General features: G+C 43.5%; 1 protein-coding gene across 1 annotated transcript; it reads left to right on the top strand.

Moving 5' to 3' along the window:
• Positions 1-9,161: 9,161 nt before the first annotated feature.
• Positions 9,162-57,252, top strand: foxo6b (forkhead box O6 b). Its single transcript, XM_069681625.1, has 2 exons — positions 9,162-9,659; positions 55,127-57,252. The coding sequence occupies exons 1-2, from the start codon at positions 9,162-9,164 to the stop codon at positions 56,837-56,839; spliced, it is 2,211 nt and encodes a 736-aa protein (XP_069537726.1). The 3' UTR covers positions 56,840-57,252.
• The last annotated feature ends 3,696 nt before the right edge of the window (positions 57,253-60,948 follow it).

Raw genomic sequence — 60,948 nt, 5'->3', positions numbered from 1 at the left:
TTGTTTGCCAGCACCAACATGGTGTTTAGCCAAACTTCCACACAAGAACAATAAGAAGACACACACCCCGAGCCAAACTCTGTCATAAGTCTAATTATAACAACTCCAAAGCTTCCCTTCTCATGCAATGTAGAAATAGAAATGTAAAAACAAGACATGGTGGTTTAAGCTTTCACAACAAGTCTCCAAGCCCACATGACAAAGTAGGCCAGCGCCTTACAAAACATCCCGCTTACCCTGTCCCCTCTCTGCTCAGAGCTGCAGACATCCATCTTATCTTCTTCTATGTAATAAAATTGTTGGCACTGATATTTGCAGAACACTGGAGTTTCCTGTCTGTTGCTGCCTTGATCGATTGTTTATTGTTTGTGAGATATTGTGTTACAAAAATATTGCATTGGATTTGAACTAAACTTTTAAACACCAAAGTGTCACAATAACACCAATCTCTATTTACGGAAGTTATGTACACGGGGACGTGGATTTACAGGCAGGCAAGTGTTCTGGCTTCCGTTTGAGCTACGCTTGTAGTCCGAGTAATATTGACCAGTCGTGTATCAGCAGGCTGCGGCGTATGCAAGACAAACAATCTGTGAGGAGAACGTAATCCGCCGTAATGCCATCGCGGCTCCCATCAGCGTGATCTGATGACGAGTTAGCTTCTTAATGAATTCATCTCTATAAACAGACATCTGCATGCTAACAGCTAACAATCTGTTCTAGATCTAACATTTAACTTAAGGTGAATTCCCTTATCGCTGTGTCACGAAAGCCGTTCAGCTTTCAGATTTCCCAACCTCCTCGAATGCATCAGATCGATCCGACCTCCCCGAGCGTTTTTTCTTCTCCTCTTGAGGACAGACCTGACAAAGCTTGAATTTTTACTTCTTACAAATCTGCATCATGATGTTGCAATTTGGGCAAAGGTAAGAGCCGTTAATAACAAGCAAATCACAAGAGAACGGTTTCTCTTTCTGTAACAATGCAGCACGCGGAGAAGGAAGTCTTGAGGGGAAGTTGTTTATCCTTTACCGTTTGGCACGTTCACCGGATCCGAGATTGCAGTGACACCTACAAAGGAACTGACTGAAGCGGCGGTAGATCAGCAACTCCGAAAGTGAAATTTCTGTTTTTGTCAATGAAGTGTGGTGGATGTGAAGACAGTGATGTAACGTCTATAACAAATGGTCTATCTGTAGGGATCCTGTCTGTAATGATGCCGGACACTTCAGTCAGTGGAAAACACGAGCACTTTCAGTGTCAGCCATCACAGAACTCTCCTTCATTTAAAAAACATGACATAGTGCTACTTTACTGAAGTTTACACATTTAATATTAATCACAGTTTAGGACTGACTGAAGTTAAAAGAACAAAAAAGTTTAAAGCTAAGATTGTGCATTCTTCCAATCATCCACCCCGACTGGCGCCTGAGGAGATTTAATGATTACAACCATTATGAATTTGTTCCTTAGGAGAACAGGTTGTTCTTAGTGTTTGAAAGCACAACCAAGGCTGACTTTTTATTTACCGAAGAGCTTTCAACTTGTTAATAAAGCAGCGATACACCGATCAGCCATAACATTATGACCACTAACATCCATCCATTATCTATACCGCTTATCCTGTTCAGGGTCGCGGTATAGATAATGCACTCACACTCACACCTACAGGCAATTTAGAGTCACCAGTTAATCTAACGAGCATGTCTTTGGACTGTGGGAGGAAGCCGGAGAGAACCCACGCATGCACGGGGAGAACATGCAAACTCCTCACAGAAAGGTCAACTTCTGCCCGAACCAGTGACCTTCTAACCAAAAATGACGTTCGATTATTCCTAACCCACGAATGTTCGAACTATACGAATATCTATTTCTGCACAATATGTCCACAAGAGGACATACCAACACAACGAGAGACAAACTTACTTGCAAAGATTTATTGATTTAAACAGAATCGTGTCTTTTAAAAGATCCTACACCTTGCAAAACAAATGAAGTAACTAGGTTACGGTAAAACGAATATTCAGCGTTCCAAGCGGGCTGTGTTTTGACAGGTATATTTATTCAAACATATCCTTAAAAAACAATCAACATACTTACACCTGTCTGATATGCTGGGGGTAAGAATTTCTCTGTCTGGCTGGGCCGGGATTGAAATTCTCCGGCATCGTTACCGCACACCACACGGTCGCTGTTTTAGCTCGTTTCAGCGAGACTAAAGTTAATTATTAATGTATCATAGTGACGTTGTGATGCATTCAAGGATGCTTCGTAACCAAGAGTGCGCGTGAGGACATACGAGAACTTGTGAGCTCGCAAACAGCCGCGGTAGTGCTGACTTTTTTGTCACAATGAATATTCATTTTAATATCCGAATATCCGTTTTTTATTACAATTCAATTATATATTCGAATCTAGAATATTCGTTGACAGCCCTACCATGCAGCCCTCTAACTGAACCAATAACTGAGTATTATCTCGTCACAATGGCACCTCTCAGTGGGTTGGATGTGTTAGGCAGCAAGTGAACATTTTGTCCTCAAAGGTGACGTGTTGGAAGCAGGAAAAATGGGGAAGCGTAAGAATGTGAGCGACTTTGACAAGAGCCTAACTGTGAGTGCTAGACGACTGGGTCAGAGCATCTCTTGTGGGGTGTTCCTGTTCTGCAGGGCTCAGTACCAATGAATGTATACATAGATGAACGACGTGTCTCCATCTGCTCCCATTGGACGAAAGTGATGCCAAAATAGCCCTGTGACAGGCGCTGCCATCTTGCGATGGTGACGTCATTTGGAGCCAGAGACTTACTTACTGAAAAACCAGCAAGGATTTTGATTTTTAGTTTGACTCATGTCCCACCTGTTGGAGGACGCGGGCTTTATGACCTATACTGCAGCCAGTCAGCAGGGGGAGCTCGAAATGTTTTGGCTTCACTTATAGTGAGCTGTCATGTCCATCTTTTTATATATAAGGAAGGAAAACCGGTGAACCTGCGACAGGGTCATGGCTCATTGATGTGCATGGGGAGCGAAGGCTGGACTGTGTGGTCCGATCCAACAGAAGACCTACTGTAGCTCAAACTGCTGAAAAAGTTGATGGTCTGATAGAAAGGTGTCAGACAGTGCATCACTAAGCTAGGCTAACAAGCGCTGGAGCTAAAGTATGTCTGCACTAGAGGCACAGCCATGCATTACCCTCTTATCTGAATGTCATAGCATGTTTAATAGATTAATCCCTTCCCTGTGTTTGCCAGTAGCAGGGTGGTGTTTAGCTGAACTTTAAAACAATAAGAAGACGGACACCTCCAGCCAAACTGTCATGAGTCTAAATATAACAACTCCAAAGTTTCCCTTCTCGTGCAGTGTAGGAGTAGAAATGTAAAAACAGGACATGGTGGTTTAAGCTTTCACAATAAACTTTAAATGAAAGAGATTTATGCCCTCCTGAAGCGTGGGTAAACAGATACTTGGTGTGGTGTTTTAGTGACCTTACATTAGATCCCTTTGTTCAGGCATCACTGGACGGAAGGATCAATAAGAAGGGAGGTGTAGTGACAGTAAATATGCACATCATCAATATTAGATGCTGAAAAAGTAGAAGGACAATGGATAGACATGAATCTCACATTTGGTGGAATCAGTTAAATTGACAAATAGTTTGTGGAAACGAAACACTGATGTGAAAATGTGTTTCTTTGAAGAGTCACTTCGTATTTTGCACAAACAGTATCTTTGACAGATCCACTCCCCCTCTGTGAAAGCATGTAATTCTCCGTCTGCCTCGTGTCGTGTCCGGCCGTGTGACTCATGTTTCTCATGTTTACGCTGCGGCGGTGCATCACCTACTCGTGATGACGAGCACTCTGCTGTAAGCCACAGCTGAACACCCTATATCCACCCTGCTGGCACGGCCTCACTGTTTTCATTCCATATGAAGGGAGTCACTCCACATTCCTGTTACAACTTCTCTGCGGCGCATAAAAAATCTCCTCTCCAAACCGCAGAGCCATGTGTTTTGAATTTTCCCTCTGTTTGTTCCCATTTACAGCATCTCTCTGCACGTCTCTCTCACACACACACACACACACACATCCGCACACAAACACCGATCGCTCGCTCTCTTCATGTTGATAGGCCTATTTAGTCCCCATGAAAGCATTCCATTAAGGTGCATTTGAGGTTATGGTTGTCACTGACAACCGGCTGTCAGAGAGTGGCAGCCTCTGTCAGTGTTGGGGGTTTCCAGAGGAGCTCACGGCACACAGAGCGGCTATTGATGGAGCCGCTTTACGGGCTGAGACCCTCTGAGGGCAGTGGGGTGTGACGAAGACAGCGAGGGGAGATGGTAGTTTGATTGTTTGACCCCGCAAACAAGGAGAATAAACCCATATAATAATAATAATGATGTGTTTGAACATATAAAACTAAACTGTGCACATTTAAATAAATCAGAGAGGTTAGTCTGTGCAGAGCAAAAAGATTAACCCTTAAAACTCTGCAGGGCTTACATTATAGTTATGCTTATTGTGATGCCATTTCTTCAAGTATTTTCAGATGATTGATATCCGTATTTACAACCTGTAAGTTGCATAGTAAATGTATAATATTAAACCATAACAGTTGATAAAAGTATTATAATTGTGCCATAAATACAACAAACACAAAAATCTGTTTTTCAGTTAATTTTGCTAAATAAAGATACAAAGTGTAATTACTAAAAACCTCAAAATGCATAAACATTAAAGTAATAATCTTGAAGATTTTCATGTAAATAAATGTCTGTTACGTCTCTATCTATCGCTGAATGAGGTAACATGATGGTGATTGAGCCGATGGCCCACTGATGAAAGCCTTTGCATTTGCAATATTACAGACTGGGTGTCTGTGGCGACATTCGTGGAAAAAATCACAAGCGGCGCCCAGTTAGTGACGCGTTTTCCATCAGCCAGCAGTGGTTGGTCTGCCAGAGAGGGTAGGCGGAGATAAGCGGCTGCTTTCCGCTCTCTGCAAGTGTTGCGAGTAAACAGTAATCTACTATGGCTGAACAAACAAAGAAAAGATGGATGACTACAGATACAACTTCAAAAATAAGTGAAAATCCAAAGAAAAAGAAACAAACTCGACGCTCAGATGAAGGCAAACAGTCTAAAAAGGAAAACGACCGTCAGCCAGGAAAATCAAGAGTTACAACCGGAGCCAACCGTGGACGTCACACATGCAGCACTGTCCCGATATCTGGGAAGTGTGCTCCTGCAATTACCGTTTATCGCTATAGGTGCCGCCAAAGAGAACAAAACTGAGATCTTTCGAGATTACCACTTTATTACTTACTTTACTTTTAACACATCATCATCAAACGATGACGCAAAAGACAGAAGCCTAACGTTTCTGCTGCAAAAAGAACGAAGGCGATGTAGATCTTTACAGAACAACATTCTCCTGAGGCAAGTTTCCAGCCAACAGCGGAACAACGGTTCTATAGATTTTAACAATCAGAGAACAAAAGTCAGTCATTTATTTTCTGGTCACACATCACTGATATTTTTTAAGCCACAGATTTTTGGACAGAATATGTTCACATTTTACTTCTTTTAGGCTGAAAAAACAGTGATACATAAATACAGGCGTCAGCATTTCTTCTTCCGAATTGTATTTCTGAGCGTCTAGACGTCCTCGCAAAAGCATTTACATTTTACTGACAGAATAAATAAATCAATTACAAAAAAAAGGAATCTTCATAAATAACAAAATATTTTTGCCCCTCCTCTTGTTCTCTTTTTTGGTCGGGTTGTGTTTTGAATTCCTAAAGTTACAGAGACTGTGTGGACTGCATAGCAGTGTTGTTCCTGAACGCGCTAAAAGAACGTGTTCATTGAAAGTGCTCATGTTTTTGGTGAACGGTGAACTGAACAAATCAATTTGCAAGCTAATGCTGCAGGCAATTCAGACGAGGCAGCTACCGATACAGCTGAAGCCGGTTCTTATGTTCATCTGAAGGAGTTTTATGAATAAATCAGTGCAGATTGCGTCTGGAAATATCTCACATTTTTATGCAAATTGTGTCCGAACGTCACATCAGCAACGAATTTGAAACGACACATGCAGTTGAAGCATCCGGCCGGTCTTAAGAAATATCTGCAAGTAATCGATGACGACAATAAGTCATTATGAGTGCTGAAAAAGAGGAGCTTGTGAACTATGAACATGAACCAGTCCATTTTAATCTAGGTGAACTGAAGTTTGAGGTAGCTCTTTTTAAGTTGCACAACACTGGTACATAGTTACTGGCTCAGTAACGTCAGTCAGTTAGAAAGGTTACACATGCTGAATCTCAGATAGAAGTCTGGACTCTTTATATTCAGTATATTCATGCAGCAAAATCAGCTCTTCTGGAGTTGTTTCCTTTGTTATGATGAGCTGTGTGTTGAGTGTAATTTGTGAACAGTAACGCTGCTTATACATAGACTAATTTAACTAGCTGACTGGCTCTCTATTGTGAGCGCCCGTGCATGTTTGTAGCTAATTATGGTGCGATATTTGTAGCCTTTAAACATTCCTCAATTATATGGTTAATTTAAAGGGATAGTTTGGGTTTTTTGAGGTGGTGTTGTGTGAGGTACTTATTAATAGTAAGTGTACTATGTACAGTAGATAACAGTCAGCACGGCTCCCTGCCGGCTGAAGTTCCTACACGGAAGCTAAGCAGACGGGGTCAGGAGTTCCACGTGCTTTAGCCCCTTAAAAGAGTCCTACAAATAGAAAAATTCAGTATTTTTTTTATTAACTTAAAGTTATAATCACAAGATTTGAGTTTCGTTCTCTTTGGCGGCACCTATAGCGATAAACGGTAATTGCGGGAGCACACTTCCCAGATATAGACTGCTTGCCTTCATCTGAGCGTCCAAATTGTTTCTTTTCTTTGGATTTTCACTTATTGTTGAAGTTGTATCTGTAGTCATCGATCTTTTCTTTGTTTGTTCAGCCATAGTAGATTACTGTTTACTCGCAACACTTGCAGAGACCAGAAAATCTATCTATCACCCCCGGAATGCCGGCATGCCGTCTCGAACACACTTTTCTTTGTTTACAAAATAAGGCGCTTTAACAGCGGACCTCTTTTTACGCCGATATCCCGGTCACTGCAACATTAAAACAACCACAGGAGATGGCAGCCTGAGGGGGCCTGAACTTCGAAGGCGACGAGCGCAGTGGATTTTGGCTTTTGTAGGATTTCTACCTTTTGAGCAAGAGAGAAAACCACAGGCCTGTGTCTCTGTTTCTCTGTTTCTCTGTTTCTCTGGCCGTGTAGCAGGAAAATGGATCTGGCGAACCACGCGTGTGCTGGCCTATGCGTAACCTCGAAGTCACACATTCGTTAAAACCGATTTCTTAGTTTAGCCCTTAATTAAAATATTTATATTTAACAATGTATTGAAAGAAAAGTGAAGTACAGACAGAAAATCCTTTTTCAGTATGGATAAATAAGCATATATCTCTGTGTTTATTTCAGTAACTACTTTAAATGTAGATTACCTGTCACTATTTAACTGTCCAATCTAAGTGAAGAAGTTGAACTTCACCTGATGACCAAATGTTTCTGGTAGGAGCACTGTAGCAGCCAACATGTCCGATCCAGCTATTTATACAGGCCTTAAAGTCAACACAGTGTGTTTGGACAGCATCACTACATCCTGGCTACGACTACGAGAGAAAGGGTTAATATCTTACATACACGGAGCTGTGTAAAGAGTCTTATTTATTTGAGAGTTAAAATGTCGACCAAAGGTTATTTGAATCATAAATACTATAAAGCAGGGCTGCCTCATTATGTATAGGAACACTATGTGCAACCTTCACAAGGATTTATAAATCAAAACGATTGGTTATTGTCTTTGGAGCTTCTGAATTTCAAACAACCAAACACATTCAAAGTGACGCGTTTCTCTCAATGTAGCCTGTTTTATTTGATTTGACGGACAATCTCTCGCTAATGAGGCTATTAATAATCAAAAACAAAGCAGAGAAAAATAAACATTTATCTTTAATCAGCAGTAATTGAATTACAAGTCGTGATGATTGGCAATTGTGAAGAAAAAAAAGATAACCTACAAGAGAAAGAGATTGAATTTGTCTTTATATAAATAACTGAATGCCTTTGGAAATTGTATTGTTGGGAAAATCACCCCCACCACACACACACACACACACACACACGCACACACACACCCCTCCTCCTCCTCCTCCTCCTCTGGAAACCTGTTCTGGAGGGAGTGACTTGATGCAGGCGGCATCCAATTATATGGAAGCAGCACTTATTCCACTTTATTCCAGGCTACAGTTAAGTGGCTTGAAGCCGTCAGAGACACACGGGCTTGTACTATAAAGGCAGAGAGTCGGTACCCATGTGACATGTGAACGGAAAGCTCGAGACAAAGGTAGAAACATCTACTACGGCGCGTGAGGCATCTGGCGGCGCGCAGAGGAGACACAGAGGATGCTCCAAATCAAATCCATGAGGGCTTCTTTTTTTTCTCTCGTCTCGAAATTCACGACTTCATATAAATGATTCATGAGAGCCCGTTTCTTTTTCTGAGGGAGTAATTGCGCTCGCAGTGAGTTTCAGCTGAAGCCGGTCACCAACATATCTGCAGACAGAGAGACGGTAGTAAAGCTGCGATCAGAGAGCGCGAGGAGAAAATTAAAAAGTCAATTAATTTGGGAGTTTGATCAGCGTTCCCGTGAAGCTGCTCTGGAGCTCATCTGTCAGAGGGATCAACTGTTGCTGCAGCCGGAGTCACACAGAGACATTCTCCAAGTGTGTCTGGTGTTCATAATGGATGTTTGACCGTCACTTGGTCCTGCATGCAGCCTCACATTAACATGGAAGAGAGACTGATACTGTTGTTGATGCCTCGGATACACCTTCATCTGTCCTGATGTGATGCCACATTGTTGCACTGAGGAGAATGATAATTTCCCACTCTGCTGCCGGCGTTTTCTTCCTGGCTGATCACCTCTGTGTGTGAAACAAAACACATTTATTCTGTTTTCTGTCTACAAGGGACCAGCTTTCGCTTAACTCTCTAACACACGTCAACATTGACAGGCTTTTTGTGACAGTGACCTTGCCCGGTTTTGACATCTATTCAGCGGGAGATCATCATGCTGATGATGATGAAGAACAGCGGCATGGATGCGCATCAGGTTGATATCGATTCGGAATTTGAGCCTCACAGTCGGTCGCGGTCGTGCACCTGGCCGCTGCCGTGTCCGGAGGATTTCCCCGGGGGAGAAGAGGCGAGCCGAGGTCTGGCCCTGGCATCGGTGAAAGTGGAGCAGTACAACGTGCCCGCATGCCGGGCCGAGCGAAAAGGCGGCGCACCGGCGGAGATCAAGCATCCAGCCGGCGCCCCGGCCCCGGTGGTGGCCGCTCCTGCCTGCATGTCCGGGGCTGCGCTCGACGTGGCCGGCCAGCTGCGCAAAGCCAAGTCCTCCCGGCGGAACGCGTGGGGAAACCTGTCGTATGCAGACCTGATTACCCGTGCCATCGAGAGCGCCCCGGAGAAGAGACTTACCCTCTCCCAGATTTATGACTGGATGGTTCGCTTTGTTCCGTATTTCAAGGATAAAGGCGACAGCAACAGTTCAGCTGGATGGAAGGTAGGCCACATGAAAGCATTTTCTGACACCACATGGTGAAGGTTTTAGTGGAGAAGCTTCACTATATTTAGCCTCAGTCTGTGTCTGCAGCATAACTCCTCTGTGCATATTTGTAAACCACATAATTGACCCCTGGTCCTAGCAATTTATGTCAGTGGCGTGTCCCCGTGTCACTCCTTACTAAAGTGTGTGGAAAGGGGCGGTGAGCTGGTTGGATAAGGGTTCACTGGGTTCATCTTATTTAAGGATTGCAGCCTGTGCATATAGGAGACGCCACATGGAGCCAAACTCTCATTCTGTGCTTTGGATAGGGAACTATTACGCGCTGTGACGCATTGGTAAAGTGTCTGCTTCCAAGCCTAAATTTCGGGTGTCGTCGGGTCACGCGGGGGACAAAGTGTGCCCCCGGTCCGATCTACAGCTCCCTGACTGGAGCGTCACCCATGCGCCGGTTGGGTGCTCGGGGTAAACCGTTTGGAGCCCCCTCCCCGCCCCCTGCTATCCAGTGCGCGCACGTTCAATTACGCACAGGCTGTGTGAAAGCATGGCACAAGGCGAGGGGTTTAAAAGGACAATAACAAGAGATGATGACATGGGGTGTCACGGCAAACAGATGTAACTACAGATTATCCCTTAAATTCAAATTAATATGAGGTTAATCTAATAGATTGGTTTCTGTAATCTACTTAAATACACCACCCATTCTGCGCGAGGATTAGTGTTCTTTTGTTTCCAAGCCCTGGACTGTAGCTTCCTCTCACACTGTTCTCTGTGTTTCACAAAGTTTTGCTTCGGAGTGCCACTTTTTTTTAAATTGTCATTGGTAAATTTGTGTTCCCAGCATTCCATTTTAAATTAGGAACATCATTTAAGGCTGTCTTAACTGGTTATAAATATTTAAGCCATGTTTTGACACCAGTGAATCTGAGGGAAAGCAGAAGAAAAGAAAAACAACTTCACTCTCCCCTCGTGTTTTTTTGGTTGTTTGTCTCTTGTGGCAGCTTCATCAAAGGGCTGCTCGGGTCAAACTCAGCAGTTAAATGTGCATTTCCAAAATCCTTGATACACTGTGTGCAACACTGTGTGCGCTGTAACACAGAAAGGGAGTAGCCTTAATAACTCCCTTCCTGTTAAATCTGACAGCAGGCTTTAACTTTAACAGCATCGCGCTAAACAGGAGCTTTAAAAAGAGATACATGTCTCTACATAATGACGATCCTGAAGATGAAAACATGTTTACAAGGTCACTTTAGTGTTTTATTAGAGCCATGAAATTGATGGACTTACAACAGACAGATTAATGCAGAAAAGGGAAAAAAAGAAGCCATGGTTTCTTCATTTTTAGTCCATATTGTGGCTCAAAATTCACATAATTGAACTCAATAACATCCTTTATGAGAGCTTCCTTTCCGACTTATGTCAGACCCCAAACCTCCAGTTTTTAACACAAACTTTCTGACACATTTTTAAGTCTCAAACCGAAGATGGAGACAAACTTTAGACATCCCTCCACAGCCCGTCCCAACTCGTCAAGTATGGCAGCTTGGTTGGTGGTTCAACACTTCAAAAAATAACACTATAGGTACCACTCCTCCATCATTTCTGGATGTAGTATGATGTGTGCAAAAGTCTGCTTGGGGGAGCTATGTGTGGGTGAAACAAACGGGGGATTTCAGCCAGAATATTTGGTTTCCATTCCTGTTTAAAACCAAAAACCAACGTTGTTTTTTTAGATTACTTCCTTTTAGTGCATGTCACACAGTTTAGTTATGGTTTTGGAACTAATGTGTAATGTTAGTTCAATTTATACAACTGCCTAAACAAACATTTCACAGCGTTAAACGCATGTTCATTACTGCTGAGCATCCAAAAGTCATAGTACAAAAAGTCAATCCAGACGTTGCTGCATTATTTTGAAAATCTATTTTTATTGTTAACTTGATCACAGAGTGTTTCTCATGCAAAACTGGCACAGAAAGGATCCCAAGAGTCTCACATGTAGAAGTGTAGGACCACTGACCAAGCTGCAGTGTCTGCTAAGTTGGTACTGAGAGACCCACAGGAGACATTATTCTCCCAGCTGAGTAGCTCTCCTTATGACAAGTAAACTGAACATCATGTGTAAAATCGATGTAGCGCCCCTTTAAGATTCTTCAAATTGCTTTTGAAGTCGCAGTTTGCTTCCCTGCGTGTTTTGCTTCTCTGACACAGCCCGGCGATAGAAGGAACACAGAAAAAAAAAGGGGAAACACAAGTTGCAGTGGGATTAACAGGCATTTCACACCATCTGCGTGTCTGACATTGAGTTGATCCAAAATCCTCTATCTGCTTCCCTCTGTCATGTTATCATATCCTTACAGCAGTTTGTGATAAGTGCCATTGTCTCCCTTTCTTTTTGTCGCGCTCACACATACACACAAGATTTCCTCCTCTTCCCTGATATCTCATTTGGCTCCAAACCAGCTTCCAATTGAGCAGCATTAAGACGCAGATTAATCTCAATAAAATCAACGTTTGATTAAGGTCCGAGTCAAGCAGCAGCAGCAGCAGCAGCAGCAGCAGCAGCAGCAACGGCTGTCCAATCTTTACGTTATGGGGGGGTTAAATTGGATTTAAAGCGGTGGCTTAAGTCCTGCGGCCTTGTTTGTGTGCTTCCAGGGATGCCCAGCTTGATACCTGTTTCTGTTCCCAGCTTTGCGTGGATATTTTGATTGGCTGGTTTGGCAAGGGAGCTGATTGGTGGAGAGAGAGAGACTCCAAGTTTAAGCTGAAAACACCTTGATTTCAATCATAAAAACACTCCTGATGAACATTAAATAGGAGACAGGATAGAGGACGCACACACACGCACTCACACATGTTGGACTGTAACAGTTGGCAGCGATTTTAATGAGATTTGAAACACTGAGGTAGAGCCGCTCACAAACACACACACACTTGTACATTACATACACACATTCCTTTATGTTGAGATTGAACAGTGCTTGTGGACAAGGGGGGAGGTTGTTGTGGATGAGAGGGGGAGGCATGTGGATGGATGGGATGAGTGGGAGGGAAATAAGATCCAGTCAAAGTCTTGCTATTAAAAGCAGTCTTTAAGAGCTGTTGTGTAATCCTGTCTGAGAGCTGCTGCTCAATTCAGCCGCTGGGCTCTTTGTCTTCATCTGGGCCGCCAGCTTCCCCTGCCTCTTAATACCACACACACACACACACACACGCACACATACATTTATACTGTACGCACACAATGTTGAGGTGTCACTCACTTGTTTAAGTGTCAAGTGATTTATTTCACACGCTCACACACTTCTACCAGTGATAGTGCATGGGTTTGTTTGATTGTGGTCACACACACATTCTGTCCTATAATACGTACAGTGGACAATCAGCCTGCTCCAACCAAGTGTGGACCTTTTTACTGTAATGTTCATCAACAGACGAATGTCATTCCTATAAAGCGTGACATGATTTTTTTACGGAGTTGAACAATGTACTCTTTGATCAACATCCCACAGTGCAATCCCGGACAAACGTTGGTTCCACCAATCACAGCCCTCTGACATCATCAGTCTTATGCTCCTCCACTTCCTATAAGAAAACCTTTGTGCCTCGCATCTCAAATAAAGCACAGCTGAACAACATCCTCAGTAAAAGTTAACAGATAACTTCCCACATGCACATACTCCTGTGAGCTTGCTAACTAGGTATGCTACGCTAACAAAACATTAAAGGGAAATAAGAGCCCTCGTTTGTCTTTTGTATATAGTATTTTTTTTCTTCTTTGAAATGACCAGCAGCATTGTAGTTTTTCAGAAAACAACCTGATGTGAAGTAATTTGGTGGTGGTTATTCAGAAAAGACATTCATAAGAGTTACAACTCGCTGATCCTGCAGTAGTTCATCCTGCTGAAGCATTAGCTAGTCATCCTGGTTGGACGTAGTGGGCCTTTCTGTGTGGAGTTTGCATGTTCTCCCCGTGCATGCGTGGGTTCTCTCCAGGTACTCCAGCTTCCTCCCACAGTCCAAAGACATGCTCGTCAGGTTCACTGGTGACTCTTAATTGCGCGTAGGTGTGAGTGTGAGCATGAATGGTTGTTTGTCTCTGTGTGTCAGCCCTGTGATCGACTGGCGATCAGTCCAGCATGTACCCCGCCTCTCACCCAGCTGGGATAGGCTCCAGCCCCCCCGAGACCCTGAACAGGATAAGTGAGTCGAAATTAGTCGAAAGTTTATCAAAATCACAATATGGCCTCCTGTAATTTTCAAGTTGCAGGAAGTATCATATTTGTTAAAGGTAAAATGTGTGTTAAAATACAGTTTTTACTCAAATACTGTGCTGCAGATGTTCTGGCCTACACGTCATTCACAGATTTAAGTATCAAATATCTTCCTTTGGTACAGATACCTGCAGAAATCCCACCATAATTACTTTAATGTTTTTCAGTAAAAATTATAATTCCCATTAATATAAAAATTCTTTAAAAATTGCAATATAAGTCAAAGTTATCTAAATTATATATCTTTGAATTATTCAGGCCCAATAAATGGTATAGATAATGGATGGATGGATGGTATAACTTTTAAATAACTGGAGAAATAACAACCTGATTGATTTACACCACTGTTGGTCCAGGATGGTGATGTTTATCCAGGATCACGTCTTCACACAGAATCACATCGTGCTTCCTTAAAATGTACAATGAGTACACAGTTATATAGAAAAAATGATTGACATCTACTGTATGTGAAAGCTGATCAGGTGAGTACTTTTGGACTCAACAATTTTAAAGGTCGAGTTAAATTCTTTTTGTATTTGTAATTTTATTATTTTTCTATTTTTCTTCCTTTTTCATAAATTACAAAATACTTCTCTAACTCTCTCACCTTCAGGGAGGCCTTGTTTTTTTAAACAGTGCTGAGATACAAAATTAAGACAACCAGTGAAGCTCTCCCTTTAGATTCTGTTAAAAAAAAAGCATAAAAACAAATCATATATCGAGTGTGAAACAGTCACACACCTGCTGGTCCTCTCTTGGCCAGAGTGAAAAAACACCAGATGGATTAAGACTTGATTTTAGCATGATTTAAAGACTGACCAACAGTGTGCCTTCAAAATGTCCCCTGCTGGCTGCTGGTCCCTTTTCCGTGAGTGTGTGACGGCGCAGAGGTCCCCTGTTTGATAGGTAAACAAGTGCACACTCACAACCATACACATACATAAGCAGTCTGTGTTGCTTAAGCATCTGGTAGCATTGTTACCGTGATGACTACGTACAGATTTCTCTGACTATGGTTCAGTAATTGCGGTCAAGTGTTTGGGCCATGTTTGTTATTGCATCTGAGGTGGGAGGCTGTGTTTGGTCATATGAAGTGAGTTCAGTTCTGTAGGTGGTCACGGTGGTGGTGGTGTTGATGCGGGGGTCTGCGCTCACACACACACACACACACACACACACACACACACACACACACACCGTTATGTTCATTTCACAAGTGGCTCTGCGTGGGAATGGATGTGCTGAGCTGTGGCCTGTCTGCAGGCTGTACTGTACACACACTCAGCAGCAGGCAGGCAGGCAGGCAGGCAGGTGGGAGCTCACTGACTCCACCTGAAGGCTTCACAAACGTTAAAGGCACGCTGTGGGTGTATGACTGTTGTAATCAAGACTGTGATATAATGAGCGCGCAGCGAGAAGCAGCAATACACACGAGGATCAATTATATTTTCAGAAAATGATTCATTCCGGTTGTTGGTCTTTTAAGAGCAACTAACACCATGTTTCAGCTTAAACACGCCTCCTTCACAAAGTCAGTGTGCAAGAGAATGTAGATGTAATTTAGTAACTGAATTAAGTGTTACATTTCTCTTTAACTTTAACTGACACTCTAAGTTTCTCTTACTTGGGCTGGCATCCAACAGGGCTGCAACATTCATGAGCATACTTTCACTATCTTGTTTCAGTGAGATGCAGCTCCGGAAAGATTTTTAGAGATCACTCCAAATGTTCCTTAAATCAGCATATCTCTCTGCATGTTATGACCAGCCTAACCCAGATCTAAACAAAACCTCCTGACTGTGATCAAGAGGAAGAAGGATGGTCACAAGCCATCGAACAAAGCCGGGCTGCTCCAAGAGCGGCCTAACGTCACCCAACAGCACCGTGACAGACTGGTGGAGAGCATGCAGAGATGCACGAACACTGATACAACAACAACACAACAACAAGGTTACTCCACCAGATATTGATCTCTTTTTTTTTGTGCATCTTTTGGTTTTCTTAACCAGTCGTCATTTCTGCAAGTAAAAGACAATATTTTATTTAGAAGTAGTGAGAAATGTTTACAATAAAACTAAAGTTAATTTTCCACAAACACAAAGTTATGGAAGAATCAGAGAAGAACTTTCTCTTGCAGTGGTCTCTTAATTTTTTCAGGAGCTGTATTTATCAGGCTCATGAATGCACCAATCAGGAGGCGTTTTAAGCTCCATATCAACAAAGACTTGTGTCAAACACAAAATCTCTCCAAACCTAAGTTCAGCCGTCTGACCTCAGTGTGAAGCTTGTGTTTGTGGAAAAATAACTTTATTCTCTGACTGTGGCCATCGTTTGCATCCATGTTCGTCATGTGCTGAATATAGATTCAAAAGTTGAGAAGACAGAAAGAGACGGATGACGTGTTGTTTCCTTGTTCACTAATATAATGGACACTGGATCAGACAATGGAGTAGTTAATTGAGCTTTTTTGACACATCATTTTTTTCATCACTGACAGCTGTAGAGTGGCAAGACTATAATTTTTGCATTGATAAAATGTGACTCATTGCATTGTGGGATCTTCAGCAGGCCGGCTGACGTTTTAACTTTGTGTTGAGGACAAAATGAAGAGCATAAAATAAAACAAACGTATGTATGAGGCTATATAAACCGAGAGTCTTAAAGGGCCTGAAAACATGTTTACTATGAGTGATACATTGCAGGGTCCTACTGTAATAAACAATGAAATAATCTGATAATCCAAATTTGAATTGGACTTAACATGAGAGAATGTGTGTTTTTGTCTCTGCTCTTGGGCGGGGCTTGGTTACAAAAAAGTGATTTAACAAATATATCTGAGGATTATTTTTCTCTTTACTTTAAAGCTCCTGTGAGGGACGTTCGCTTTGTGTTGATTTTGGCGCCCCCTGTGGACAAAGCCGTACAGTACTTATCTCTTTGCTGATTTTGTCCTGCACACGCTTAAGTGTTGGTTTTCGACAAAAAAATAAAATTCATATGTATCACTCACTTTTGTCCTGGAAAATGTAAACAAAGGCAAAAAAAATCGCTTCGTCTGACACCTACCCCCCCGCCAGCAGTTTCAGGCATTAAAAATAACTGTATAGAAATAATCAGTGTTGTCGCTGATGGTCTGGTTTGCTTTTGTAGGTCATATATAGTCATCAGAATAAATTTCAGTTCGTTTCATAACCAGAGAAAAACTCCTCACAGGAGCTTTAACTGTGGTTGAGGCTAGATTTGAAAGTTTTCAGGCCCAGCAGCGCCTCAAATTACATGACGTTTAAAGATAGTCATCTTTAGACAGCTGAACCAAACATAAAAAAATGCAAAACAGTTATTTTTGTGTGAAAATCTATTTTAGATAAGATATATATACAAAGAAACAGTGATACTATTTAAACAGACATCTGTCAGCCCGAAAAATAGTTACTCCAAGTTGGCCTTCCTCATTTTATATCCACAATAACTGAGAGTTAAAGTGGATCTTTACCTCTAATGTGCTTCTAATCTGCTTGTAATGCATCACAATGCACTTCACGTAAAGTATTACCGCCCACGCCGGCCTTCACCTTGTTCTGCTGAGATTCCACTTCCAGGAGATAGACGAGGAGAATAAGGTTTAGCGTCACGGAGAGAGAGATAGAGACAGAGTGAAAAAAAAGAGGAGGCAAGGAGACATTTTGAAGAACAAGGTATTATTTGTCCTGCCAATAAAACCCTTTTTTGAATTGGATTCAGAATTGAGTGGGAGAGGGAGAGAGGCGGAAAGAGAAAAGATAGAGCGAGTGCGAGAGTGGTGGCGGTGGCCCCTGCTGCTGAGCACATTGATAGCAGCCTTAATGCCTGTGATGCTCCAGCGCCAGCCGAGACAGAGGGGAATTGGTTGGAGATGGTGGAACAGGCTTAGAGGGTTCCCTGTGCCAGCCGGCCTGGCGCTGCCTCAACAGAAAGCCCTCTGCACCGCTACACAGTTATTGTTATTATCACAAAGGCCCAGCAGAAGGAGAGGCAGCTCTCGAGTTGGCGGGCTTGGCGCTGGGTTAACCGGGGGCGGGGAATGGGAAGAGGAATTTGGAAGGCGAAGGGGGTTGGTTGTTGAATCCGAGACTGTGCTAAAACTCATCTGATCAGCCTGTGAATGGAGAGAAAACAGTTGGGAAGTGTCGTTGAGGGCTTGAATGGAAGGAGGCCATGCGGAGATGGACAGATTTTGATCCGAGAGGATCAGTGTCCTTGTCAGTTGATGCTGAGCTACAAAAGGCTTTTGAATAGAGCGCGGGCAGATATCACTTCAATCTGGAGAAGGGCTGGGATGTAAACAAGGGATGCACCGGCAGTGGAGGCGGGGTGTTCACTGCTTAAATGAGTCATAGTGGTTGGAATAGAACATAATATTCTCGCCCTCAGCCCTCACACTTCAATCAGTCGGAATAAATCAGCTGGAATAAAATGTTGAGAAACACTCTACAGACGGAAATTCCAGAGAGAAAACCGAGTCCAGACGCACAACAGTCAGTCAGGCAGGCGGATCTTGGGAATCGTGCCTGGTGGTGTGTCGTAAAATGTCGGCCCAGCGCACATTCTCTCCGTGCAGTCTACCAGACCTCAGGGTTTCAGAATGTTCTGGTGTCTGGCTCGGACGATGAGTCGAGTACTAGTCAAAAAAACATTCAGTCCCGTGTCCTCTCTGTCAGCCCGTGACTCAGAGACAGGTCAGCACGTAATGTTGTTACGCTGTTAACAAGGCCTTTAATGACCACACCAGGGGCCCTCTGTCATCTCTGCTCATCTCTTTCATGTTTGCTCTCTTTGTACAAGTCATCACAACTAAGCTTAACTGAAATTTGAGAACCATGCTGTTGTGTGTTAGAGATGATAGTGGATTTTACTTCTGCTCCAGGCCGCCATTGATTTCCAGCCATTTATATAACATGAAAAGAAGCTGCAAAAAGCATGTTTTAGTTCCTATTAAAATCATTGCGTGATATACGTTTGTTTGGATGTATTTTCTTTCCTATCACACAGCCGATGGTCTCATCCATTTTCAAACCATAAGAAAAGTTCTGATTTATACGTAGCTGTTTTCTAAATCAATCATTTGATGGGAAATAGGTTCTGCTTCAGGTCCTCATTGTTTTCCATTATTCCATCTATTTGCAGACTTATGAAAAATGCTTATTTACTCTGTTTTTCCGTGATAAAGACTCGTTTCCAGTCATTTTCTTGAGATCACGACAAAGCTGGTTTTGGCTGGTCACTGTGATATTACAGACCAGGACATGCCATGCTGCCATCGCCCACACTAACGAGGTAAGTTAAGCCTGTTTATATGTTTGTTGTGTGCTTCTGCAACTCTGAGGATACGAGTTATGTATCTGACGTTACGGTGGTGCAGATAATTAGAGTCGAGCTCTCATGAAAACAACTGGAAATTACTTGTTATCACGGGAAACAGAGTCAATAAAATGTGTTGATGCATGTCCGCTGCGGGCTTCCGTAGCTATTCAATTCTCCATGCATTTTTTTAGTTACAAAGTTACATTGTTGTTGTGCAGTAATATATGAAAGATGTCAAACTATTTTAACTAAGTGTGCTTAAACTGCCTAAGAAAATGGTGATCAAAAATAGTAATAGTCACTTTTATAAAGATTTAAATTGAAAACAAAATGTATTTATCATGTAGTTTGTTCAAATCAATTCGATCAGGAAGTATTACCGGTAACCACTTTCAAAGAAAGCTATCTGTCTAATGTAGATGTCTGCTAAAGTCATGTTCAGAGTTTAAAACAAAAAGGGGGAGGACCCAGCTGCAGACTGTGGATGATTTATATATTTATTTATACAACACAAAGAGCAAAATGCACAAGAGAACCCGTATCAAACTCGAGATGGTCCACAGGAGAAATCAGGGTTGCACAAGAGGCTCATGAGGGAAGATGATGACGAACTGGCACAGAGACGGGAAGACTAGGCCTTTCTCAAACCTGACGTACTGACCAGGTGAAACCGTGCGTTATGTTCATCAAATAATATCCTGACTTCTCACATACCCACGTCTAAAAGTCAACGATTATTCAGGATCTAATAAACGTTTTCTTAGAAATGATACGAGTTAAAAGTTTAAAGTGTTTAACATTTACAGGGCAGGTTGTAAAAACTCAGCAGGTTATCACTGTGAGTGAAAAATATAATATATTGGGATTTATTTTCATCATGAAGGGTGCTCCATTCAGCTCTGAGTGTGACGTCAAACGGAGTTCACTCCGCGATGTAATGTGAGTGGGGAGGGTCGGTTTGAGAAAGGCCGAAGGACTAAGGCCATGTCCACACGTACGCGGGTATTTTTCAAAACGTAGCTTTTTCTCTGCGTTTTGTCCTTTCGTCCACACAAACGTTGTTTTAGGTCACTGAAACAGATCTTTTGAAGACTTGACGTGAGACGTGTAGACGGGGTAAGCGCCGTTTTTAGCTCGTGACGTCAGGCTGTGCGCCGTTATCTCCTTTGTGAAGCGTCACAAATGAGGCGACATTTCTTGCAAAATGACGGACTTGACAAAAACAGTGATCATTCTAACCTCGCTAACAGGACTGTTTACATGTTTATACAGATATGTACAGTTACTCGTCCCCCTTCCTCGATGCACCATTGCAGCCCGCCAGGTCGTCTTCTGGCAATAGATTTTTTTATACTTTTGATTGGCCACGATTTTCTTTTTTCGTCTTTGCACGACCGGGTTATATCGCCGCCTGTTGGTGTGGCGTTCTCATGAAAGCGTTTCTGTTGCGTTTTCGTGTGGACGGGGATTTTTTTTATTACTGTGCTCGGGTAGACGTCTTTTCTTTTTTTAAACGAAGGAGGGAAAAATACCTGTGTACGTGTAGACATGCCCTAAATACACTTTGGAGGTGAGGCTCATCAGACACAGGCGAAAACAGTTCAAACGAACGGGAAAACACACAAAGGCAGGAAGTGGAACAAATGATTAAAAACAAACATAACTAAAGGCACTAATTGATTTGTTTCTGATTGGATTGATTGATCCATAGTGAAATGAATGGAAACAAGTGCCTGCCTTTGCTGTGGAAACTACATCAGAAATGTCAACTCTAAATGATGAATGGATTATTAGACATCATTCTTTATTTCTATGTATTTCTGCGATTTACCTTCATAAGCGAACAGACCAAACAAACCTTTGCCTTTACGTTTTGAAAGTACATCACACACACCCACACACACACACACACACCCACACACACACACACACACACACACATCACAAGGACTCACTTTTGAAACACAGCCATCCTAACAGTCCCAATCCATCCATCACAGCAGCACCACGGTGATTATGATCCCGCTGGAATCAGAGGAAAACTGTTCTAATGTAATCATGCATCTGAAATCGCACTAAATTTTAATGTGATTAATGACACAGTTGCTTCATAAAGTATTCAACCCTCTAACTTTCTGCATATTGTACTCATTATGCTATGCACCAATTTTAATAAATCATCATGCACTCACAGTGTGTTTATAATGGGCTTTCCATGCCTTATAATGCCTTATGAGCACCACTTCAAGTAATGTGTTGCCCTGATTTTTACTGCAAATGGGATTAGTTTTTGAGTTCCTGCATGCGCTAAAATGGGTTTGATAGAGGTTTGTATGGATCTGAAGATTCTCTGTGTGTATATATTTGTGTGTGTGTGCATCTGCTCTTGTTGTTGCGGAGCTAGGCCTGATGGGAGTCCAGGTCCGGGGGGTACAGCTCTAGTTAATAATTCAGATGAGGCTCATTATCAAGGCAGCGCAGATCTCTCTCTGATTCCACCTTAATTGCAGGCAGGATGTGCCTCTCAGACACTCTCAAAGTCACTCCCCCTCCTGTCTGCAGCTGCAAATGACTACCACACACACACACACACACACACAGAAACGCGCAGATCTCCCCGAGCTCTCTTGCAGACCTCATCTCTTCACAGTCGTTCTCCTCGCTGAGATCAGGTCAGCGCGAGCAGGTGAACGGACATTTGGAGATGAGTAGATAAATCCCTCTCAGAGCTTTTGACTATCGCAGAGTATCGACTCCAAGGGCAGGCAGGCACTCCTGTTATGAGTCACTTACATTTTTAATCAGATCTTCATGAGGGCTTTCTCCTGTTTGAGTGCTAAGCAAACTAAGATTGATGGGAGGTAATCAGTCAGAGGACAGCCGCACGGTGATTAATGCTGCAGAAGAGCGAACCTCTCAGCGCCGCACTGGTCGACCCGGATCACGGCTTTTCAACCCCAAATTCTGTGTCGAGCTGGAGTGCGGAGGGCATGTGAAAACAAGAGAACCACCGCTGCCTGGCAAGTAGTGTCACCCTGGTGGTGCATTTAAATAATGGAGTGGTGTTTCACAGTGAAGGTACTATCCGTACACTTCCCACAGGTGATTGAACAAGACCATATAGATTACAATTTACAATGTAGGACAATGTAGTGGGACAATCTCCTCCAAAGACAGAGTGAAGTATGAACTAACTAGCTATAGCTTACAGTAAATAAAGATGGATGATGCGTCTCAACCTCCTCTCATTGTACAAAAGTGAAGCCAATACACCTCCAGAAGCGGGCGCTGCCATCTTGCACATTAGGAGCCAGAGTGTGTGCAGTAGAGATCGGCAGTATCGATGTCCCACCACTTCCTCTACCCAAAACACACATTTAACTTACCGAAAAAATAGCGAACATCCATCATGTCGCCACATTCAACAGCAGAACAGCTTCTTGTGTCGGTCTGAAGCAGATATTCACGCTTATGGAAGTTCAATGACTGCAGTGTTAGTGTTAGTTACGTCTCCTCTCACCGTTCCTCCTCTACTCTGCTACTCAGGAACAGAACGCTGCAGGAGCCGGATTTGTCGACAGAGCTGTCAATCACACCCCCTTTTTAGAGCATCAAATAACTCATTACAAATAAACTTAGCCATTTATTCAAATAAATTACAAGGTCATGATCAAATAATTTACTTGTTGGTGTCAATATCGGAGATTGGGGGTGCTGGTTTAGCTCAAAGACTGTATATAGATGGACGACATGACAGCTCCCTAAAAGTGAAGCCAAACCCTCTCTATCACCCCCTGCTGACTGGCTGCAGTATAGGTCATAAAGCCCGCCTCCTCTATGTTAACAGATGGGACATGAGTCAAACTACAAAAATACACATCAAATACATTTTTCTCAAACATTGTTTCTGTCATTATAGTTAGTTCTTTTCATGCTGATTTATGTCCAAGTGTTCATTTTTCTGAGAAGTTTATTTTTAATTAGTTATTTGATCCTGTAAAAATGATGATTGACAGCTCTGTTGACAAATACGGCTCCTGCAGCCAATCAGTTCCCGATTAGCAGAGTGGAGGACGAACGGTGAGAGGAAACGTAACAAAAACAATCACTACAGTCATTGAAGTTTACATACCTGTGAACGTTAACCTCAGACCAACACAGAGAAGCTGTTCTGCTGTTAAACACGTCGGCGAGCGGGATCCTTGCTGCTTTTTGGGTAAGTTAAGCGTGCCTTCTGGTTAGAGGAAGTGGCTATGGCAGCGCCACCTGCCGATCTCTACTGCGCAGTCTCTGGCTCCAAATGACATCACCATTGTAAGATGGCAGCGCCTATCACTGGGCTATTTTGGCATCACTTTCGTACAATGGGAGCAGATGGAGACGTGTCGTCCATCTATATATACAGTCATTGGTTTAGCTCAGTTGGTGGAGCAGGCGCCCTATTTACAACGCACTGATCGCAGGTTCAACTCCCGGCCTGCCGATCATTTGATGCATGTCAGCCCCCACTCTTTACTTCCCACATTTCCTGTCTCTCTTCAGCCGTCCTTTAAATAAAGGCAAAAGCCCAAAAAATAATCTTAAAAAAAAATTAATTACTTTTAAAAACATGATTTCAGGACACACAAGCAAACCTTATAGTCAAAAGTGAAGTGGTTTAGGATTGGAATACAAACGCATTAAGCTGGCATGTGCAATACGGATTTGAGGGGAGAGTATATTATAGATTTTTATATAAAAAAAAACTAAAAAGTTATATTTTTTTAGGGAGATGTAACATTATGGTTGCAGGGCATGCTGGTTAAAAAGCTACTCTCCGTCGTGTTAAAGTACTTCCATCAATCACCATTAAAAAGATTGTTCTCAGTTTAATTTAGTCGTGTTCAGGTGATGTTCAGCATCAATCAAGTCGCATTCATTCGCTGGCAATTGAATCCCTTTTCATTAAAGATGTCTGTAATTGCACTTTGATCATAGTTGATAAAAGCCAGTTAAAAAATGAAAGCCATTAGCGCCTTAAGAGCAGGATCATTTTCAGTGTTTTAACTGGAGTTATTTGCTCACTGTCTTTGTAAGAAGTCTGTAAGAGCGCTTGGTACACTTGGGAAGGTGTCTGCTAACGATGTCAAGTTCAGCGTCGACACAGAAAAAGAACATGCCTACTGTCTATTGTGAGCACAAAGAAGGGTCAGGGAAGAGTATTTCCTCTTCATGAATATTCATCAGTCCAACGGCATATTTGGACAAATTACAATAAAAGCCCTTCAAGCTGCAGCTGAGTGGAAATCATTTACAATCTATTCATTTTGAAGATTATTAATCAACAATCAGTCAACTGCTGCAGGTCACGGCTAAGCAGATTTACATTTAGTATGTACAGATCATAAAATGTGTGTGTGTGTGTGTGTGTGTGAGGGCTTTCTGAGGGCAGTCCAGGAGGCAGACAGAGGTTAGCAGCGTAAGACGGCCTCTCCGTGGATTTCTGTGTCAGTTTGATGAAAATAGGTCAGGATTCAGAGCTCGGCGTTTAGCATTCTGCCCATGTGATGGCTGACGCCGAGCCTGACGACAGCTAGCCTCGAATGAACTCCAGACTGTTTCTCCCCCCCTTCCTCCCTCCCTCCCCACCCACCCAACGACACCATCCCTCCGTCTACCTCCATCCCTCTGTCATCTAAACTCCGTCCTGTCATTCTCTCCATCGCTTCAGGCCCACGTAAAGAAATTTAAATCTGTGGCTGTAGATTAAGGCCGCTCCTGTGCAGAAATTGCACTTAAATCCACAATTGTCTGCGTCTGGTAGAATTTATTAGATTTAGATGTACTTTTGAGTATTGTAGTCCCGCTTTCCCGAGAGAAAATGGATGTGCTGCAAAGTTTTATGAGGATAATATTTCAGCCGTGGCCAGCAGTGACCTAGCTTAGCATAAGGTCCACAGTATGTCTGGTCACCACTAGAAAGGCTTGATTTATTATTCTCCCACAGAGCGAGCCCTCATCTCTCACGTCTGCCATGCTTTAAAAAACGACTCTCTTAAAGGTGAATTCACTTACAGATGAGCCAGTTTAGCCACATCTTCGCAATTGAGTCACAGCAACCACCTCTGGCATGCGGAGAATTGGCTGTGCACAAATAAAGGGTAAATATAAAGCTAACAAGAAGACGAGATAAGTGGAAAGACCGCTGCGAGGTCAATTCTGTTAAGTGAATTTTCTGATAGGTTGATCTGTGTCCAATGAGATTACCTGAACTGACAAAAGGTTGTTTCATTGCCCTCAAAACACGTCTCCATGCCTGAGAGGGGTTGGCTGCCTCACCTGGCTATTAGCCAGCAGCTAATTTAGTAACGCAACTAATGTCACTGTGAATGCATTATAGCTAACATGAGTTCTTGATCTGCTTACTAGACTCTTTACCCACCAGCAAGAAACCAACACGTTCTAGACAGATTAGTTTAAAAAGGTGATATTATTGATTATTATGTGAATGGTTTTAGTTAGCCCATCACTTTTCCTTCACTGCCTCTGCAAGGCTTCATTTTATACACAAAACATTACAGTCATATGGGCAGGTTGTAATGACATTTACTGAGTGCATTTATGTTAATAGAACGCACATCCTCTTAGTTTTAAAACCATTCAATTTTCATTTTTATAACATAAAATATTTATAATAGTAATTATAATCTAACAATGTGAATGAAAACTGCTCTTAACATTTGGGAGAAGTGAGGCAGGACGTGTGAACACGACACAAATCCAGTGCATGACATTTAATTGGGATTCAAGTGAAATTTACTGAGCATGCTCAACATAGGTTAAAGGTTACATTTCATTTTGTCCCACAAAAATTAAAATTTGGTTAATGAAAATTATGATGAAAAAGTTCGCTTAAGGTTTTTTTTCCATGGCGAAGACGAGACGCTGACGAGCAAAAAACAGATCACTGATAATAAAAACTCTGACACGTATGTTCAATTTTCGTTAGCGAGACGAGACGTGACTAAAATGTTAGTGTTGGGCTGTCGGACATCTGTCTGTCAAAATAAAAGCAATTCATTCCCAGGTGTCCCGGTTGGAGATAACAGGTATCACTGAGGTGGATGTGAACTTTCCCTGTTGACTCAGGCTTTCTGCTTCAGGCTCTGTGCACTCTGTGCGTCATTTGACGCTTCCTCTGCACAAAAAGGAGCAATCATCAGCTGAGAGCTTCAGTCAGACTGTTTAAATGAGAAGTGATGATGAAAAGTTATCTTTAGATGCTGAGTCCTCTTCTTTAACTGTATGGATGATCTGCTGACATATTAAGTGTTAATTTTACCTGAAGCAAACAGGTAAAAACTTAAGAGAAAACATACGGACCAAAAGCAATGACTAAAATGTGACGTAAACTGGACTAAAATGTTTTTAGTTGTCGTCGACTGAAGCTAGACTAAAACTATAAAGTGTAAAAATGACTAAAATGACGTCTAAAGACTAAGACTAAATCTAGAATAGCTGCCAAAATTAACACTGGTTTTAACTCAGTATTGATGAGGCTCAAAGAGTCAAACTCATTAGCCAGTTACATGGTTTGTCAGGTGTCTCTGATGTGTTGTCAGCAGATCCAGATCAATCAAATCAATGGTTATATGCAGACATAATAAAAGATTGTTTGGGAATCTGCACAACTAAAGTGCAGTATGAATTGAAGCGTCTTGTAGAGGAGCTCTGTGTGGACTCTGTGTTCTCCGTCTGCTGACTTCAACAGCAAATCAAAACAATAAGCCAGAGCACCAGTGTCCAGAGGGGCACTCAGATCGTCGTATTTTAAAGCTGACCAAGCTGCTGTATTTGACGAGTTGGGATTAAAATCGGGCTGGAAACAGAGTATAAGGTACATAAAGCGCGGAAGGTGGGAGGTCAAACGAGGCCCCCCCAAAAGGTTAATACAGCCATGCTAATAACATACAGCAATAAAAGTAATAATGTCTGTTTACTCCTGAAGAGAGGGCCCAGTCATACTTATGATGTTATTGAAGTATATGAAGCTAAATGTTTGCACAACTGTACACTTGTTTGTGGGTTCATATAGTGCAATACCTTCTTTTCCCCGTATCCGCTCCCTCCTCTGTCAGCCTGCACCTTGCGGAGTGTTAGACTGCACCTCCGCCTCTGATTTATCGGCCCTCTGAAAGTCTGACTTCATCAAATCCTTGATACCGCTAGTCATATATACTGTCTTTGATGAGTGCCACCGGAGTCGATGTGTGGATTTAATAGCAGCATTAATCTGCCTGTGTAATGGTGTTGTTGAGTGGAAGGTGGTCACCACAAGATGCAGCACTAAAAGATGAGTTATGAGCCCAGCCGGCGAACGATGAAAGGGCAAAATGCAAAGCAGCCGAGATGTGGAGGAGAGCGGCGGAATTAAACAAGGTCTTCCTATACACCGAACATAAGAGGGGACGGGTATCGACTGGAGCGCACGTCTGAACAGGGAGTGAAATGAAAACATTGCAGGCAGGGCTGTCAAAGTTAGCAGCAGGTTGTCATCCGTCGCTAGGTGTTGCTAAACACGTTCGACAAGTGATGTTTTATTTCTGCTAATTTATTGAGAACACATGATAATTGATTCTCATGTGACATTTGATCGGAACAAACAGGTATTCTTCTTTTCTCATCTTTGCGTACCTGTTAAGCTAATTAGCTCGCTGAAACATACCCAGTCTAAACATCATGCATATTTTTTAAGTTATTTTCCCAAACAGTCAACATGGTGGCAGCTTGTTTTTTGTAATGAGGCGCTGTGAGGACTCTGTGCCACGTTTAATTGGTTGTATATGAGAATAAGGTTGCAACAATACATCATGGCATTCTTCCTGATGTTAAAGATCAACTACTGTTTTATTTGGGCTTGTAATGAAAGTTATATTCAACTCTGCAATATTCCAGTTGTTATAAATATATATACTTTTTTTTAGAAAGGCACACCTGTTGATGTTTTGTGCACAGGTTATGATTGCTGGATGTTGCCTGTCTTACAGTGAACAGATTCAAACATTTAAATGTCTGTTGCTTTAGTTTATTGAGAAGTGTGGTTTACTAGTCCAGATTTTACGTACAAAAAAATATAAGATTGTAAAATATGATTCATTTTTATGGGTAAAATACAAGACTGTAGTTAGAATATGCTCCACAACAGACCTAAAACACTCAGATTTAACTCAGACAAAGGAGTCTGTTACCAACGAGACATGATATGTTCCCCAAACCAAACAGATAACTGAACAGTAACCACGTGTTAAAAAGGAAGGAAACAGACTTTAAGACAGAAAGGGTACCTCGACACAGGTGCAATAAGACGCTACCTTGTGCCTCTTGATTGGACACAAACAGGAGGAAGTGAAAAAGCATCTATTTGACGACTGGGGATGAGACTGTGTTGGGCTTTAAGATAAAATTGTGCTGAAGATTATATCGTAAAGCTTTAGGGACCGAGTCCACTAACGGCGTTTTTTCGGCCACAACCTCAAGCTTTTTACTGGCGTTTACTGTTGCTAGGTTACCAAAGTTCACGACACTACCTAGGTAGAGACAGTTAAGTTCTCTAAATAAATAAAATATTTTGGTTATTTAAGGGAATTTTACAAAGAAAAACAGTAGAAAGGAATAATCTGGTGTTCTGGCATTAGCAGCAGCTAACACCTGGAAATTGTACCCTTGAAAAAAGGTGGGTCTGGATGATGCCTGTTTAACCCTCAAATTCCACAGGATCAATCTCCGGTGCGTTCCGTGTGCGCCGCGACCTCCAGAGTCGATCACGGCCATTCAAGGCGATGCTCGTGATTCCACAGCACGCGCCGCGGTCCGTCTCCGGCGCGTCTATTTTTGACGGCGGCCGCTTCAAGCCCGCGTCATGCTGAACAGAGCAGATCGTTCCAACCAGGAAGTCACACACGAAAACAGCATACAGCATCCAGTCATTTCAAAATAAAACACCATGTACAAACCGCTTTCATAACAACAACACACTGAAATCTTACAAAAAAGAACACTTTTAATTAAGGTAGAATTAAGTAGTAATGGTAGAAGCACAAAAATCACTGACTGATCTCCAAATGAGCAGATAATCAACCTCGGAGGTGCAAACTGAACTGTAGTTTGTTGCTCTGTTAACATAGATGTTATCGTGTGATTTCGCAATTCTCGCGCTATCTTGTGATCTCGTGAATCCAGCTGCTTGGGCCAGCGCTCCGCTTCGGAAGTCCCGCCCCTTCTTGATTTTGATTGGTCGTTGAGGGAAAAGTGACATTGATGAGCGCGACTGTGTTCCAAAAGTTGTTTCAACTGAGCACTGAAAACACTGAACTTGGTTCCACTGGAAGCACAAAAAACGGCCCTTATTGTTTGAACATGTGATCAACACCACAGTTGATGGCAAGACAACAATCTGACTTGTGTAACCCACAGTACATTTAAACCATCTCTGTTATCTTTAGTCATTATAGGGGTCAAATGTTTCAGCGGTCTTCAGCTTCAGTGTCCCGTCATGCTAATCAGAGGTGTATTGACATCATAAACCATTGTCCCTGTGCAGCCTCACTGTGGAGTTATTGACAGGCGTGATGGTGACAGTAATGAAGCTGATGGGAGGACAGAGGAGGACAGGGCGGTCGTGGCCGTGTGCTTGCGTGACTGAGCCGTGCACGGGCCTGTCTGTGTAATTCTCGTAAGATGGATATTAAAGACGCAGCGCTGACTGAGGCCTTCCCTCCTCTCGGTCCCTGCACTCCCTCTCTCTCTCCCTCGCCTTCCCCGTTCTCCCTTTCCCTCTCTTCCCCTTTCGCTCTCCGTCTCTGCTAATGATCTGCTCCGCCTGTCGCTGCCTGGCTGACTGATGCCCACTGACAGCCCCACTCATGCGGAAAGGCTGCACCCCTCCTCCCCTTCACACACACACAAACACACACACACACACACACACACACATAGAGTAATGAACTCCTACACATCCTAATGCTACATATTTGCTATGCATGTGTGACACACATGCTGCATGCACGCCAGCTTGCGTAAGCGTTCACGGTGAGACGGATAGATATGCATTAACAAATCACGCCCATTTGTTCACTCACATGTCAGCAGACATATATGTAGAGCAGAGGACAAACACACACACCGAGCGCGCAGCATAGCACTCATCCTACACTCTGTAGCGTCGTCACGGAGCAGCTGACTTCCCGTCCATGCATTTTTATGCAAATGACGACATATTGAATTAGACAGGCTGAATGGAAAACGGCACATTTCGCTGAAATTCCCGCAGTGTAGCAAAATAGTTTTTTTGCTTGCTTGAGGCAGAAAAGTTGATAAAGAAAGAATGTAATAAATAGAGATGGGGATGTATTAGTCATATGAATGGTGACGCAGCTTTGACATGATAAGCCTGCTTCAGTCTCCGCCGTTAATGTTGAGGAAATGTTCGTCCTCTGTCACATGTCACAGAATCAAGCTGCACTGTATTACATGAAGTTTGCACATTACATATCTTCAACTTTATTTAAGTATATATGAAATTGTTTATTGATTTGTTTAAAATTAAAAACTGGTTCCAGCTTCTCAGATTTAAACATCTGCTGCGAAGACGAAGCATTTTTAGAACACTGAGTTTTCTAGCATCTAAAAAAAATGAAGCCTTTATGTGAGAATATTTCAACATTGTTCACTATTATATGACACTGTAGCAGTTAAACCTTCCCTGGAGGCCTCCTGCAGCATCTATAGACATTTTAAACACTCAATAAATGATTTATTAAAAGGTAAAATGTTGCTATGAGCAGATATAACTGTTTATTAATGTACAAGAGGAGTTCAAGTTGCTGATACTTTTAATGTGCTAAACGATTCATTAATTAACCATAAACTGTTACAGTTGTTATCTGCAGCCCTACTTTGCACTTTACGTAACAAGGATTCACAGTCTCTCTTTTGCATTATTTTTTAGTTTATTTTGCACATGTTTTAAAGGTATCTAGTATAAGGTATTGTAGTATGTATCACCCTAATGTAACCCTGTCGGAGGTCCGTAAGAGTTAGACCACCTCTGCACCTTCAGCCTCTCTCTTCTGCTACTTAAGCATGTGAATCCCTGTCGAAGATCAATAAATACACATCTTATATTATCACTTATAATAGCAGCATAATCATTATTCTGCATTCAGAATAACAATCCTGTCCCATCCATTCATCTTTGGATCTTTTCAGGACTCAGACGTCCACCTGCATGCAGAGACTCGGATGTTTGGATGCAACACTGATCCAAACATTTGAAAAACCTCCTGCTTGTATTAAATGTATTTATGCACATATTAGCCAATCTGAGATGAGGAAAAAAACACTCCAGTGGTGCTTAGAAATAAATAACAGCCACTTCACATATTTAGCAACACCTCCAAATTGCATCATGTGGATGTTTCCTCCTTTCTTAATAAAATAGCAGCAGAAAATCTCTTTATTCTTTCATTAGAGTGAGCTCCAGCTCCAGCTCCAACGCGGTATTCTCCTGCTGCTCGTGCTCTTAATTACTAATTGGCCCTTACTAACAATAAACAGTCATGCATATGGAAATCTGATCAAAATAGCTCATTTAAATCAATTCAGCATAATTTATTCCCATGGACATCCAGTGTGGTATTGATCGACTCTACAATCAATCCATTATATATCACCGGGAGACTTATTCATATTTGATTTTTGATGAAATAGCGATATATCTAAGCGTGCTCTGCTCAGTCCCGTCTCAGCCTCTCAGCATCAGCGGCTGCCAGGGGACTTTCAGGGAGGTAAGAAATGAGGTCAGTAAGCAGCGCTGTGATGCAGGGCGACACCCCTGGGCTCCCCTCGGTCCCCGCCTGCACACAGCCCTCAATCCCCCAGCTGATGGCTCAGCCCTGCCATTACACTCAGCCGGGGTTACGCAAGGCTCCGCGAGGCCTGCCGGCTCCGGCACAGATTAGATCAGGAGACGTGGCCAGGTACTTCACTGCTGTGTGGAAAATCTGAGCCTGAGACCAACAGGAGACGTTAACAGAGCGTAAAGACCGTTGTTTAATGTCACAACAAAGGCTTTTTAAGGAGAATATTTGGTGCTACTTTCTCTTTAAAGGCCCGACGAGAGATACAACTAATGGCTTTATAAATACATCATTTACTAATACTTCATAGATAAGTAATAAGGCTGTACTAACAGTAACTTTCTGCCTGTCAGCTTGAGAAAAGTCTCTCATGCTGGTGAGTAATAATAGCAAAGTCATTCATTAGTGCTCATAAGTTTTTCACATTATAATGGGCCATCAAGTCAGCGGTTATAAATAATAATATATCATGAATAAAATGGATATACATCTAGAATTAATCATGAAGTTTGCAGCTCTGCAGAAACAAAACAAACTTCCTGCTTCAGGAAAGTAAACATCAGTCAGAGGGAGTTCAGAACCTGACAACCCAAAAACTTTGGCTCATTAATGGCATATAGCTTATGCATTAGGATTTATTAACCATTATATATTTATATTTATACTTTATGTAGAGTTTGGAATACTGATTGTCTTGATTTTATCTAAATGTCTGTAAACAGATTCGACTCCACAACACACTGAAATATAGTTCATTTATTTCTAATACCCCTCACTGGTTATTCCTGAATAATTAGTACATTATTTAAAAACCTAGACAGGCCGTCCAGCGTGGAGGAGGTCAGGTGAAGAAGTGTGCTTTAAAACGCAACCTAAAGAATCGACTCAATAAAATAACTATTTGCACTTCAGTAACTCGACCCTGTTTTGAGTGAAGATGACCTAAATTTAACAATGATACACTAAAACAAATCAGGTAACTTCTACTAACGTTTCTCATTTGATTACACAACTAATTACTTTTCACGCTCACGGGCAATTCACCCCTCGATCCCACAGGATCCGTGTCCGGCGCGTTCTGTCTGTGCCGCGGTTCTAGTCAGACAGCGCGAGCCCTCGCCCACAGGAAGCGTGTCTGATCCGCAGCGCAGCGGAGCGCTGGCCCAGGCAGCTGGATTCACGAGATCAGAAGATCGCAGGAGAACTAAATTATGTGTGTGAGAATTGCAAAATGTTTTATTTTGAAATGACCGGATGCTGTATGCTGTTTTCGTGTGTGACTTCCTGTTTGGAACGATCCGCTCTGTTCAGCTTGACGCGTGCTTGAAGCGGCCTTCGTCAAAAATAGACCCGGCGCGTATCTTTAGAGGAACAGAGCGGAGGGACGCTTCTGGGACGCACCGGACAAAGACCATGGCGTGTGCTGTGGAATCACGAGCATCGGAGACGGATCCTGTGGAATTTGAGGGTCAGAGCCACCAATGAACCTAACGAGCATGTCTTTGGACTATGGAGGAAGGAACCTGGAGGGAACCCACGCATGCATGAGGAGAACATGCAAACTCCACACAGAAAGGCCCCCTGCGTCTGAACCAGGGTTCGAACTAGGAACCTTCTAGCTGTGATTTTTTATTTAAAATGTATTCCTACATTTAACGCATTATATAAGAGACCAAACAAGCCGTCCAGCCTGTAGAAGGTCAGATGATGTGGTGGAAAGACTTAAAGTTTGCTTGAGGTCACGGGGGCGATAAAAGGGTCAAACAATGCAGGACTTTCAAGAGAGTACAGTTCGAGTCCTTGTTGAATAATTATTTCAACTTACAGCATGATGTGTTTCCCAAACTTAAAGTATTCTTCATGGCCAATCCTAAGCAAACAAACAGACTGTAAAGGGGACCTGAAAACAGACAGTAAACAGACCTTGTGTGTCTGTACAAGACACAAAACTGGGTGTAGAAGAAACAACGAAAAGAAATGAAAGGTGTTGGCATTGCCTTGATGAGCATTATGTTAGTCTTTAACCCAAAGCAGTAATACTTTGTAGAGCCGCAAGCATGCCTGTAGGTTCTTGGTTTCCTAATGCTATATCTGAACTACTGAATAATTCAAATGTTTCAGGCCTCTCACAGTTACTCTTAAATCTGAGGATTCACAGGTTAAAGTAACTTTAGGGTGATCCTGCTACAACTCGGGTACAGAAAGAAAGTTGTCTTTTAAAGCTTATGGATATCTCTTTTGGTATTCATACTTATACACAATTGAAACCCCAATGAAGCGCATGTAAGCAGCATGATGAAATCCACAGTGGTGAAGGGCAACAAGGAGGGAGTGGGAGGAAACAGAAACTTCCTGTCGCACTTTCTGCCCTTCAAACATGCATTCAAGGCTGAGCGTGACTAAAATAACGGAGCTGTTACAAAAGATTGACGCGTACGAAAACATCCACGATAAAATAATTTCCATTTTGTCTCAATTAACAGGACGGTTTAAAATTCTGTTGGCTGCGGTCGGACCGTCGACGACAGTGAAGCTGCTGCTTGGTTCAAGTAAACGCGACGCCGCTTAGATGTGCAGCACGAAGAACTTCAAGCCTCTAATGAAGTTTCTTGTCGACTCTTTGAAAGACTGAACGCTCCGCTATACTCCACCCCTCAGCTTCCAGCTTGACCCCCCCCCTTCACTCACACATACACACACACACACACATGTGCAGAGACTCAAACACACAAAAAACACACATTCCAGCATCCCCATTAGCAATTCATGAGCGGCGTCTCATTAGACTTTAAGTTTTACCATAGGCCTCTGAAGTATATGGCTGGAGCAGTTATTAATATTTCATAGTCTCCCATTGAGGAGCTAAAAACGAAGTCGACCCGCTTCCGCTACAAAGTGACTCGCGCTCCTCTTTTTTTTTTTCTCGTCTTCTACTTCTTTTTACCCCCTCTTTTCCCTCTTCGTTAGACTGTCTCTCTCTTCCCCTCTCCTCGCCGTTCGCTCCTCCGCCGCTGCTGCCGCTTCCTCGCTTTTCCGATCCTTCTCTGCCACACAGACCTTAACTCAAACTGACTTAATTGGGCTGTCTTTGTTCTGGGAAATGTGGGCATACCTTCCCCTTCTCCCCAACAGAGAAGAGAAAAGAGAAGTAGAAAGTGAAGAGGGGAGGGAAACGACAGAGGAGGCGGGAAACGATGGAGGAGAAACCTGAGTGAACCCACGATTGCTCTACGAGAACTCCCTGTGCCATGCTCCGGTTAGGGGGGCAAAAGGGTGGGGGAGTGGGGGAGGTAATGTGAGTGTGTGATTGTGGAAGGAAAGATGGGGAGGGGAGTCTCCAGGGTTCACGGGGTGTCTGTCAGACTGGCAGACAGGAGCTCTGCCCCCGAAACAAACCCATGCATGAATAAGTCAATAAAGCCATGTCTGTGCAGCGTGTGTGTGTGTGTGTGTGTGTGTGTGTGTGTGTGTGTGAGAGAGACGGAGTGAAAGGAGGAAAGAGCAGAGCATCAGATGAGGATGAGGGTGATGAGGCTTCTTGTTTCCCAGCGTCTGTGACAATGAGACAGACGCCACATTCCCTCACAATGAGAAACAGACAGAGGGAGAGGAAGAAGAGACGGGGAGTGATCAAAACCAGAGCGAGGCAGCGGAGAGCTTTGAATTGGTCGGGACAGTTACAGCATGTTTGCACGTTGCAAAAAAAATTGTTGGATGCAAAAGAATGTGGGAATAACAGCACGGGCCTCAAACAGGGACACGGACTGGGATGAACCCGGATGAACCCAGCTGAACCCGGCTGGTTCTGCCGAATGTGAAACCACAATCCGACTCAAACCTGAGGCCGACGTTTGTGTTTAGTTTTTCCAAGACAAAGAGATGTTGACATGGTTCTGGTTGAGAAAGTGGTTTGCTCAATTATAAAGAGCATTTGTAAAATATATCAACCAGTCACGAAATTATCGAATCGGTCGCAGGGAGAGGATTCCCCTTCTTTTTCCCGAACTGTTCAGCATAAACTTCAAACAGATGTATTTCAGCTGGAGGAGGATTTTTGTGCAGGGGTTCGAGCCGTTGCCTCACATCTAGAAGGTTCCTTGTTTGAATCCCAGTTCGGACGTATCTGTGTGGACTCTGAAATGTAGTGTTGTCTGTCTCTGTTTGTCAGTCTGCCTCTCGGCCGCCCGTGACCCTGACCTGACCAGGATAAGTGCTTTAAATAATGGATGGATGCTATACAAATAGAGTGAGAAAGTCCACTTTGGCGGTGGTTGGGTCAAACCAATGACTGTATATAAAGATGGACGACATGTCTCCGCCTACTCTCGTACGAAACTGATGCCAAAACAGCCCCCGTGATAGCCAGAGTCTGCGCAGCAGAGATCGGCCACTTCCGCTAATCAAAACACACACTTAGGTTTCTGAAAAAACACAGCAGGGATCGCGCACGCCGGCGTCTTTAACAGCTTCTTGTGTCGGTCTGAAGCAGACGTTCACAGGTATGGAGACTTCAGTGACTGTAGTGATTGATTTTAGTTACGTCTCCTCTCGTCGTTCCTCCTCTGCTCTGCTAATCCAGAACAGATCAGCTGCGTGAGCCGGTTTGTCAACAGAGCTGTCAATCATAAGGTCACACCCCCTTTTTACAGCATCAAATAACTAATTAAAAGTAAACTTGTCAGAAAAATGAACACTTGGACATAAATCAGCATGATAAGAACTAACTATAATGACAGAAACCATGTTTGAGAAAAATGTATTTGATGTGTATTTTGATTTTATAGTCTGACTCATGTCCCATCTGTTAACATGGAGGAGGCGGGCTTTATAACCTATACTGCAGCCAGTCAGCAGGGGGCGATAGAGAGGGTTTGGCTTCACTTTTAGGGAGCTGTCATGTCGTCCATCTTTTTATACAGTCTGTGCGTCAAACAAACACTTGACTTAAAGTCCATCTTTTATACTCTCAACAGTTTCCAAACCCATCAACTATTCTCTCTGACAACAATTTAGCCTCCCAGATTGACCTTTGGTTTAGATAGCAGGATTACAGACTACTGCGGCTATCCCGGCCAAGACGTCCTTTTCCATCTGCTGGTCATCAAAAAAATGCTTTAAATCTTGCGTTAAAGTGATAACCTTGATCACTAAACGTAATTGCGGGAGCACACTTCCCAGATATCCAGACAGTATTGCATGTGTGACGTCCACGTTTGGCTCCGGTTGTAACTCTTTATTTTCCTGGCTGACGGTCGCTTTCCTTTTCAGACTGTTTGCTTCATCTGAGCGTCGAGTTTGTTTCTTTTTCTTTGGATTTTCACTTCTTTTTGAAGTTGTATCTGTAGTCATCCATCTTTTCTTTGTTTGTTCAGCCATAGTAGATTACTGTTTACTCGCAACACTTGCAGAGACTGTAAAAGCAGCCGCTTAGCTCCGCCTACCCTCTCTGGCAGACCAACCACTGCTGGCCGATGGAAAAAGCGTCACTAACGCTGCTTGTGATTTCTTACACGAAAGGCGCCCCCAACACCCAGTCTCTTTCATCAGTGGGCCACAGGCTCAATCACCATTGTGTTACCTCATTCAGCGATAGATGGAGACTTAACAGACATTTATTTACATGAAAATCTTCGAGATTATCACTTTAAGTCTGTCTTTTATACTTTCCACAATTTCCAAACCCATTAACTTTTATCTGACAACAATTTAGCCTCCTGTTGAGGTGAGTATTTCTGGACCTTCGTTTTGCTCGCTACTGCAAATAACATAAACTTAAAATAAGGTCTCTCACTGTCGGGTCCTGTCTTTAAAGTTGACACGTAGAATAACAATCGGAACCAGTGGCAAAAACAGGCACTTGTAGTGGACGTACCTTGATCAGGCACATTTGGCTAACAGTGACATAACAGCTGAAGCAGTCTGCTGGAGTCGTTACGAAACGCTTTGAACTTCCAGACGTTTAAGAACCCAAACATGTAAAAATATGGCTTTAAAATACTGTACAGGGAATCCCCTTTAACTGGAACTAAGAGATGGACGCTGGCTTGGGGTTTCTTATATAAATGTTGCAGCGGAGAGAGAATGTCTTGATGAATAACATTTAGAAATCTGTCGTGACCAGCCGGGTTCAGTTCGGGTAAGCGGGGGTCGAGGGTGGTGGAGGTATAAGAGCTTGAGGTGTTTATATATAGCATCTCTGCAATAATAGCTCCCTTGACACACGTGTACTCCTCAATGTGACGAACCGGCGCTAGGCGATGAAAAGAATGATTTAATAAGAGCCAATGAAGTCAGGGAGAGAAGAAGAAACAGAGGGAAAGAAAAGAGACATGGGGAGGGAGGGAGGGAGTGAGGGAGGGGGTGAGACAGTGACACGGTGAAAGAAATGGAGGGTGGAAACAATTCAGTGTCCTTGGAAACCCATAAGGCTAATTTGAATTTGAGTCTGAGGACTTCTTCTTCTTCTTCTTTCGCCTTGAATGACCTCCTCGCCCTTCTTCTTCTGCGCTCCCCAATCAGTTTAATCTCTCTCTCTCTCTTTCTCTCTCTGCTCGTCCCTCCCAGATGCTCTCCCTCTCTTTTTCTTTTTTTTGTCTCCCATCCGTCGTTCATTACGGCTCACTCTCACCAAAGCAGATTTCTTTCCATGACGGATGGGACTCTGTGAGCGCTCGTCCAAGAAGCTCTGTCAGATCTTCTGCTGGTGTAGTAAAAGCTGCGAGGCGGGCGGGCGGTTCAGTCGGGGACATGGGTGACATTCTGGGGGAGTCAAAAGGGGGGTTTGGTTCGGGGTACTTAGCGTCATTTTGGTGTCTTTGTCACGGCCTGGATGTAGTTGTGGTCGGCATGTTAGCCATGGGAAAGCTGCTGCATGCCTCTTAAAATAAAAGGAGGGGGGGCTTTTCTTCTCAAGGTCTCCCTCTTTTTCTTCTCTCACCCCATCAATTTTCCCCGCGCATTATTTCTACAGTCTCTGCGGTTCTCGAACGCCTCGCAGGCATCTTTACAAGTCCTCCTCTTTCAACATCTTAACCGTAACCCCCTCCAGCCTTTTCTCTCCTCTCTCCGCTCTGCCCTCACTCTTCCTCCCCGTCTCTTCTCCTCTCTCTGTCTGCGATGGTCATGTCTCATGGGGGAAGACAGTTGGCAGGATGCAGGCTTGCTGCCATGGCAACAGGAACCCTCCCTCTCCCTAAGGTCTCCTTAGCAACTAGTAGCTTGGCATTGTAGTAATGAGCCGGCCCAGCATGCCATGCTAGCGAAGCACGAGATGTGTGTGTGTGTGTGTGTGTGTGTGTGTGTGTGTGTGTGTGTGAGTGTGGCTTTGTCTGAGGGTGCACACTGACAGAGCGGGTTTGACTTCTGTGCTGGTGTCAATTAATGAAACAGGATTAGAAGTTCTGTTAAATTCATGATTTGTGAATATGTAGATCCTTTTTCCCCCGTGTCTTGTCAATTTCTTGAGATTGCGTTTGCTAAATTGAAAGCTCCATCCTGTAAGAAGGACAGTCAGCACACATTAGAGGGAGATGAGCGTGTGAGAGTGTTCTCCTTAAAATAATTTTGCCTCTCAAAAAGTGTGACGGTGTGAATTGGCAAAATTATTTACAAGGAAAACAACAATCAATCTCAGGTCTCATGAATTTTTGAGGAGTGTATCCAGAGCTGGCTGGAAAAGACTAATTGAATGAAAAGATACTGTGAAGTATTTATTACAGGCCACGAGCGTGTATTCTTTTCTTAAATCTGCAGTCATTACTATTCCTGTCTGGCTCTGGTGTTTGAGTTTGGGCCCTGGAGCAGGTATCAGGTTACACAGGAGCGATTAAAGATGAAGCTAATGATGATCCATTATGAACACAGACACACCGCCAAACATGATCCAAAAATATCACTGTACCACTTTTGTTATGATATCAGAGGTCATTATGATTTACACACTTTAACGTTCGAAATTCACGGATTTAGAGTTTGATTCGTAATGAAATTATATCAGTTTGAACGAGAAGGAGTCGACCTTTTTAGTCGTTATTTCATGGCTGTCCTGATACAACACTCACATGCCCAATGTATGTGAAAGAGGCTGTGATCGACACGTCTAGAGCAACTACAAGCAGAGAACTACCCCAGTGTGACAAACAGTCTGCTGCAGCTTCGAACTTTCTACTGATAATTAATATAATTTCTCAGACTATTTTTAAATGCTTTATATCCTTACAACCTTAGCTCAAAGGTTATGTAATGGCGTAATGTAATGTACAATCCTCGGCCCTGGGCTCAACCCACGGCGCGTTATCCCCACGCTCTCTTACCCCATTTCCAGCACCATCCACTGTCCTCTCTCTAAAAAAATAAATTAAATGTTATGTAAGTCCATGAGCCATAATAATTGATAAAAGTATAATGAAATATTTTTTCATCAAATGTGGCTGCAAATAAAACAAAAACTGTAATTGACCCCAAACTAACCTGACTGTTGAAACAAGAACAAAATGTTTCTTAACACTCCAGGACTTCTATAAACTCTGTACATTTTATTTGTGGAGATATTCTCATCTCCTTGAGCAGAGTGCAAAGGTTTTCATAGTCTGATCTGCAATAGAAATGCAGTGCGTACATTGTTATTTTTACTTATTGTGATGTCACTTCTTGATGTAACTTCAAATGCTTCATATCCATTAAAACTTTCCAGCAAGGAGGTTATATAAGTTCTGTCAATTATACTTCAGCTACTTTATTTTAGATACATTTGAACAGCATTAAGAAAATGAGATATTTCTTACCACAAGCAGGTTACTTGTGTTTTAAACCACACATGACGTCATGTAAAGTTTCACTGTCATGAGCAAACTGTGAGTAAGTGAAAGACAGAAGCTTTGGCTTTCTGTTGCATAAAGAATAAAGAATAATCATCTAGCTTTAGATGCGTTTTCTTAAGGTCTCGCTGCAACTGAACAAGAGCCATGTCTCTCATGTAGTTGCTTACAGAAGCCCCTTACACACGGCCAGTTCAAGGCTGGATTATTGCTCCTCTCTTACGCCTCGTCTTCTATGTCAAACACACAGAGGTAGAATGTTGGGCGAAGTCATTCCGCCTCTGATCCGGCATTGGAGGTAGTAACAGAGGCGAAGTGGCGTCAGTGTAAACGGCAGAGCAGAACAGCGCCGTGTGTGTGTGTGAAGCACGTGCTGTTGGTTTACACGTCATGCACGTTTCGCTTCTGCAACGCTGTGTAAAAACCAGTGTTGATTTCATTAACAAAAATAATGAGGAAAAATGTTCGTCAACAATCTTTTTTCCATGACGAAGGCGTTGACGAGCTAAAAATACAGTTGATTATAAAAACTCGACACGTATGTTTGTTTCCGTTAACGAGACAAGACGGGACTAAAATGTTAGCGGTGGCTGTCGGATATTCAAAATGCATATTTTTCCCCACTGTGCGTCTAATCTGTCTGACAAAATACAAGAACAATTCATTCGTGTAACTGGGTAACGGTTGGAGATAACAGGTGTCACAAAGGTGGTTATGAACTTTCTCTCAATTCAGACTTTGTGCTTTAAGCTCTGAGCGCGCTCACAGAGAAAGGAGCGTTTTACGCGTTATTCGATGCTTCTTCTGCACAAAAAGGAGCGACCATCGGCTGTCTGCTTCAGAATGTTTAATTCAGAAGCAATGATGAAAAGTAATCTTTAGAAGCTGTGTCCTCATCGTTCTTTTACTGTTTGGATGATCTGCTGACATTCTAAGTCGAAACAAGAAGAGGGGGAATCGAGGGGTCATATTTTCTCAAGAGAGAAAACGTTCTGACTAAAAGTAATGACTAAAATGTTTTAAGTTGTCGTCGACTAAAACTGGACTAAAACTATAAAGCGTTTTTGTGAGGACTAAGACGAAATCTAAAATAGCTGCCAAAACTAACACTGGTAAAAACACACACTAGGGCGGCTTTACGCCGGCGTTGCTTGGTCCAGTGTAAAATGACAAAGGGGGCATGACGGAGCTTAGTTACAGCGCTGAGGCAGAACGGCAGTCTAAGAAGGGCTCGGGGAATTTGCTGGAACAATGTTCAGAGTGGACAGACTTACACATATGTCTTTGAATGTCTTATACTGCAATGTGGACTTCGAACCACATTACCAGGACGGATATGTCGCTGCTGGTGAGGGCATAACAGAATGAAACGCCCCTCCTTCCAGGCAGATTTGAGCTACCATGAGCACCGTGTAAGACTGAACCTAAATGGCAATTCAGCCTGACTAACAGGTCAGCCGTGTTCCCCGCTGAAGTAGTTCATTCTACTTTGATACTTTAATTAAGCAGCAGTTTGGGAGCAAAGGTATTCAAGCTCTGAATTATGCCTTCTTTTTTCAAACTATAATGAATATTCAAAACAAAGTGTTGAATACTCATGGTCACGATTAAGTGGCTTCTCACTTCTACTTTGGATTAAATGAAGCTCACCTGTAATTGAGGTGCAGACACTTTAGGAAAAGTTGTTCACCTCTACTTCTGGAGTCTGCTTTTCTTTCAAGGCTACAGTGTTCTGTTCGCAAACTCTTTTAGTTATGGATGAAAGGCCAAAAGTTGAACGCAAGAGCTCGTTGTTATTCTCATGCTGCGTTGTGTGGCAGTGTCTGCTGTTTGTGAGGATGTTTCCAATTCTTCCAGTCAATCCAGCCTTTGTTTCTTTTTATTAATGTGCCATTCAGACTGTGCCTCGGCTCGTGTTTCTGCCAGTGTATCAGCTTCTGACTGTGGATCAGTGCATTTGTTGGAGGTGTCGCACAGCCTCGGCGTGTGGATGGATGTGACAGCTGAGTGCTGAGGTGGGTGGTGCTCTCCTGAGACCTGATGGCAGGTGTGATCAGGCCTGTTTCTCAGCTTCTCCTCTGGCTCCCATAGGTGTCACGATGCTCCACCTGGCGTGTGAAAGCGCCCAGGGGAAGGATAGAAATCACAGCCGTGGGGGTGGACTCCTTTTATGAGTGTGAGTCAAAGGTGGAGGTGACAAACTACGCTTACTGTTGTTACTGTAATTGAAGGGCTCATATTTCTGTATTTTCACTGTTTTCAGGTTTATTTGCCACCTGTCTCATTAAGCTCTGCATCAGAAACTGTCTGCAGCACATCTGTCATGTAGGGAAAATAATCAGCTATTACATTAATGGCCCCAGTGTAGGTAAATATATGGACTCATAGGAGCAGAATACATCTATAAGACAATATAAAGACATTTTAATAGAGGAATAATTAAAAAAAATGTGCAAATGAAAAGAGGAATAAATAGAAAAACAAAGACAAATCAAAATATAAAAAAATAATTATAAGCTGTTTGATTTATTTTCACATAAATGAGTTAATTTGGCTCTGTCTTTGTTTATTTATAATTCAGAATGTATATATTCCCTTCTGTTTTTGCTTTTCCAAGCTGTCAATCACCTGGCTTCAGGCGGGTCTTTCTGTCCAGGCTGAGTCGTGGTTCAGATAAGAGACTTTATTAACCCCAAAGGAAATTATTGCGCAAGATTGTTCCAAAAATACAGTTCAAAATTATAGAAATACAAAAAAAATCTCAAATATAATTTAAAATATAAAATATAAAGTGTATAAATTAATGCAAAAGAGACAGTGCCCGATAGAAAATCAATATTACAATAAGTAATCTACAAAAATAAGTTAAACTGACAGTTGTAAAATAGTAAAAACTTGTGTTGCACAAGATTATGAATTCAAAAATAGTGCGTGATATAAAATGTAATTGTACATAATAATAATAAAGAAAAAGGTTATATTGCCCCTGATACTGAAAAAATAATTGTACACAGGGTACGAATAAATAAGCACATGTTGCACATGATTATGTATTCTATAAACAAAGTATTTCCCGTTATTGGAAGTGATATTGCTCACATAATACAGCCAGATATAGACAGAGTAATATTGCACGTGATTTCAGGAGCTTTACTTTACAGCTTCATTTGTTTCATGGTTCATCGATGACTCCATAAAGATGAGCCAGGTAAAGACTCGGTGGAAATAGCTCTTCAGATGTTTTTTATTCTTCAATCAATCAATCAATCTCCAGATTCAAGACAGCAGGATGGTCTGGCTTGTTTGCTTTCTTTGTGCGTTAGCTTGAAACAAGCTACAAAAGACCTGAGGTAAACAGTGCAAAGTTTCTGTTTCTAAAAGCTGCAACAGAAATATTGATCTCAGAAATCTTAACACAGTTGATAACAAGAACGTCCGTACTTTGCATTTGAGCCAAGACAAGAAGCTGTAACTTCCTGAGGTTCATTCTGAAGCTGTTGAAGCTCCACTCAAATAAAACAATCCCTCCATCGAATATTGTTTCAATGTGAAAACCTTCTCAAAACCACCACAAGTGAAAAGATAAAAACAACCCTTTTATAGGACACAATGTTTTCTTTCATCTGTCACTTTTGTTCGGTGGATGAATAAAAAGAGGATTTTTTTTACTCCTAGATGTTGACTGCTACATGCTTTATTAAGCTCTAAACAAAGTCCTGAATCAGGACTTAGCGGTGTCCCTCCCCTTGTGTTCGTGATGTAAGGAGGGCCAACAGGAAGGAAGCTCCTCTCGTGGGCACTCCGGGTCCATCACTCTTCCCAGAGCTGGCTGTGACCTGAGGACCGGGCATCTCTGGCACGCAGAGGAGGATTTTCCGATCCCCTGCCCCGCTTTCAGATGCTCGTTAATCTGCCGGCTCTATTTTTATCTGCCCTCTCCTCCCGCCCCCGGGCTCTCCGCCTTCACTCGACTCCTTATGTCCATCCGCCGAGGGACAGGCTGCCTCGGCACGCCGGCAGCTCCAATTAGAGGCCTCTCTGCTGGGGATTGGGCTTGCTGTCCGCCTCTGGCCCCTCAGGCTCTCTTCCCGTCTACCTTTCTCAGGTTAGCCCCAGACGATGCCTCGCTCCCTGCCTCTCTCCACCCGTCTTTTCCCTCCCTGTCTGCCTTGTTTCTCTGTCTCCAACCCCCCTTGAGCTTGTGGAGCTCCACAGGGAGTAAGGGGGAGTGAAAGGCCTTCTGTCGCCTGAGGGCTGGCTCTAGTCCCTCGGCTGTACTTTGAGGAGAAGCTAACTGGTGCACCTTTCAGGAGGTAGCCTCAGTACAAATGCTGGAGACACTAACTCTGATCCTGTTGTCACAGCTGCTAGAAACTGAAACTACTTCTACCACCTAAACACTCGTATTTATCCTCTTATCAGATAAAAAGAAGGTTCCTGTTGTGTTACAAGTTCCGTGAGACCATCTTGACGCAAAAAACCCAAAGAAAACTTAACTTAGCATCTCACATTAGCTGTTGGTTAAAGTAAAAACGTTAGCATTTTTAAATGTGCAAGTCCCAAGCTGTTTGCCCCTGACCGCTACCCTAAGTGGACTTCATTGGGCTTTCTTCTATCTGACTTCCCACACTCTCGACGGCTGGATCAGTTGCTCTCAGCATCTTGTATTACTGCAGAGGGTTTACATTGTGGTTAGCAGAAAGCCTGGTGCATCTTATGCAGACACTAAAGGTATCCTTGTATGAGATGTTAGGTTACGTGGGTTATACACGAGTTATATGGCATTACTTTCTGTAGGCGTAAGTAGGAACAGTAAAGGAAAACAGCCTATAAGTGTGACTGCACATCTTTATTGGAACTGATCTGTCTGTTGTTTCTTGCCTTATAAACAACTCAGTTATTGTGTTGCTTGTTCCTCGCTCCACTGCATTCCTCCGGATGCTCTGACCTATTATTTTCCCGCAATTCACCAAGAGAATAGCATCTTTTTTTCCCAGCTCAGCCTCCACCCAAACCCGGCATGCTCACACCTTCTCCAACCCCATTAATCCCTCAGCCTCCCACTCCTTTATTCCCCTTCAAAGAGACAAGCGCTGCCCGTGACATCAGTCACAGGAAGTGAATCTTTAGCGTTGACTAATTTCCATCGATTGCCTCCAGACAGGCTTAGCAGACGAGACCCATTCCCACACAGAGCCTGGCTGCTCTCATTTAAGTCTCCCCGCCTGCAGAAAACGCTCCACAATGAACGCAGTCAGCGCTTTTATCTTCTCCCCCACTCCTGCTTATTATCAAATAAATGCGCGGCATAGAGAGATACCCATTGACAGGACCATGCATAATGACTCCTGGCTGTGTGAAATGGATTAATAAATAATGGTTGAGCAAGGGGAGAGAAGGGCTTTGCCTAGTCTCGGTACTTCTCAACAAGGCGGCGTACAACAATCCCCACAACACTCAGCTGGATTGTGCTGGACCACGTCTAATGGGGCGCTGCATGGAATTTAAAACGCAACTCTCCTCTTGAATGAGTCATAAATTAGAGGTGGGCTCCTTAAAATGTGAAGCAGTAGGCAGCATAAAATCCACTACATGATGTTCTGCTGAATCCTCTGAAGAACCCCCTTTAAGACACTTCCCTCCTGTGAGGATAGAGGGGTAAAAGCATCCTATAAAAATGTCCAGGAGCAGAACTCCTCTGCAACCTGTTCCCGTCTCGCTGCTGACAGAGCTGCAGCAGAACGTAAATCAGCCTCCTTTTTGCTCCTGCCTTCACGCTCTCGTGAGTATACCGACGGTTCAAACACACACATCCTGCAGACTCCAATGCGCAAACTCGATCGAACAGGCGCACAGTTGAGCCCAAAAACACCAGAGGCCTTCTTGTTTTTTAACAAAGCATCCCCGTCCATCCCCTGGCCATGACATATTGCTTCATTAGCAGGCTTGGCTTTGTGTATATTGACAGCTTTTTCAAAATGGCAGAGAGTAAAAGTGTTCCTGCCGCCTGCTCTGCAGCAAAGGGGCTTAAGCAGACTATAAAACCCAAAGTGAGTGCGTGATAGTGAAATGTGCTCTGACTGCCACTGTACCCCTGCGCCAGAGTAATAAGTCTGTCTGAGACACGGGGTGAAAAGGTCTCAATCTCCTTAACGCTAGATTAAGGAGCAGCTTGATCAAGGCGTCTTAAGTGCTTCATTTTGGAATCAGGATCAATAGCCGCTAAGAAGAATTGAGCTCGGAGCTTCACTAGGTAGAGCTGATTGAATAGCGGCTAATGACTTCTCAGAAGCCCCACACGCCAGAGGAATGGCTCACACTGTGTATCCTGCTGGTGTTTTTATGTTATTTAGTTTCTAAATCATAAGGGAAAGGTTACTCCATCCCCTCGCTCCTGTTGGAACAGCAAGCAAACAAAGCAACAGGGTCTTTTGTTAGTGTTTACATGCCAACGCGCAGGACTCTGGTCAAAAACATGTTTTGAACCCGGAGTAGCGGGGCCGAGCCGTGACGTAGCGAGGGTCAATCCGGACGTATTTTTAAAGACCCGTGAAAACCTGTGCTTGTTTTTCTTGGCTTCCAATAACTGCCCGACCAATTACGTCCATCAACGCCGCGCCCAGCCCCAATCGCCATGATCCGACCAATCCCCACCCTGTCTCTGTGGTTTCAGGGTGAAACCCAGCTGAGGAGTGCCCAGAATTAACCAGGATTAGCCTTGGATTGTCGGGGATTACTCAGGCTGGAGAGGGATTAAGTATGATTGCCAGTTTGGGGTGGGTGGGGGGTGCTTGAGGCAGTGTGCGCGTTCACATGGAGGTGAACATGTGTCAAGTTGTGAAACATACATGACGCTGTTTGTTTACATGTGTAGCGTTTGTGTACAATGATGCATGCACTGAAAAATGTAAAATACACCACATATGAATACTTCCCCTGTACGACAAGGTCCAGTGCAAACATCTATATACTCATATGATGTCGTATTAATATATAAGGCTTGTCTCTGCTCACACACAAAGCCCCGTCGAGAGGATTGCTCGTAACAGAGAGACAACAAGAGGAAAAAAGGGTGCAAAGGGTTACATCATTCTCGTTGCTATGCGACGTAAACTGGATAATTTGCAATAGATGTAATTAGCTACCTAACCCAGAATAAAAAAGGGACAAGGGGGTTGGAAATAATAATAATCAAGAAAATTAGCCATTGCTCTGTTATTGCAGTTTTGAAATGGAGGATGTGGGCTGACGGCATCCTGCTGAAGAGCACACAGTCACTGACCGTATAAAAAGGCTGTTTGGAGACTCAATAAAAGGCAGGTAGAGATAAAAGATGGAGGAAATAACAACAACAGCAACAGTGTAATGTTATTTAGAACCAGAAGAAAGGATACATTTCTTGTCCTCCTGTACGGGACTGAATTCGGATGTACAGATCTTCATGTGATTCTGTTCAGTTCTGAATGTCAAGATGAGCACACTGAAGGGACAGGCAGCTGATTTAATACGTGAAATTTAATTTACGTATTAAAAAGAGAACTCCTCAGGCTGTGACAACAGTCGTCTACTGTGTTCTTGGCTCGGAAGGGATTTTTTTTTACAGTCTAGAAAAAGTCATGATGAAGTCAATGAAAGAAGGTATTGAGCTACATTAATGGGAACTAAATTGTTTCTGTAGCTTGATTACAGATGAAAACACAGGATATCCAGGCCTAACTTTATTCAGTTATACTGTAGTGCTCAAACTGTTGAAAGGCCCATTTACTTATGAGAGCCACCACCAAACACCAAACCACAGCAGAAACCTTCCAAATTCAAACAAACTAAACGATCCCAGGTCAAGATCCACTTTTCGTTTTTTCCTCAGCTTTTAACGAAATCCCATGGTCTTCAAACAATTCACATTTGAAGTGATAATCTCGACGGTTTTCATGTAAATAAATGTCTGTAAAGTCACGATCTATCGCCGAATGAGGTAACACAATGATGATTGAACCGATGGCCCACTGATGAAAGCCTTTGCATTTGCAGTATTACAGACTGGACGTCTGGTGCGATTTTAGCGGAAAAAATCCCAAACGGCGCCCAGTTAGTGACGCGTTTTCCATCAGCCATCAGCGGAGCTAAGTGGCTGCTTTTCTGCTCTCTGCAAGTGTTGCGAGTAAACAGTAATCTACTATGGCTGAACAAACAAAGAAAAGATGGATGACTACAGATACAACTTCAAAAATAAGTGAAAATCCAAAGAAAAAGAAACAAACTCGACGCTCAGATGAAGCAAACAGTCTGAAAAGGAAAGCGACCGTCAGCCAGGAAAATCAAGAGTTACAACCGGAGGCAACCGTGGACGTCACACATGCGAAACTATCTGGATATCTGGGAAGAGTGCTCCTGCAATTACCGTTTATCGCCACAGGTGATATGATTTGAGATTACAACTTTAATGCAAATAAGCAGCTTAATTGACCTTATACACTTATGACTATAAAACTGAGTCATGCCATCTCAGCTTGTGCGTCAACAGACTTATCTTTGAAGAAACTCTATCGGCTGTTGAAGATCATGTGACGTTGTTAAAAGGTCTCAAAAGAGCTAATTAGCCAAATCTGAGATGGGATAGTACAAAGTATATTCTAGGTCAAGAATGAACTTTGATGCCTTTACTGCTGCATGAGGTAATGTAACACAATCACATGCAACAGTTACATTACAATATGTAGAAAAATTATGGGCATCTTTTCAAGGCAACCACAGAATTGGGTGTAAGGTTTGTTTTACTTGCTTTGTAACATGTTGTAAAATGCTGACCCATCATGGGACCCAATCATCGCCCTGCCCTCGACCCAAACTGGGCTCTATCTGTGTTTCTACTGCGTCTCCTGACTTCCCACACATGGACTGCAGGAGCGGTTGATGTGAGCGTTCCCTGCAGAAGCAAAAAGGCCTCCATGTATATACAAATTACGCTTAATTACTTTCCGTAAATATAAGTACGAACAGTGTTTGAGGACAGCCTGTGTTACATTTAAATGTTCCGCTGTAATTATAAAGCGGACAAACTGATCCAGTATGATGTAGTCCCACACCCAGTCATAAATTGTTGCCTGGTCTGGCATGTTGAAAAAGGGGAAAGTGTAAGAATTCTGTGTTTAGACAGATCTGTGTGTCCACAGGCCATTAGCTAACCACTGGACTGACTATCCCCTGACTCAGTGAAAGCAGCAGTGTGTCAGGGTCAAACTCAGTCACTCTTCATGCACAATATACAGTACAGAGCTGGGTACAGTGCAGCGTGTTCCCAGTAGAGGAGCAGGGTACACTCGAGGACAGACTCAGTCTCTGTTCTCTTTGAAACAGTCCATCTCCTCCTGCATTAGTAGAAAGGCAAAGGCTGAGAGCAGTGGGAGCAGGCCTCTCCACTTCAGAATCAGTCTTTCTGACAAGTTAATATATACAGCGAGGCAGGGATGGCCAGCTATGTGCCACATACAGCTGAGAATCTGCAGGATTCACTCCAACCAAAGACTTGGCTGGAGGATTTCACTGATCAGCTCCCCCTCTGTGATTGACAGTTTGCTAATCAGTGACATCTCCTCCTATAAAGCCTTTGATTGCAATGATAACCAGGTGGCTCTTCTCTTTGCATTTGATGTTTCAATCCTGCACCAGAGTCATGTTGATGGACTGGACTCTGAAGCACTAAAGCGATATTCAGGAGGTTACTTGTTTCCTCGTTTTGTCGTCTTGTTGTTGAGTTGTCCTTGGTGATAGTGAGCGAACATTGGGATCGCACTGGGATGAGGTTTAAACTGGAACACTATGGAAGAGAAGTCCATTTGACAAGGTTGTTTCCACCGTGTCACCATATCTGTCATTGACCCACTGACTGGATGTGAGAAGTGAAAGAGCTACTGTGACGTCTCCCACTGGTTTATAGACCTCAAATTTGGTATTTAGGCTCTGGACATTGTGTTATTTTGGAGCCTGAAGTGACCACATCTGAAGAACGCTTCAAATCCAGTGAGAAGCAGGCTCATTTTCTCATACACTTAGATACAATCAGGTTTCTTTTTGCAACCCGTGGAGCTGCCCCCTGCTGGCCATTAGAAAGAGTTTAAAGGAATGCTAGCCATGCTAGGTTTCACTTTTGAAACCAAAAGTCCACTTCATACATAAAGGTTATGGACTGTACTTATATAGTTTTCCAACCACTCAAAGCTGCTTTTACACTACATGTCACATTCACCCATTCACACACTCATGGCAATGACCCAAGTGCCAATCTCCAATCAGGATCTATGCATTCATGCCACTGGGAGCAATTTGACTCTTTTGACATGTGGCTGTAGCAGTCAGGGATCCAACCCCCAACCTTCTGATTACGAGATGACCGACTCTACCACTGAGCCACAGCCCCCCGTTGCATGCATTGATAGTTGGTGCTGGAAACTTGTTGTTGGCTGTTTGCTAATGAAACTGGAATTTGTAACACGGTGTGTGAGTTTGGGTTCTGTTTTGTTTTCCATTACATGCGTCTCTATGCCACAGCATATTTTTACCAAAAGGTCCTTCAAATTACGCAACAAAAAAAATATATTTGGAATACAAATCACACTTTGAAACCATAAGTTTAAGGCTCGGTCAGAGTAAGAGACTCTGGTTTGGGTTAAAATTACTGCTCTTTTAAGATTGGAGGTTGCCCTGGTTGAAATAATAACCTCCTGGTTATGGTCAGGGAACGATCATGGTCATGGTCAAAAGAAACCAACGCGGACTGGCCTTAGGAAACGGGAAGCACAGCGTCATCTCCTGAAGCCAATAAATAATGTGTTGAGCAATTCAAGCAACACCATAAACACATGTCTTTGAGCCAAAGAGTCGAGTCGAGTTAACTCTATTTTGATTAAAACAAAAGCTGCTTGGGACTAATTTTTGTGAGTTCATAGTGTCGCCAGAATAGATAGGACAGCATTCAACATACCAATGAAGTCAGTGGACATATTAGAAGAAATATAGATTATGCCAAAAGTAAACCCAGAAAAATTAGAAGCAAAAAGGTAAGAAGTAAGTGGCTGATACTAGATCACAAGAAGTAGGTCATGGCAAAGAACAATACAGTGTGTGTTCTTAGTGTAGTGGCTGAAAGGCCTGCCAATGTAATGCAGCAACTTTAATTTCAAATCCTTTTACATGGACTAAAAAAGCATCAGAACAATAAAAATGTACATACAAAACATTGAGCGACGCAAAATATACATACATAAAATACAGGCCACGTTTATTTCACGTTTATTTGCAGGACGTTTGGATTAGACTGCTAGGTGAACTAAATGAACTGGTAACGGAGCGTGTGTGGGTTTTAGTGTTTTGCAAATAAAAAAACATCCAGCAAATGAAAAACCTTTTGACTGAGTGAAGTTTATCAAAGTAGAAAGAAGAAACAATTTTTTTCTACTCATTTACTGAAGAATTTACTTACTGTTTAAATTAAATCTTATGGAATATAAAGCAGCACATATGAGCAGAGAAACTGTAACTGTAGGTGGTGATGGTGATTATAATCAGCACCACATAAGAACATGTCAGTTTAATATTAATATATACAGAATATAATGCAGAGAGTTGCCACGTTGTAGCACTTTACAATATATTTCAGCACATGAAGGAACCACAGTCAACTGTTGTGGTATAATTGTTGCTCTGGTAGTTGTACGGAAGCTCTGTCTCCCCTCACACACACACACACACACACACCTACACACACACACACGCACACTACTGCTAATCACAGCTTGGTACAGGTAGTGAGACGCTGGGACTACTGGTGATTGAGCCTCCCTGGTGGATTGGAAGCAGGAATCTGACAGACTCAGATAAAAGGCTGTTTGGAGTTGCCTGCAGCATCAAACAGCATCAGCCGCCTCCCCTCCTCCTCTCCCCCACCATCACCTCCCCTCTCTTCATTTCTCCCTCTTTTGGTTTACTCTGTTGCCATGACTACACCCAGCCGGAGCCGTCATGTTGCGGAGGAACCTGTCAGGGTGCCGCTCTCAGATCACCTGATGCGGGTCGCCTCCACTGGCGGCCTCTTTCACACGGCGTCGTCGTTCAATTTGGCTTTGATAAAGTCTGCGTTTTGTAGCGCGCCACGGCTGAGAAGTGCAGGCGGCCCATTTTGCGCTGAATGTTGAGCTTGTGTAATTTTACCGACCTGGTGTTTTGGAGAGGACCCCTCTGAACAGCAGAAAAAAACCCATAAATACATCTCTCCTATCCAATTTCCATGTTTGTGAAGAGAGTCTAGTCAAAGCAGTGTGATTTGAGTGGAGGATGGGACAAAATTACCTGTTAGGAGTCATGCTGAGGGGATGGGTGCGTGTGGAGGGGGCTTTTCTACGTGAATGAGAATAGTAGTAGGTAGGAGACAAGACTGATTTGAAATCCACTTAAAGCTGAATTCCCCCTGTAAACATTTTGCGAGAGACATATTACCTGCTGTTCTGGATGCTGTGCTTTTCATAATATGCTGCAACAACGAAGACCCGTCATCTCTTTAGCTGGCTGTCCAGTTCACAGGCATGTGGGTCTGTGTTCTGACAGAGTATGAAGGGGGCGAGGGGGGATGGCGGGTACATATGCTGACTGTATGGATTGCACTGGAGGGTGAAATGTAAGCTGGCCCCCCATTGAGCACAGATTTGCATCTCCTGCTGTTTGTTTCCGATATTTGCTCGCCTTTCAGTGCGAATGAATGAATGAAAAGAGGGGAGAGGGGGAGGATTGGAGTTGTGTAAGGTGATGAGAGGATGGATGCGGGGAGAGGGAGAGAGAATGAGCAATGTCGTGATCAAGAGACGCTGGGACACAGAGAAGGAGATGAATGGGGCTGAGAGCAGGAAAATTGGACAGGAGGCGGGGAGTGAATGAAGATAGAGAACGGCGCCAGATATCAGGAGACAGAGATTGTGAGCTATGTGCAGGTAATAAACAAGGCAGAAATAGATAGATATCTCCAGAGAGGAAAAAGAAAAGTGTGTGATTGCGCATGGAGTAGAGGGTTGGGGTTGAGGGGGGATTTGTTCCTCCCACATGATCAGAAAAGAGCGATAGGCAAAAGAGTGGGAAAGGAAGAGAAGGCGGAAAAGTAAAGGGAGGAAAGCTGGAGAGAGTGTGAATAATGACACAAGCAGGAAAGATTTGGATGAACATGCTGTACTTAGACTAACTTGGCCAGCTGAGATGATGTGTATCCCTGCTAAGCTCTCCTTTAGGCAGGCTTAGATCTCATCAACTCACTCCAGGTTGGCACCGGCTTCAAATGCTCCTGCGGAGCCCTGGATTAACTATACAGCCGTCACTCAGACACTTGAACAGGGGTCTGGAGAGGCTTATCCTATACACCCCCCCACCAACAACCACCACTTCCGCCCCCCTTCAAAGCTTCTCACAGGAAGACTTCATCATAAAGATATCCGCCATCGTTGCCTACGGTCATGGTAATTGTGCCATGATTTTAAAAGAGGTTAAATGGGCATGTCATCTCTCCTCCTCCCCTTCCCTCGTTAACTTCCTCTCTATCTCATTCTAGGCCTGTGTGTGAGTGTTTCTTTTTCATTCTGGTGCTCTTCCAGATCTTCTCCTGCCAAATCACGCCTCCCCCTCCTTCCCTCTCCTTCCCTCTCCTTCCCTCCTCCCTGTCTCTGGCTGGATCTCAGGCTCTCATATTTGGAGGCCCTGCAATCGATATGGTCTGTCTGTGATTGGGTTGCCTCGCGTGATTCATTTCTGTAACCTTGGTGATGGTTTGATGTGGAGGCTGCACCCATGTCCATATTATGACTCAGTGAGCGTGTGTGGAGAGGAGAGGCTGGTCAGGGGAGGTATCGATTGGTCCTTCACTCTCCCTGCCCTCTTTGCTCTCCTCTCCATCTCCCTCCCTTTCTTTATCCATCTTTTTTCTCGCTCGCCGTGCAGCCTTGATAGTTTGGCCATAATTTGAAATGACTTTGTGTTCTCAAGAAATGATTATTTAACCCTAAATGTTCTCTGGGGTATTAATGTTTATCTCTTCTCTCTCTCTTTTCTGCCCCTTCCTCCCTCTCTGCTGCCTTTTCCTTCCCATCTTTCTCTCGTTCCAGAATTCAATCAGACACAATCTGTCCTTGCACAGTCGCTTCATCCGGGTGCAAAATGAAGGGACAGGGAAGAGTTCCTGGTGGATGCTGAACCCAGAAGGAGGGAAGATGGGAAAGGGACCCAGACGACGTGCAGCCTCCATAGACAATGGCACCCGATACCTGAAGACCAAGGGTCGCATCAGCCGTAAGAGAGCAGGGGCCATAGGCCTTGGACGAGGGCAAGGTCAGGGGGCTGGTCCTGCAATGCCAGGCTCCCCAGAACATGGCAGTCCAGCAGGGAAAGGAGGTGTTGGCATGGGGGGTGAGGAGTATGACACTTGGACAGACCTCCATTCCCGCACGTCTTCATCGGCCTCTACACTAAGTGGCTGCCTGTCCCCGATCCTGGCGGAGGCGGAGGCTGATGAACCGGAGGAAGGAGGACTGTCTTGTTCAGCCTCCCCGCGGCTATACCCCAGCCCCACAAGCACCCGATCCCCAGCCCTGGGCACTGGGGGCCACTGCCCCAATGTGGAGCTGCCCCAGCTGACTGATCTTACTGGGGCTATCAGTCTAGATGAAAGTGGCTATCCCCAGCCACAACAAATCAAATGCAATGGTTATCCCTACGTGCCTGGGCCCAAGGCGGAGGGCTCCTACTGTGGGCCCATATACACGCAGCCTTCCATGGGCATGCTGCGGCACCACACTCCCATGGAGACCATCCAGGAGAACAAGCCAGTCAGCTTCCAGCGCCCAATGAGGGGCTACTCAGAGAACAATGCCCTGCAGAGTCTGCTTACTGGAGGTCCATCATACTGCAACAAAGACACGGTGATGGGCCAGGGACGGGAAACACACACACTTTTGACACAAGGAACCAATGGTGTTCACAGTCAGCACAGCCACAATCAGAATCGCAGCCACAATCATAACCACAATCACAGTCAAGAGCATGCTCGCAATCCCAGCCTACACAATGGCCATGGCTCAGTTCATGACCAGAACAGCCACCATCAGAACCACAATCAGGGTCACAAACACCAAGCCAGCCTCGACTATAGCCACAGCCACAAGCCCCACCCAACCCATGACTACGGTTCGAGTCACGAGCACGGTCACAGTAACAAAGTAAATGCCAGCCTCGATCGCTCCAGCCAGGGTCACATGCATAACCACAACCCCCATAATCCTCATAACCCTATGCATGGTGGGCCTCATCCCCCGGCCCTCTCCCCACGGGTTAGCACTGACATCTTGCAGCCCTATAGTCTCAAGACCTCTAACCACTATGGATCCCGTCCACACCTCCCAATATCGCCATCCCTGCCGCCCAACCCTGCCGGGGTCATGGACGTTCCCCAGGACCCCTGCCGCCTGGCATCAGCACCACACCCACGTCACCAGCCTTACCCTGGAGCTCACCATCAGGGTATGACCGAGTCCTGGCATGGCTACTACCACAACAACCACCAGTCAGGGAACGCATACCAGGGGCAACAGCACAACACCCACAGTAGAATGGTTGCCAACTTGGACATGGAGAACGTCCCTAATAGCCTGGACTGTGATGTAGACTCCATCCTGCTCAGTGACTTTATGGACACAGAGAGCATGGACTTCAACTTTGACGGCTCTCTGTCCCAAGGCTTGGGCATGGGGATGGGCATGAGCTTGGGGGCATTTGTGTGCCCTCCATCAGCACACAGCAATCAGAGCTGGGTGCCAGGGTGAACCAAGGCCTAAGGGTTTGGATAGACACATAACCGGAAAGCTCACCCACCAGGCCAGGCTGCTGGTGGGCTGTACCCTTGGACTGACTGACTGTGATTCTGTTCCTCTGAGACTGTAGAACAAAATACATATTGTCATTTTGTTTCCTGGGGACTCCCATTCACACCCACATCCTACTCCCCCTCCATCCCTACCCATCGCCCTACTCTGTTTATAAAGCCTTCTGTCTCCATATTGAACCTGCCCCCAATGAGCCCAGTCCGAAAGCCCTCCCCCTCCCCGTTCATGCCCTTCAGTTTTGTTTTGTTTCGTATTTAAATGGCCCCTCCCCATCTCGTCCTGCCTGTTCTAAGCTCTCAAGCACTTTACATCCATCCTTTCCATACAGATGCAGTAACACATAGAGCGGGCAAAGTCACTTCATGTGTTGGCTTAAGTTTGATGTATGCAATCCACTTTACAGTATTATCTCTTTCTACAAAAGAGGTGTTGTTTTTGACTTAAGAACATGATCAAACAGCTGCATAAATATCTTACAGTGTGGAGGTGCGCTAAGATCGGGGGTTAAAAGGCAGGGGGAGTCTTTGAGGTTTACGGATGAAGAAAAAATTAGCTTTTTAGAGGAAGAGGGAATAACACACAAAGTGATGTAGGGGAAGAATGGATGGAAAGACCAGGGTCAGTGTCACGTCTTCCCTCGCGGACAGTGGTGTTTCCTGTTCGGCTCAGTGCAGGAGGACAGTCATCCATCAGGCAACCATCAGCACCACTCCATTGAAATGCAACATCCCTTCTTTAATCTCCAAAGTAATGCCAGAGTGATGCATCGCTATTGCAAATCTAATGCGCTCCTCTGTGTTTTTTCAACCCCCCCTCAACCACCCTCCCTCCTCAACTCCGGACACACCGGCTTAATGTGTTTTGGCGAAAGTGATGATTAAAGTCACTCTGCACTAAATGGGGGAGGGATTGAAAGGGGTGGTGTTGGGGAGGGGGGCATTGGGGGGAGATGATAGGAGAGGAGAAATGCAAATATTCCCTCTGTGCCTCTTCCTCTCCATTTTGTGGATTTATGTAGCTTTCCCCGTAATGAAATAAGCAACGATCAGAGCCTGCTGCACATCCTGAGAAGCTCCCTGATTGGCCTGCGCTGGGCTGCCTCAGCGTGGCTCCTTCACCAGCTGACCCCAGAACAGCTTAGCGAGCAGCTGTGGTCAGGCCAGGATGTTGATGGAGCTGCTCTCCTCAGACCCCAGGCAACCTTGTCTAATTCACTAACACCCAGGTTCAAGCCCACTATGTGCTTTTACTCTTGCGAATAGCACACTGATGAACAGTGTCAGCAGATTACTATTTGGTGCTATCTCTTCTTCCCAGGCTCCCTCCTATCGCGCCGCCCCATCCCGAGGTTACTCGGAGGGTAAACAAGAGTAATTAACCGCCAAACAAGATGGATGATTTATGCAAGTGTGTGTATTCGCTCATCGGCACAAAGTCATAATTCTTCCCCCGCCAAGAACAAGCAGGGCGATTTTTGAGAGGTGATGCCCAGCGACAAGGTAAAGCGGCTGGCAAGCAGAGTGCTTATAGTGTCCTTCAAGTCCTTCAAGCATCCCCTTTACAAGCGTTCCCTACCCTGTCCTGGCCATAGCTTTACTTTGCTGTTGTCTTTTCTTGTGCTCGTTCTGTGATTGTGCAATTGTCTGTCCTGTTTCAATACAGCTTGGATAGGAGCTTTCGTGTGAATTTTATTTTCTACATTCCCAGAGGGAAAACAGGCAAAGGGGGCTTCCGCCAACCCTTGTCCTGGCACCTGTCCCACTAAAGATAGAGAGAATAGGAACAAGAGAGAGAACAAAGGTAGATAGATACAGAGAGAGACTGAATGGGAGGGAGGCAGCTAAATGAGTAGGCAGGATCTGTGAGACTGGGAGAGATTTTCCAGCTCGGTAGCTTTCTGTAGAATTGGCTGTTTGAATCGGGCCAAATGTCAAGTGCTACTCAGCCAGCTCCGACGAGCTTTGACCAGAAAGCCACTTCTCCCTCCTGATCAAGGACAATGACGGGTATTTCCATACACTTTTCTTTTGCTTTCTTCTTTCCTTTTCATGAGTTAAGATGGCCCATTGTTGTAACCCAACTGTAATTTGTTCTCTGGCCTGTGTGCACTTGTGTGTCAAGCTTCTCGTGGGTGTGCGAGTGTGTGGGCGTGTGTGTAGCACAGTAATGTACAAGAACTGATTAAGGGAATATTGTTGAGAACTACCGTGCCCTGGTATTGTCCATGCCTGGATGAGTGCAGCATACATAATATATACAGTTTATATTTATTGGTTAGGGAGATGGGTCTGCGGAGGACCATTCAGACCCTTCACTGCTTTGTCTTCTTGTTGACAAAGAGGAAGAATGCTATTTCAGTCTGACTACATTTCATTCTGTACATAATCTATATTGAGAAAATTGTATTATAATTTTTTTGCAAATATCAATTTCTTTTCTAAAATGATGTATCTGCTCATCTGGTGACCGTAAAATAAAAACAAATAAGAACATAGACGTTTTTGTGTGTCTGTGTGTTTTTACACGATCACATGTGCACTGACAACGAGAAAAGCATCACAAGACCACGGATTAGTTGCCTGATCAGGCTTTACATTTAGTACAGCATGTACAATCTCTGCCACTACGCTCACTTTGGCAACATAGTAGAGTGAATAATCAACAATAAAACCATATAAGGGCTGGAAGGGGAGAAGGAAATGAGTGCAGTTACTCCCATTTTTCATGTTTCATGTTGGTGTGTGTCAGCCAGTAACAGCCAATCATTAAAGAGCAGCTTCAGTCATGTTTGAAGACATATTAAATGCTCTGCTTGAAACAATAAATTGTGTCTGATGTGTTTTTTTTCTGCAACATATGTTTAATTACCTTCCCAACGCATCTCTTTCTTCTCCCTCATTAAAAATTCCACAATCTGCATAGGCCCCGCCCACGATGCACATTTCCAACCGCCCCCTCCATCGCCAAAACAAAACACGTCTCTGCCATCGTTCAGTGGCAACATGTTGTAACTTAGCTAGCTAGGAATTTAGGCAATAGTAGTAGTAATGTTAGTAGTCAGTTCGCAAAAATTACAATGACAGTTACAGCTAAGTGGTTGCCATAGGTTACACATAATGATATGCATAGCGTCACACCGTCATTAACGGGATTGGCTCCTTAGGTTTGTGACGTCTCAAACCTGCCAATCTGAACAGGTGTTGTTCAGCCTGTCCTTGGTACACTGCAGTTTAAAAGCAGACAGGCCCAGCCATGGAGATGACTGCTGATGTTGTCCCTGATGTGTCTCGTAGCACATGAAGAACACCACACGGAGATGTTTACAAGGTTAAACACTGGATTTTCACTGGAGGGGGTCTTTAAGAATTTGGCTATTTCTGAATACGTGAGGTGGAATAAAGTAAAGTAACAGAGATGTCGCAGATGGTCAAAAGATACATTTAAATAACCAATATGAGACTATTTAAATTATCACAGTAAAAATGTAATTGACTTTGTACACAAGCTTCTCATTGTGCTCTTTAAGAGCAAGGCCAACATTATTGTAAAGCCAAAGAAACTATTCTTTTTGTTCCCGCATCACTGTATGCATTTTGAGTTTTTATGATATTAGTAAATAACTGGTGCTGAATTAAAAAAATTGATTGATTTATTATAATGTGAAATATAAAACACATAATCAAATTGTACTCATTTTAGTTCTAACTGTTTTAAAAATGCAGTTTTTACCTGCTGCAGACCAAGGGGCCACGTATAAAAAAACATAAAACAAAACAAAAAACTACAGATCGGATTAAAAATGATAAATGGTTATTTAGGGCCATTACGATTCGCCAAGAGAACCTGATGTGGAAAGTGCAGCTTGTGGGAGGAGCCAGTGCTCGGGACAAAGTCGAAGAACACCGAAGAGTACAATGAAAGGTGCCTTGAAGGCCTGTCGAATGCAGGCTCACTTCAACCAAAGATAAAGAATCAGAATCACAGAATTTTTTCAACTTATTTTTTGGAGGTTTTTTTGAACATTTTTTTTCAGTTAAAATTGGAAACAT

The sequence above is a fragment of the Semicossyphus pulcher genome, unplaced genomic scaffold, assembly GCF_022749685.1.
Source record: "Semicossyphus pulcher isolate SPU_LCO1_2020_fin unplaced genomic scaffold, fSemPul1.0.p SCAF_5, whole genome shotgun sequence".
Lineage (NCBI taxonomy): Eukaryota > Metazoa > Chordata > Actinopteri > Labriformes > Labridae > Semicossyphus > Semicossyphus pulcher.
Note: the sequence above shows the minus strand (reverse complement) of the source record. Positions and strands in the feature narration are given on the sequence as shown.

Excerpts from the sequence above, each read along its gene's own strand:
- foxo6b (XM_069681625.1), top strand. The coding sequence starts at position 9,162 with ATGCTGATGATGATGAAGAACAGCGGCATGGATGCGCATCAGGTTGAT. Across the intron at positions 9,660-55,126 it reads ACAGTTCAGCTGGATGGAAG|AATTCAATCAGACACAATCT; the intron begins GTAGGCCACATG and ends CTCTCGTTCCAG.